The sequence below is a fragment of the Tigriopus californicus genome, chromosome 6 (genome assembly GCF_007210705.1).
Source record: "Tigriopus californicus strain San Diego chromosome 6, Tcal_SD_v2.1, whole genome shotgun sequence".
NCBI classification, from domain to species: Eukaryota; Metazoa; Arthropoda; class Copepoda; order Harpacticoida; family Harpacticidae; genus Tigriopus; species Tigriopus californicus.
This window is the reverse complement of record NC_081445.1, coordinates 6,232,598-6,302,244: the sequence shown is the minus strand read 5'-3', so window position 1 is coordinate 6,302,244 and position 69,647 is coordinate 6,232,598. Positions and strand designations below refer to the sequence as shown.

Genomic DNA, 69,647 nt, shown 5'->3' with positions numbered 1-69,647 from the left:
TCATCGCCACCAACTTATTTTTACCTGGGTATTTGGTGGCAGCAAGCAGTAGTAGCGATCTGGGTCTCCCAATTTCTGAATTTCTGACCCGAAGATGCCTCCAAGACAAGGAAGCAAATCATTACCCTCCTCCCTCCCAAGTCCCTCCAATTCTCTATGGAGTTATCCAAAAGTGTACACATACTAGATGGATGTGGCGGTGGGCACTGACAACGACAACAAGGAGCTGACTGGCTGCCAAGTGATCGAAGAGCTCCTCCAAGCTCCTCTAATGTACTGGAAGAGGGGAGCAAGCAAGCAGATCATGTGATCTTCATCTTGGAAGTTGCCGATAACGACAATTCACATGACCAAGAAGGCACAGAGAGGCCATTCAAGGTTGACAGACGCTGGATAAGGGGTCAAAGTGCTTCCTACTAACTCGGACCCGATGTTAGTGCGTGTGTGCACGTAGTTTATACTCGTACACGTTTAATGCCAAAGGATGTCATGGCAGGACTCTGGTGAGGTGCTGAGCCGAGTGACTGACTTTTGGGTGGTCATGAGCTCATCATCAACATCATCATCATCATCATCATCGTCGTCGTCGTCGTCATCATTCCCATCTTCCTCATACTAACGCTTGTTCTTCTGCGTCTGTCGTCTTGAGAATTGCACAGGTAGCCCAAGTAGTCAACACTCGAGTCCACCGTGTGGATGGACTTGCTTGGCTGTTGCATTGGAGAAGTCCATCATAGATCAAGTCACTGCACTGACCTCTCGTACTCACTTGCTTGCTTTCCTACCCACCATTGAGACCACTGGGAACCAAATCTCGTGCAGGGGGGTACTACCCCAAGGAAGCCTTGTCCAAAAAGAATCCTCTCTCTTGGTGTGAAAGGAGGGTGAAGAGGCTTCCCAAATACCAGGAGCCTCGCCAGGTCATCATTGGAGGGAATGGGGAGCTTGAGAAACTAATAGCTTTGTTGTTCTCATTCTGTTAAGAGTTGACTTTTGGACGGCAGACCCAAGGGTCAAGCAATTAGAACCGTAACCAATTTACGTATGCTGTGTGAGTAGTTTGGAAATGAGGAAGGCAAGGGAAATATATTTAACATCACTATGCCCCCCCCTTCCAAAAAAAGGATCAACGAGTTTGAAATTTTCAGTGATCCGCCACTGATTCTTTAAACTTACAATTGCTTCGTTCAAAATGAACTAGATGTTTAAATGCGACAATGCATCTCATTTAAATTTATACGTGATGTCTGCACGCACAATACTCGTATACAAATATATCTCGCGTTGCAAAAGTGTTTGGGTGTGGTTGTTTCTAAACAAGGGGAATTTTCACAACGTTTCGATTTGTGCAACATATTGTCGTTTCCAAAGCTTTAACAAAAGGTGCAAGCATAGTAGTAAAGTCCAAAGAGAACTAAGTAAGGCTCTACGCGGATGTATTCGAACAAGGATTTTCTCTGTCGCAACGCTTTGGAAATCAAAAGAAAAACAACTGGGATGTTTCGATTAGAAGCAGTTTTGTCTTTTTATATTATCAACATTTAGTATCACAGGCATGAGTAACGATTGGAAGACTCTATGAGATCATTTGAGAAACTCGACGTGTGGTCAAGTTAACAGAAATTTGGTATTAGAAAGCTATGCTTAGAAAGGTCTCCAAACTGGCTCCGAGGTGGCAGCAGGTTTGGGCGAAGGTGCTCCCACCGAAATGGGAGATGGGATGGATTCTCGACCCGATGTGTAGCCTCCATCCGAGGATGGGGAAAGAGGCAGTTCTGGCTTGAGTTCGCCCTTGGACACAGAGGTGATATTGACCGACAGAGGTGAGGTGGCGGGTGAGGTGGGGACCTTGGAGCTCTCCATGGAGTTCATGCTCGCGCCCAAATGGGTCATAATGGAGGTTCCCAAGTGGATGTTGACTCCGGGCACTGAAGCCAAGAAGCGGCTAACCTCGTTGGCACATGAAGTGTAGCCTGATCGGAATCGGTCCATGTCCAAGGCGGGGTTGGCTTGGAGCATTTGTTGGCGTTTGAGCTTTTGGAGGTGTTGAACGGTAAGTTCCAAAACGTCGGCTTTCTCCAATTTGGTGATGGACTCGCCTTCAGCTTGAAGAGCAAATACCATGAGGTCCTTGAGGTCGTCCAGGCACTTGTTGATCCGGGCACGACGTTTGCGTTCCAGGAGAGGTTTCATGACCTTGCGGTACTGATGAGTGCGAGACATCGGGGTCTCTTGGTCCACTTGTTGGGACAAGTTGAGAACATTGTATTGGCTGAGGGAAGACATGGTGAGTGTTTGAGGCACGAGCAAATGTGGACGATGCTTTTGCGTCGAACGTCAAGCGGTGAATAATGTTTCGGTGAGGTCCAACTTGAATTTTAACTGGCCATGTGCCGAGCGTGCGTTCCGCTCGAGCCTGGCTTCTCGTCTCTCGGTCGGATTCTCGGCTTCGCACGATCCTCCTGCTCGCATTGGCGCTCTCCAAAGCAACACGCCCTTCACTCTCAAGCCTCGCGCCCACTGCTCTAACAACTTCGAGTAATAGTTCTGCACTAGGTAGTGAACGAGGAGAAAGAGAGTTGTTGGATTGGACAAGGATGTGGAAAGCGAGCTCATGCTTTTGGCGAGTGTCATCCATCCCAGAGCTCTTGCATCGGCTTCGATTCGGCTTCGAGGTTTCCGATTAGAAGGCTAGCGAGCTTCTGAAGCGTGGGAATCGATTCACCTCCAAGATCGCACTTTCCCGTGAAAGAGCATCTTCTGATTTGCCTCCTGAAGATGAGATGATGGGTGGCGGCCAACTGCCCAGGTGTGACTTGCACACATATGTTGTACACAGCAAGCCGTGACCAACCCGTCCGCACCCCAATTTCACCCTTTTCATCCTTCCTCCTGGAATACGTCGGAAAGCTGAGCGATGTATTAGCACTAGAAACATGGAATTGGCGATAATAAAAAATCAATCGCGTCAATGTACTACTGCTTTTTGTCACACTCGCACGAACAACGTATGTATTCTCAGACTTGTGAATTCGCACTTTCGATATATATGTTCTGGGCCACTTTTTCCCTTGAGAAAGAGATAAAGTGCCGTAATTTTCTTGTCTTGAAACTTGTTTGGACATTTCATGTGGAGCCGTAAATGGGTTGAGAATGACTGGACAAGTTTTACCCACTCCGCTTTTTTGGGAACCTCCAAGAGAGAACGAGTATACATGTACATACGCATCCACAACAGAGCAGTAGCTTATCGCTCCTGGTCTAGTAGTGTGGAACAATTGGACTCAAAATGACATCACACAAAGAAATTAGCTTTGCTTCTCAGTATCAGACTAGGCGGCGGCTCCTGCTCCACCCCCCCACCAAAAAAAAAAAAGAATCTAGCTTACATAATCATGTCATTTTGCTGGTCCAGCCTCCAAGGTGGCAATGGAAGCATGTTTTATCTTGAAATTATACCCCGGTTTCGTGGCATCGTCGTGACTCGGTCTGATTGGAACTTCACTCCTTACTCACTCACTACAATATCCACCAGGTACACCACATACTACTTATTGTACACATACACTCTTGAATGCATTACTCGAAATTCTCCTCTCAAACAAAGCTTAAAAAGCACACACTCACAGACACCCCATTGCTCACACGTACTACTTACTGCAAGTGACTTACCGCCTGCTCCGTCTTGAAGAACAGGGTGATATGTTGTGCATACAACAAGTTCATTGGCGATCCAGAGTTAACGTGAGCTTGGCTAAGGTGGGAGTTTATCTCGGGATTGGGTGAATGAATTGCTCGTGTCTCTGGGAAATAAAGACAGCTGCACATATTAGCCACAATTTGTTGATCATTTGGCTATTGCTGTTAAGCCCAACTACCTATCGAAGTGACTGATTCCCTTAGACTTTCTTTGAATGCGCTCGCATGTCCATCAGCTTCTATTAAACGGCATTCAAAGAATTAATGGTGGCTGATCTGCTTAGGCCTGAAACTGTCGATCGATCCAGTGTGTACGTATGGTAAGGTGATTGGTGAATATGGGCCTGATTACTCAGCTGGTTGTTGCGATGGCCGATGTGGTATTCTAGTCCTGATTCAACAACAACAACAACAACAATAATAATAATGATACCACCAACAACAACAACAACCGTAGCAATGTCGCATCCTTAAGGGTTGACTGGTCAAGAATGTGAATACCTTTAATCCGTCATTTGGTGATCACAATGCCCGTCAGTCCTCTGAGTTCTTCAGTTCAAGCAAAGACATTAAAAAAAAAACGAGGAAGGAGCAGCGAATCCGTTGACGACGTCAATGACGCAAAAGTGGCCGTTGGTTGTTGGATTGGTATGAAAATTGTTTGACAACTCTTCTCTCCAATCTGTGGTGTCTTCCATGATTCCACTCACACCTGCCACCGATTCTCACGGGAATAGTGAGCAAATGCACTTGAATTCGAACACTACTGTACAACTTACGACCACTCTAAATACGACAACGATGTTTCGTATCCCATATCCAGTGCCCCCTAGTAGCCACACACGCACACACGCACACACGCACACACGCACACACGCACACACGCACACACACACACACACACAGACACACAGACATATACGTATATGCATTGACAAAAGGAAGTCGTCAAGCAGGACACACCAAAGATAAAGATAAAGAAACATTCGACGATGAGCGTTGCCATGATGAGGATGAGAATGAGGCTGATCATTATATTGTAAGATCGGAGTCGTTACAAAGACAAGATCACGAACTTGTTAGACCATCTTGGCCATGAAATGAAGTCTGGACATGATCAGAAATAGACCACCCCAAGAGGCGACATCTTGACAGAGTTAATGGGTCTCTGCTCATTTTATGGATGACGATAACCTGATAATTGTGGGCGATAGGCGAGGTTTGTCACCACAAACTCATCGATAGGCATCTTTGGCAAAAGTACCCCAAACGCGTGTGACCTTGTCTCGCCCAATATCAATCAGCAAACTAACCCACCTCTTCGACCTCGACCTGAAATGAATGATGATGATCCATCTTCAGACAAATCGGACAGTAATTCACGCCAAGATGGTTGACCCAGATGGCTGGTTACTCATTGCTCTTCGTCGTACCAGATTCCTTCTTCAAGCCTAACTTTGGATACTTTTCCTACATGCCTCTTGAGCATTCAAAAAGTGGGAATTGATATCGTGATTTGTGAAAGCGTCCCTAAAAGGAATGCGCATTTTTTGCTCTCTGACCGTGTTGACTCTGCACTCAAGCTCATTTGAAGCCACCAATTCTGACTGACTTGGTAGTTGGCTGGCTTGTGCGTGTGCGTCTGGAGGATCGAGGATCGAGGATCGTCAGCTCGATGAGCGTGGCTATCAATTGTTGCTCTCCAAAGGAATTGTCTCACGCTCGTCAACCCTCCACTACGTATAGGTCATGGGTAGATACGAGATGCACCACATACCTACTGTACCCACCCCGTAATACATACGTATGTACATACTAGGGTAGGTACTACCTACGTACATGCATGCATCCAGTCAGCACATACGTACGTGTACGGTCGGTAGTGTAGGATGCGGACTGCGGGGTCACTCACAAGCGCACGTAGTTTGCCAGTGGCACGGTGGGGATTGAGGAGACTCAAGTCATGTTTACCAGGGCATTCTGGCTTTCAAACCTGGATTGCCACCTGCTCAAACTCCCTCGAAACTCCAAATTGGAGGCGAAAAAACATGACTTGTGAGTCCAATAGCGCCGGATGAGGGAACATTCCACAGAAAATGGAGTGACGCGATCACCATGTGACGATTCTCATCAGGTTCATTCCAATCATTACTACACGATACTAGTTGGGAGGCGACCAGGTCAAGCCACGATTGAACTAGTTCCCATAATAAACATTCCTTTTCAAGACAATGACATTCAAAGGGAAAACAGGTACCAGTATCAGTCCTGAGTGGACTGTGCACACACACACACACACACGCACACATTTACGTACACTTAGGTACATACGAGTACATACGAGTACATACACACCATCGCACCACAAAATGAGTTCCAGGTGGGAACTAGCTTCTGCCTGCCAGGCAAACTAGCAATTGGAAGAAATACCGCTCTCATGACATTGGGACCTCATGGGTAAACTCGTCAAGACGAGGGGTTCAAAGCCTGTGGCAGAAAATCCGATCCACCGTGACACCTCTTCTACTGGTTGTCGTACAAGATCTACCCACCCTACGGTAAGTAAGTTCGTTACGTATTGTTGGTGTTGTAATAACGCTTTCATTATGGATGAGGGGGCTTTTGTTCTGTCTCACCTCAGAGAGGTCAAACCAAGGCTCCAATTTCGATTTGTGGTTCCATGGGAATGAACCAGCCCATCAACCCCTTGATCAATCAATCTCTCCCTGGGAACTCTGTCCATCTAGGTTCTTTGATACGGTTCAACTGATCAGTAGTTTTTCTTTGGCTGGATATTTAATATTTGTAGATAACTAGAGAGGCTCGGAGTTCTATAATAACGTGTTTTATTTATCATGCTTGGAATCAATGATCGTCATGATGACAATGATATCGACAACAAGAATGCAATTGGCTTGGAAGACAAATGGATCACAGAGATGAGTTTTCAGGAAGCTGAGAATGGAAGGCAGGTCACAGTCAATGAGTTCAAATGCCCAAGACCAGTCAGTCTATTGGGATTCGGCCTTGAGGCAACGCGTTTCGTATCGGCCCAAAAGGTGCGGAGTGCCACAAATGCGAGAACTTGACACTTCCAAGACCAATTTGACAGGTTGCTCTTGGGGTTGGGCTTGAGCAATGGCCTCCATGAGCTGAGCTTCCAGGGCTTCATTGAGTAGGTTCTCGTCCATCTCAACCTGATGAGTATGTGAGTCGGGGATCTCTTGATAAGCTTGATTCTGAATCATCACCAACCACGGCAGTTGGTTAAGGATGTGCTTTTGGAATATCGCTGCGAGTTTCTTGGATACCATTTTGGTTTTCGAAACCATACTTCCAAGAGAGTTGTGGGCTTAATGTGAATGATCAGAGGTCTGGATTTAGAGTGAACCTTTCACCCCAATGAGGGTGCCATTTATACGCGATAATGTCGACTGGTTGTTGAAGATCCGCCACGCTCACTCCAGGCTACCTTGGCCATGTACGCCATCCCCTTCTTTCTTTCTCTTATTTTTCTCGCTCCATCCCCAATCTATTTTTGACGCGTGCTCGCTTCGCTCGGCGTCTGGCCGCCACGGGTACGAACCCGTTTCCCTCGGTTTCCCTCGGTTTCCCTCGGTCCATTGGGTCTGATTTTGAGACCGACTACCCAGGAGAGACACAATCAATCATTTCAACATGTCCACATAGAGCTGAAATCAGGGTATTCCACAATTCATTACAATATGATATCATATTGAGCTACGCATTAAGGTCTGGCTGAGTACGTCAACTCATTAAGAAACTTTAGCCAAGCAATCTTAACAAGGAAAATCGAGGGGCCAGTTCTAACCTCCTCCTCCTTGCTCAGTTAACTTCTACCTGTGTTGTAATTCAATAATTGTGAGACTTGACGAGCGAGAATTTTGGAATGTGATACGCAAGTCATGAACTTCTACTACTATTTATGACCTTGGTTGGCCGTCCCATATCATGGACAAACAAATGTCCACACACGCTTCTCCAATTCGATGGCGATGTTGTTCGTTAATCACTAACACTCAGAGGCCATCGATATCAGATCGCCAGTTTCCAATTTCACTTCTCTCTTAACTTCAAGCTGGAAATTAGCCTCCGCTTATGAGCACGTGGGTCATCGTCCAGATCTATCCAGGTGATCGGGGCGACAAGAAGGCCACAGCATGTGCCCACAATAATGTCATCTCACTCTTTTCAATACCAATGAGTCAGTCCGTATGCGTTTGCAGAGCGACCGTGAGAACGCGTCAAATTTTCAACTCTCACTCCATAAAGCAGCTAGCACTCAAGGGATGAAGAAGATAGGTCTAAACTGGGATTGAGGAGGAGGGGGAGGGGTTGAGCTAGGTACAACATATCGTACAGTACGTGTATGAACACGGGGTAGTTTGGTTAGATGGGAGGAAGGGTGGTGGGCAATTATGAAATATGATTGTTTACCACTCGACGGACGCGAGTCGCGCGAGTTCATTGTGCTGAAAGTGCAGTTTCTCCATTTTGCATCTGCTCACTTCTCTCACGAGTTTCTTCCACTCTCGTTTTGTCCCATCGATCGATCCATAGGGCTGAGCTGATTTGCGGTTCATAAGCAGAGATGAGGAGGAGATGAGCAGCACTCAATGGATTCGGATTTGTACATAAGCTGGACGGAAAAGGGTTGTCGATTTAAAACAACATCTCGAGGATCTCGAGGACCCGAGGATATGGATCTTGAGTGGCCCTAGAAATTTTGAAATTTTGAAATCGTAAATAGGGATCAGATGCATCTTTGATCGCGGCCGAAGATGACGATAGCCACCATCTTCTTTGTTGGGCATTCACCTCGAAAGGATTGGAAGAATGAAGAAGAGAGGTGGAGTTGGATCAGAAATACCTTTTCTGGGGTGGATCAGCCAGTCCATGGAAGGTGTCGGATGATCAATTGACATTCACACGTGCATCTAGGATAGGGCGAGAAAGATGAGGATGATGAGGATGATGAAGAAGACGAACACCACAACAACTACCACCAAAGCCAGAACCACCACTCAAACCACACCGGATTGTGAGCCAATGTTTGAGTTTGCCATTGTCAACCCATCCCAATGAGCAGTGACCGCGTGCGTCTAATGGCCCAATCCGATTCCTTTTCTTCGTTTGGTTCTGGGTGTCTTGGCTTTGAACACCTGAGAATTCGTATCCTATTCCTGAGTTGAACGTTTCTTGCTAAACATTGTTACGTCGGACCCCCTGTGTCGGCAATTCGAGAATAGATCATCAGAAAATGACGACCTCACCCCTCTCACGAGTCTCGCGAGTCTCTCCCAACAATGTCTTCAAGAGGAACATCGAGATTGAGCACAAACCATTTCGAGGCAGGGGTGAAGGATGGCTGAATGGAAACTTCCGGTTAATTATCATAATGAAAGGGTTTCGTGATTCAGTTCAGCCCCAAAGTGCACCCAAAGGTTGAGACACTCCCGCTGATATCAAAGTACGCCCCGCCGAGCTAATCCAACCTCCTTCACCAAGGAATCTGGACGGAACCCACTCGATCGACCTTGGAACAATAGTTAGATAGAAGGCTTCAAACGTGGGGATCTCGAGGCTTACACTAGTTGGTTGGCATGCGTCCATAGGTAAGAAACGCACCCAAAGGGGTGAGTAGAAATCCCGAAAATCGGATCTAATCCGCCAAGAGACCAATGTTAAATCGAGTCTTTTTGTTTTAGGTAAGATTGACAGGAAGCGTGGAATCAAAAATAGATCACCATCAGCACCCCTGGAGTTTTGGAAATTATGAAAGAGGCTGGTCAAGTTTATTGAGTGACGCCCACATTATTTCGTTTGGTGTCCACGGGGTGTTATTATGCACACAAACCTGGTGATTAGTCCAGATCTGACCCCAATCACCAGAGACAGTATTTCCATGTTGTGGAGTCCATTTTCTGTCGATTTTCTTAATTACAGGATAGCCATACCGTTGAGCCCGACTCGGGAGATTACTTTCCTTGATTAGCCTCCCATTTCTTGAGCCGACCTCATTTTGATATTTAAAGCCAGACGACCTTTCTGTCACACCTGTGGCCACGGCGGAATTGTCAGTTGTCACGAATTTTCCGTTATTACCTAGATCCAATCCATTTCCATTCAATGCTTTTGTGTGGCCCATGGCCATGGATCTCGGATCTCGGATACCGGCCAGCATCAACACAAATCAAAGAACCCTTGTTTATCGACCCTTCCAACCTCGGTGGGGGATGAACAATCCCACTATACAGATCCATTGAAAAACGTGAACAAGGAGAAGAAGATGCGATCAAGCTCTTGAAAAGTCAGGCGAGCTCACCGCACGGACTTTATGATGCAAATGGAATCAATCCGACATGCCTCTCACAGGTGGCAATTTTTCTCTGCCCAGCATCCGTGGATTCGGTTTACAATGATATCCATCATACTCGGGCACACCAATAAGGTAAAGAGGAACGAGCTCCAGGAAAGGATTTGGATGGCGCAGTGATGTACCAGAACTTGATCAAAATCGCTCGCTCGTCTATGGTATTGGTCAGCATCGTTGTCGTTAGTTGCGAATCATCAAGCAATGGTCTCTCAAGCCAAGTCGGTCGGTGTTTCCTTTGTGTTCCCGTGCGTTCAATCAAAGGCCCCGCCTGCCCCACCGATAAATGGGGGTGGCCATTAGTCACACCTCGATGGGGAATAAAGAGGCCTCTTCTTTTGAGGGTTTTGGGAAGCGATCTCTCCCTCGCATTCTCTCCATGTCAGAATCAGAAGAACCAGCATTCCGCCAAAGATCAATCTGCCAGAGATGAAACTTGAACACGTATGCTGTAATCGCTCGTCAATCTAGTCCCACCTTTCGACTTTTTTTTAGACATTTTATTAACTCAAAAATGAAGATAACATGTCTGAACTTTTTCCTATTCTACAAAGTAAGCACTAGGATTATGAGCCTTGTTGTTGTCCTCTCTTGTTGTGGAAGGTCGATAGAGTGTGAGAAAAGCAGTTCCTCGTTGTCCTCGGATTTGAAATATGAAGACGACGTTAAGGGTCAAGTACGAGCAAATCCCCCGGATTTTCATAGCTTTGTCAGGGTAGATTTATGAATAGCATACCAAGATGGGTGGGAGTAGACTGTGAACTGGCTTGGAAGGGGCACGGAATAAAAGACCGAGAGAGAGAGAGAGAGAAACTGCCAGAGCACTTGAGGGATGGGATGGAGGCGAGGAAGGCTACGGAGGTCTCGACCTCCCAGTTCGTGTCTGCCATTCCATTCAGTAAGTGTGGCCAACCGTCGACCACCGACCCACCTTCTTCTTCTTCTTCTATCTCATCTTGAGGATTCGTGTGGAGATGACGATGGGGATGGGGATTTTGTCCTGGCTCAGAAAAGAGCCAATTAGGGAAATATTTGAGGCTTTTGTATTGACTTGTCAAGACTCACAAAAAGCTCTTTCTCTGAATCCAAGTGCTCGTCGGTCAGCCTACGTGGCTTAAAATGGACCGTTAGCGAGTTTCGTCCTCATTTGCGTTGTTCAGTAAGCTGGATTGTCTCGCCTTGAGTTTCCTCCTCTTCCATCTTCTCCACCTCCTCCCGCCATTTCAAGTTTCAACCTGTCAAATCATTTCCTAAGCTCGAAAAAGTCAAACCGAAATCTGAGTCTTCTGTTTGAAATCTAACCAAGGATTTATTGAGAGATCCAGCCTTAGCCGGTACTAAACAGTAGACAGTAGACAGCAGTGGTCTCACGGTTCAATTTAGTCGCTGACGACCTGCTCCCGCCAAGTCAGCCCAACAACACCCGAACAGGACATACAATTCACATTGCCATGCATCCATCGTCAGCTAAAGTAGGCGGAGGGAGGGGGGAGGAAAAAAACCCTTTCCAAGGTAAACTATCTCAAGTTGCGTACCTCGGGTCCATTCAAAAGCCAAGGGTCCACAACACACACACACTTCTAACGACCCTCTCCTCAGCTCATTAAAACTTTGAATGAATGCATCCATCGTCAGCTAAAGTAGGCGGAGGGAGGGGAGAGGAAAAAAACCCTTTCCAAGGTAAACTATCTCAAGTTACGTACCTCGGGTCCATTCAAAAGCCAAGGGTCCACAACACACACACACTTCTAACGACCCTCTCCTCAGCTCATTAAAACTTTGAATGAATGAACCAACTTGGTCCACTTACTGAGAGCACGGAGAGCTTCAAACCAGAACGTGTGTGTTCGTTTCGTTCGTTTCGTTCGTTCGTGTGTTGTGTTGAATGTATCGTAAATTAACTGACCAAACGAACCGAATATCGTCTCATTAACCCGGGCAACTCAGAGTTTCCTACTGAGGAAGACGCTTAAGGCTGGTGGTGGTTTCTGACATACTGACTTGGAAGATGTCTCAGAAAATGAACTTCCGGATTACTGGCCAAGTCGGTCGATCGGTCGGTCGGTCTTGCTTCATTGGTTCAGAGTGGACTCAAAACTCGTAAGTACATAGTGGCGACTTTTGGCGCCCAAACTCTGTTGTTTCTTGCTTACATGAGAGGGTCATTCATGATTTCCTGGTCTTCATTCAAACTAGCCAACCTTTCAACAATGTTTGCGGTCGTCTTTTGTTGTTGAATGATAAAAGATATATATACAGTAGGGCATGATAGTATGTGTATACTCGATTAGTGGAATCAGCTTTAGTGGAAGGAAAGCCTCTCGTGGTGTAGAGAAGGGGAGCCACCAATTTAGGGCATGGCTAAGTTTCTGCAGCTTGTTGATTTCTACAGTTTTGGGTACTTGTATTGGATCAAATCGTTTTAGTCAGGAGTGCTGGCGATCAATCGGGGTTTTTTTGTTACTTCCAGCCTACCAGTTCTGCAAGTTGAAGCACAGTAAAATCGAGTGTCAGCTTGATGGAGGAAAGAAGTCAGTCATGGTCTGATCTCTCATTAAAATCAAAGCCTTCAGGCCATGATTTCAACCACAAGAGAGCATCATGCAGTCAGTCAACCAGCTTACGTTCAACCACTCGGCCATCAGCGGTACTGGCCCCAAGGGCAAAAAAGCTCCTGAACATCCATGAACACTCCTTGAATAGATCCACTCCACCACATGGACAGTGGCACACTACTACTGCCTCTAACCTACGTACGTCCCTATGAGATGACGCCTTGGACATCCTGGAAGTCCCTCTTCAGTGAGCTCGGCCCTCAACCTCCTCCTCCTTCTCCTCATCTTCTTTTTCTTCTTCTTTTTCTTCCTCCTCCTCCTTCTCATGCTTGATTTGATTCCCTTTCTAAAGAAGAAAATGGTCACCACCACATCTTCCTTCTAAGAACCGACGCCAAGACCTTGGGCACTCCAGTAGTGTCTCCCTCGCTGGTGCCTAAAATCATTCATAAAACTTTGATTGGGCGAGCGAGTGGCCGGGAGAACAACTTTGTGGTCCCTTCAGGCGTTTACTTGCTTCCGCTTCTTGACCCTCAACATCTTTTCTTGGCCCCCTAAATATAGCTGAGACATCCTGAGTGGCTTGGGCGGTAATTCGGGGTTTCATGAAAATATATTACACTTTTGAGATGAGTTAGAGTCATGGGAACGTCAACCGTCATATTATCGATTCCTCAAAGACCTCATCGAACCAATGTCGGTTCAAAGTCCTTTGGGACAACAATGAATGGAATTGAAACCGAAGGGAGAAAGAGAGAGAGAGAGAGAAAAAAAAAGAGTGAGTGAAACTATTGAAATGTATATTGACTAAATAGAGCGTGCTCGCTCATTGTTTCATTGCTGTGCCAGTACGTTCTCGAGTTTTCGAGTTTATGTATGGATCAAGTCGATCCACATTGATTGTATTAAACATTGTATGTCCTCCACTCCAGCGTTGGCATCGATATCGGCATTTGAAACACAAGAAACATTGATTGTCCGAGCTCCTCTTCCTGTTCGATCTAAATTTTGCGCGCAATTAGCCACACAAGACGTGCAATTTTCTCTAATGAATCCAATGACCACAGCGCTACCAATATTGGCCGGAAATAAACAAGATCGCCAAGGCAAATAACCCATGATTACCAAAACAGACCGATCCATTAGAGGCTGGAAGACCAGTCCAAAACCACATCTTCGTCACTGGAACGGGGATGATTTTTAACCCCTGATTTGGTGGAGAATCCACCGCGATGTTGATTTCAGTTTTGGAACTACAGGAAAGACAATAATTGAGGGTGAAATGAGAAAAATCCAATTTTGGGGATGAGCCAAGTCAATCCACGACCATTGAGGAATAATGGGTGGTCCAGGGATGTTGAGAAGAAGCTCAATCAAGACATTCATTCTCAATTCGATTCGCCTCACACGACAGGAACACTCCCCAACTTAAGACCAAATCCACGAGTAGTACAAACTGAACGTATACTGTAGAGTAGATATCGAAATCATCGAGACTTGCGCCACTTTGATCTGCTTCAGGAGGTCCATCCATCCATCCATCCATCCATCGAGTCCTGAGGGTGCTGGTTGGGTATTGGAGGACCCTCTCATCCCTCTCAGAGCTCGAGGAGGGATGAGTCTCCATCTTTAGCCGGAAACCGTGACTCCTCTCCCATGTAAAAAGATTTCCAGATGACCAATCAAGCAAGCACTACTGGATGAGCGTCCGGGCACAAATCAGGAATTTCAACCGACTTTCACACACCAACGCACACGTACACATGCATACGCAGTAATCCACGGATTCACGTTGAACATCCTTTCTTAATTTACACCACTCACCTGTCCTGCTCTCCCACGAGAAACAATGCATGTCTACTTAAATAACTTTTGAACAGATCCGGTGATGAGCCAAGCAAACCAAGGCTAAAGAAACGGCGGGAACTTTGAATTGAGTCAGATGGCAGGCGCACGGGAACGCCTTGAGAACATAACAGACCACGATGATGAGGGAAGACGGGGAGAGAGAGAAAGATTTCCGCTCATTTACCGCAACACGAGAGTGTCCATTCAAATGGTTAAAGAGTGAGTGGCAAGAGGATATGAAATACACCCTCAGTAAGCAATAAGCAGTAAGCAGTAAGGCGGTTGGGCATGATTAAAGATAGACGCTCGGATACGTACATACTCTCTTCGAGCCATTAAGGGCACACTTGGATTCAAATCGTGAGCCGCTTCCAAAAGCAATTTCAAATCGGTAGCGGGAATGAATGGGCGGTGGAGAATGAATGAATGGATGGATGGGGATGACGTATACGTTAACGAATCAAGGTCATTCGCTAAAAACGAAGTGACCGTTGATGCACCACAGAGTAGGTGGAGGAGCGATCCACTCTCCTGCCAAGTTGGCTCACATGAGTGAGTTCCCTTCATGAGGGTGAGATGGTCTCCCCCTTTGCAATAACAAGGACCGCATTGACCTGATGATACCTTGATTGTACGGGAAATGAACACTCAATCTTAACTTGAAGCTAGTATAAATCTGTCCAATGAACTTCCTCCTTACCAATTAACCAATTCGCCAAAACAGCATCTTGCCTCCAATCCTCTAGCTCGTGATGATGCTACCTACAATACGTATAACAGTCCGGATCAGATTGGGAGCGAGGTTGAGTGAGCTCGACCTACTCCACCAGATTCCGAAAACCAGCTCCAAGAGGAGTGTTCCATTCTTGCTCACTTCATCGCGCTCTTTCGTTTGATTTTTGGGCAATGGAACGAGTGGAACCTCTCTTCAAGGCTGCAAGGCTAAAAAATCAGGACAAAGCTTAGGGTGACCGAAACAGTGATGACACGACTACAAATGCCTCCATATGAATAAAACTTATATTAAAATGTGTCGATTGCGTCTACCACTAAGTAAGGTGCTCTATTTCTGCCTTGTCAAAGTTGCCATGTTTCCAGGAACGGAGCAAAGAGGGATCATGAACGTAAAGCCATGTATTTCCATATGAAATGAAAACACCCTGGGTATGATTAGCCGAGTGGAACAGATTTCCCCAAGGGCAAAAATGTGTTCTCAGTGGTCTTGAAACCTTTGCTCCAAGGCTTGAAGGTGAGCCAGGAAAATCCTGTGTGAACTATGGTGGGTTTAGTGAAGACCAATCGATATCACGATCCACGATGTCACAACAAGCAGCAGCATTGGATCGCCACCACGAGCTCCTCCTCATCCACTTTCATGGGCTTTCGAGACCGCGAACGGTCCTGGCTAAGGGTGGATGCGTGTTGTATCCGCCTTGACCTCATCTTGGGCACCCAAATTATTGCCGCCTTTGGGTTCTTTTCTTCCATCTTTGCTCTGTTCCTCAGCTACAAGAGCCTCATTCAAATAGAATCTGGCATTATCTTCACCTTCCTAGCATTGGTAAGCATCCGGCAAAGGTGGCTAAATCTCGACATACCCGAGCCTCGACCTAATGGCCTTGATCCTAGGTGGGCGTGTTCCTCTTCGCAGCGGTGCTCTTCCGCCAAGTTTTACTCCTTCTGATTTGGCTTTTGATTACCGGGGTGGAGATCCTTGGCTTTCTGTTCGTTACCGTCCTCACCACTATCTTATGCGTTCGAGCCATCGGCGTTTATCCCAGCCCCGCCGAGGCCGATCGGGCTTACAATTACATGAACTGGCTCGTGGTCCTGGGAGGCACGTCCTTCTGTATGGCAGGTCAGTCCATTGAGTCGGTTAAGAAACGACTTGCTTGGCTAAATGCCGGGGAGGTAGGAAACGGGACGTCGTTTTGATTTGATCTTGTCGGCAGGGTTGTTTATTTTCGACGTACCTGATCAGATGTCTGGCTGGCATCAAGGTCTTGAGAGCTGTTGAAAACCCTTTCGTTCTCTCTCTGTCTCTCTGGCTACCTTCAAAGGCAATCCCCGATCATCCGCGAAAGCCCGCTTACATAGTGCTGATGAGATAATTTGTGGTTTACAACCAGCGATAGCCGCTGATAAAAATGTCTGGCTTTTATCACTTTGACCAGATCTCGAATTCCACTTGATGTTGTTTACCTTTTGGGCTCTCTTTTTCTAGTGTTATCCATCTATTTCTGGATCGTGGTCTTTTCCTTGTTCCGCCAATACGAAGAGGAGGATTTTGAGGCGAAAACGCGAGAATCCATTATGGTCATCTAAATTCGAATCCAAACCACTCACTCATTTGCCCTGTTTATCCGTCTCTGTGTCTCTGTGTCTCTCTGTTTGATCTATCGGTCAGTGTGTCCTCGCTCCTCATAAGCCTATTCGGCGGCGACTCTTTCACAATTGCTTCATAAACCTAATCTAGAGACAAAATGGAACCCCTAAACGTTGCTCAAAAACAAAACAAAACCCAATTGACATTATATTGTGACGACTGGCTACTATAACATATACTATACATTAGATAGCAAGTCGATTTCTCTCGACACTCAAGTATGACAAGAAGGCTTTCAATGGTATTTTTCTCTGCCAAACGAACACTCTGTCTTCTTTTTCCTTTCGTGACCAGAGTTCTGTCCAATGTTTAGGAAACGAAATAAACGATAATTTTCGGAAAAAACCTTATCTGTCAGACCGAAGCATCAAATTAGTAGCAAACTAGATCGCACCATTGGGTAACTACCGAGGGCTGGTGTTTGTGATGGCCCGTCATCCCGATCCAGGGCTCTAATTTCGGTCGGATCAGCCGCTTCCCCACTTGACATCAATCCCTATGCAAACCAGATCAATCCCCCACCGAGCACGGCATCCTCGTCAATCCGCTCCACTTGGTCGTTTGAAACCCTAGAATGGGCTTCTTTGGAAAGAGTCTGGGGATAATGGTCAGTCAAGCGAATTGGTCCACAAACCAATATTTATCCGACATTCAAAAGAGGGATGGAGAGCAAGAAGACGTTAATTTATGCCCAAAATATACAATTACGCCCCATCGATGGCCCCCTAGAATCGGGACTGCCACTCAACGAAACCAGCCTACGATGAGCCATTGAATTAAGGCTTCTCGTGGATCTTAGAAGGGATGGCTGCCATACATGCCTCCACATAAAATGGCATGCAACAACTTTTAGAATGCTACTCAGTCAATCAAGGAATCAGTCGAGAACACTTGCAAAGCAGTCCTAGGCCAATGGGATTCTTGACCGAACTGTTTTTCCACAACCAATGATAGGAATTACCAGTCTGACACCCGAAAAGAGATTACATCACAGATGCCAAGGATCTTCCTCTGCCTTTCCATCCCCACCCTTGCTATCGCCTTGTGGGAGGATGTAAGTGCCAGCAAGTGGCACCAACCCCGTGAATTATGGCCATGATCTGCTCGCTCTGGCTTTCTCTTTGTGTGTATCTCGTTTCTCTCTTCTCCTCCTCCTCCTGCTCTTCCTGCTCCTCCTACTCCTCCCCCTTCACCACAACAACAAATAAACCCAGCAATCAAGATTTCCTGTTAAGGTGATGATTTGAAAACACTGAAGCCGAGATAAGAATCGGTTTGGCTCATCACCATCCCGTGGGCCAGAAGCAATGACCAAATGGTGAGTGATTTCGTTCCGAACTCGGTGATTTCTCGCCAACCCTCAACACCAGAACCAATTTCAATCCCTTTGGATTTGGACAGTCCTGAGCGGGCTCTATGAATGTACAGTATGTATGAAAAAGGAAAACTCCATCAATGCCACCCAAAGTCGGGGTAATTGATATCAAAAAAGGGGATCTCTCGTTTGCTTTTGTCGAGGAAAGGAAGAAAAATGTCAAACCGACTTTCCCATGAAATTCTGGACCAAGAACTCTTTCTTTCCAAAAGAGACGGGGAGCTTCGTGATCTTCTTCAAATATCCTGCTAAGAATGTCATTGAGCCGAAGGAATCAATACTCTGAGGATCAGGTATTCCATCTTTCTGGCTAATCTCATTACCACACGCTCTGATTGCCATCCAACCTGTGAGATTGCATTCATACGACATTCGAAGATTCATTCTCCACGCTTAGGCACTGTTGAAATTGGTTTACTGGAAACATTTTGAAGGTCTTGTTTGTTCAACCGACCTCTGCTGGATTCTGAGAAAAAAAATCACTAGCACGTATTTTACAAATGCATTAGGTGAAAAGACGTAGGAGGTAGGTAGGCCCACAATCGTTTGGAGAATGTTAATTTTTTGCAGTGGGGATTGAGGGGGTTGAACTTTGGGATAAAAGGGCTCTGAGGAATATAGCAGTCAATGAGATCCGAACTATGACAGGAATTTGCTACCATTGTGCCACCACCATCTTTTACGATGCTCTTTTCAAGGATCGAGAGACCTTCGAGGACGGAAGGACAGATAGATCAATGGAAGTAGTAGTGTCCATTCACCTCTCCAGGGATGTCAATGCCGCTACTGCTGGTGTTGCCATTGTCGTTCTCTTAGTACTACATCACTTCAATAATGGCAGATTGACAAAGGTCCCTTTTGAAATTGCGCAGCGAGAGCTTGAGGCCCAAAGAAAAGCTAGTGCTAACATTAGCCCAGAGAAGAACAAGAAGAGGCAGAAGAAGAGCGAGGGGGGGGGAGAGGGCAAGGACGAGGTATGGATGGATCGGATCACCCTTGGAGTCCCGACAAAAACATACAAATAATGGTGGTCATTGGGTCCAATTGATCCTATTTGGTAGCTAATACTGTCCACTATTCATCAATATCCCCCACGATCTTCGCAGCGGGGATCACTACTTGCTCGGCTTTCAAATCATTTCTACTCCGAGTACATGGTATCAGGTACATTCCGTGGAATCTTCGTCCACCTTCAATAAAAGAATAGTACATTCATTTGAATGAATCCCCATCATCCCTCACTCCTCATGACAAACAAACAATCTCCAGGGATGACATCCTGATTCTTCGTCATCTCTATGGCCTATGTATAGAAAATGAATGCACACTTGACTCGTACAGGGCGACATCATTGTCACTTGTAGAACCCCAATTGCCACAGGAATCGCTCAAAAAGCGTTCGATCCATTTAGCGTGGACCGATCTGATTCTCAAACCCTGATCTCTCTGTCTTTCGGGTTTTAGTGGCATCTTTTTGACGGTTGACTTCTCGAAATGTTGGTTGTTGAGCTAGAGCTTCTTTCAAGTGGAAATAGCCCTCAATTAACAGATCATCCAAGGCAGGCAAAGACAAAAGGACCTGAATGGGGAGCAATTCCATGCCCCCTGGGCACACCCCCATGCCGCTTAATTGTTTCTTCAGGACAAAATGAGCATTGTAAACAATAGGGAACTATTTCAAAGTTCGCTCAATCGTTCGCTTGTTCGCTGGCTGGCTGGTTGGCTGACTGGCATGGCTCATTATCCAGCACCACTAAGCCAACCCACCAACCAACCAGCCAACCAACCAACACAATATGATTCTCACAGGAATTTTGAAGAGTGTCATCTGGCGAATGTACATGTAAGGACTCACCACTCGCTGGCAACCATTATTATTAGGCATTGCGGCTTCCCGAGCATTCTTTGACATTCCATTCATGATGAAAGGACACTTGTTTCGTGATTATAGCCTCCTCCATTGACATGGAACCAATCCAGCACGGACTTGGCGCATTTCAAGGAGACTAAGGAACCACCCTGAAAGGTTGGCTCGGAACACACTGGAACGTTGTTTGAGGTATGCACCTACACAATTACGGTTGAGTACAATATAGAATATGTAGAGTAGGCTTTCAGATTGGCGATAGCCAATCTGAATATGAATCAGATGTTGCTAAACAATGGTCGAATTCCTGGGCGAACAGGTGTCCTACGAGATTGATCCGGGAGAGAGCCTCATTTGAATAATTCTTCATGACAACAAAGTTCAACCCAGAGTCATCAAAAAACTACTTCAACAGATGATGTTTTTTCCCAAACCCTGATGATACATTTTTTTCGCTTTTGATGGTGTGCTTTTCTCCTCATTTCTTTTGAGGACTGCCGAAAGGTCGTGAAATATGAACGACAAATGACACTCGGCTTTTAGGAGACCTTTCATTAGAGCACAGTATTTGCTAATGCGAGGCGTTGAAAAGCCACTGTGATTCAGGCCGACCGACAACTCGGCTGCGGGTGGAAAATGTAAATTTAACACAGGAAATGAACTGTGAAAAATCTTTCAGGAATTCTCATTAGCACATAACTCTATTGGACACCTGACTTTCTGGAGGAGCATATCTACTCACTGTACTCACAACAAATTAGGCAATTCTACAAGTTTGGGTGGTCGTTGTTGAATGTCGACGACCTCGTATACAGTAGCTTTGAAGCTCTACTTCATTGTCAGATTTAGGCAATACCCGTGTTGTCGTGAATGGAGAGGAATTCGTCCCAAGAAGACAACATTTCTTGCATTTAGCAACCATGCTGATTGGAAACTTTGATGGCCCAATTTGGGCGCCTAATCTCAGAGTTTGAAGGATTCGAAAAAAATGCAACCTTGATTTTGACCTATCATGTTAAATTGATCTTTCCTGAATAATTAACCCATATTTTCATGGTCAAAAAATCCACTCATGGGTGTCTATGATGTCATCCAAGCGGTGGGCTCTTTTTGTAAGGAACTAATTCAATCTCCATTTCGCTATTTCTGGCCTCACTTAGGCCATCTTTGCCTAAATGTAAAACACTCCTAATGATGCCCACCTTTGGCTCAAAAAATGTCTTCTTCAGAAGATGCATATATCATCGTGGATTTTTTTGTTTTTCTCAAAGGAGGATGACCGGCAAACATCTTTGTACACCATCTTTGACAAACCCCACTGGAATAACTTGTTGTGGATTATGGCCCTAAATCTAAATCTAGACATGGTAGCTTCCCATCAGAGGATTTAATTTGGTTTAGCAGAAATTTCCTTCCTGGACTTTCCATGGAAAATATTTGTCTATAAATGTTTGGCAAATGACATGAAGTATTTTCATATCTCAAGTGTGGCTCTATGTTCAGCATGGAGAGGTCCCCCTTTAAAAAAATAAGCATTTCATTCAATTCTTGGCAGATTTTAAAAGGTATTTTTTGCCAGATTTGAGGGAAATTTTTGCGAGTCGCCTTCCAATCTAGAAATCTTCATCTATGCCAATGTGTAATTGCTCTAGAACTTTGCGTCCAAAACTTGTAGAGTCTCATATAGCTTTTCTAATCAGTACGAAACAGAACTCCAGTAAAGTTCCGTTTCAGGATGCAAAGCTGTAGGATCAGTTTTGTATTCAAAGCCTGAACCCTCTCTGAATAAAACATACTTCTTGGGAATGCTGCCTATTCAACTAGTAAAACAATCCTGCCTATCGTGGCCGTATCGAATAAAGCCGAGGTTAAAACGTCATTGGTTCCCCAATTCAGTGGATTTGCGAACGAGCATTGTGGATAATGGTTTGGGTGTTGTGAAATTTTGATTTGAATAATAACGATGGAAAAAGCTGAATAGCAAAGCAAAATGGCTGGCTTGACACTTTGGTCCAAAATAATTTCTCGAAATAATTTGATTGGCGTTCAATGAAATAAAATGAATTAAAGCTATTGGCTCAATTTGAATCCTCACTGTAATCCCCTCCTTCCCTCCCATTCAAATATATTTGGCCATCTGTGGTCAAACAAGGGTTCATTTTGAATGATTCAAGAACATTTGGGTTAAGGGCAACTTATGATGGCTGATTTATCAATTCTTGAGATCTCGTCTTTTGTTCGTGGCCCATTTTAGGCCCAATAGGGGGCAAAAAGCCGGTGGGTGACCAGGCTAAGCTTAAAATTATACCTACGATTAACTGATTGGGATCAGATTCCCAGACCCACTGCCTCCCTTGGTGTTTCAAGATGATCCCCTGACCAGACGGTAACCTAGCTAAAGTAGATCAGCAAGACTGGTTGGCGGATTGCCGGCCTTAACATCGATCCGATATCCTCGGCCATGATGAATGATCAACATCAAGTCTGCGAGTTGTATTTCGTGCCCACAGAGAAAATTAATCTTTATTTGACGAAAGGGGAGAGCGGGTAGGGGCGAGGTGTCGCACCCGGACCGAGGTTGTTGGTCGGTCCTTTTCTATTGAGGTGATGCAAATATTGGGCAACACGATTTGTGAGCATGAGTAAGACTTTTGGGTACGCCGTGGTCGAGACTCAATGGGAGCATCAAGTGGCCGGTAAGGCTTGGTTAGGTCCTCAAATCTGCCATTGAAAGGAGAACAGATTAGAATGTTATTTTTGGAGGGTTTGGTGAGTCAGTCGTTTGCTGTTTCCTCTGGAGAAGTAGAAAAAGATCCTGGTTGGAGAGGGACATCAAACAATGGTTCAGTCTTGAAAGAGTGAGAGGAGTGAGGAATGGGTGGGACGGACCAACGGTAAACCCTATGAGTGCTTTAACGCTCAGTGATTTCTGATCAGATCGGGACCGATGAGCTTAAGTGGTCATTTCTTCCTTCAAATCTTCATTTGAATAGCCCGTGATGGATCAAAGTGAGCAAGAGTGACGATTCAAAAGCTAACTTAATAGAAACGCAAGTTTTTTTTTTTTTTTTTTTTTTTTTGGGGGGGGGGGGGTTAGCCGAACGATATTCTTCGCAAAGGACAGAGCACTGACCACCCTTTTTGTATCTTGCTTAATATTGTCCTTATCTGGAAATTGCTTCTAATTCCACTTTGAAAGGAATGTGCCTCGGCAATTTAGGGGTTTGCGTGGACCCAGCTAGCTTGGGGTGTCGCGAGCTACGCGACGAGTGGTCTTCTTGTCTTCGATTATTGAGCGAACCTCCTACCGCTTCAACTACAGAAACGGTCCTTTGGCAGCGCGTGGTCACTCAAATGCTTTGGCGTACTCCCCTTTCAAGATTGCTATCTTGAAGAAAAAGACCCTTTGGCTGGGTGCCCTGGACCTGCTTATTATCCTTATTTACTCTCCCTGAGTGTGCAAGTCTTCTGTGGAAAAGCCAAGCACGCAAACGACGCCAAGGGTCCCCAATTCCATCAACATAAACTCAGAGCAATCGTCATAGCTGAACGACAGATGTTTGGCAGACGCATTTGGGGTCTCCCTCCCCTCCTTCCTTCTCCCTCTTGCTCTCTCTCCTGCCATGACTCCTTCCATCCACGTCAACCCCTCCGGGTGAGACGAAGATCAAGTGAGCGTTCCCACGATTCTTCTCCAACTTGTTCCCTCTCGATCTCGAAAATCCAATCCTCCCTCTCCTAGTCCCGAGCGTCCCAAAGCCTCTGGTAACACTCTGGTTTCTCCGGGCCGGCTTCCAGCGTCTCTCAATGATAAAACATTTCTGACTCAAGCCAGCCATCCTGACTCGTGAGTGAGAGGAGCACTGGAGGGCGTCGGGGTGAGTGTGTGAGAGTGAGAAGGGGTGCTCCAAGGGTCGTGATCTGATCCCACTGTGCTCTGGTGAACCTTTCACACGCACGCATTTACTTAGTGTATGGACAAATTTCGTCCATCCCATCATTCGACGTTAAGTCTTTGTCCAGACAGCACATATCATTCCCGAGTCTTGCTCTCAGCTCGCCACAGCCACAACAAACTCAAAATGGCCATCAACAAGAAGATTAACAAGTCCTTCACTAAGAAAGTGACCCAATCTCTCAAGCTTAGGATCCTCTCCAAGCTTCCATGGATGTCTAAGAGGGAGCAACAAGTCTACGAAGAGCTGCCATCTTCTCATCCCCATCAAGTCGAGATGGACGAAAACCTCTTGAACGAAGCATTGGAGGCTCGTTTAATGGAGTTGATCGCCAGCTCGCCAGCTCAGAAGTCCCATATCAAAGTCCAATTGGAGGTCAGAGTCCCAGCCACCGACCTATTTGACTTCGGAGGATCTTTCGTGTGCTCCCAAGTCCAAACCCGTTGCCAAGAAGCCCAAGCCCAAGTGTCTTTGACCACCACCACAGCCAGTCAAGCTTAGTTAGGCCTGGCTGACGTTGTCGGTATTTCGGACCCACCCGAAATTCAATCTGTGATCTGCCATATATTTACCCAAGAGGCTTATATTGGCTCAACTTGTGATATAACTTGGACTCTTCTTGGATCTTCTCCTAATCCAATGTCTTCCAACTTGTTGCTATTAGCAATGAAATATAAAACGAACATGCATAAATAAAACAACTCTATGAATTGAAATCATTTGATGTCATTTTTTCCTTCATATCACGTGTGAACTGAACTGTTTGCTTACGTTTTCCCATGTGTTATAGCCCTACATTTGCTCGATTTAAAATATCTTTAACTATTCAATTAGGGCCAAAAATCAACGTCCGTGACATAGTTCTACTTGGTTGTAAAATGTATTAAGATGTAGAACGATATTGTCTTGTCTTCTACGAGCAGTATTAATGCATAAAACCGCATAGAACTACAATTGGTGTATTGAGAAAGTCAATTTGGATCAAAAACTAACATCAACATTTGCCCCATAGTTCCAATAGACTGTAAGAACTCCGATGGCGTGAATCGATGTGTTCTTATGATGTACAATAAATACGCAAGTCCGTATAAGGCTTTGTGCAAGAGGGATCGAAAAAGTTCCGATCGAGGTTGCGTGTTTCTAAACATTGGGTCCGTTCCATGTGAGCGCTTAGAGGAAATGGAACTGGAGAATATGGAAAACGCGTTAAAGCAGAAGAACGATTTGGATTGGAAATGCAAATCCATTGGACAAGCAACAGCCACAAACGAAACGGTTACGGGTCGGAAAAGTAGGGTGTATTCTTTGAAGTTGCTGATGCTGAAATCAATTTCGTGGAACAAAGCTCAAGACTGTTTGTGTGACCGAATTTGAATTCAGAATAATGTACGCCATGGGGCGACTTGAGAATCGTAGTGATTATCTTTTTGGGTTGTGCTCAGAGGCGGATCTGCTGGGATCGGGAATGTCCTGCCGCGAAAATCGTTGTTTATGAAAAACTCCGTCATTGACCACAAGGAGCGAAGAACAATACGATCGCTAATGGAAACTCGGAAGGTGTCAAAAATCTACACGCGATCAAAACATCCCACTAAGATGTCGGCTTTTCACAAACAACACTCAACAATGCTGAGGTGGAGTGTGCCAAAAAAGCCAGGAGAAAACACGGCCTCCTATCTGACCTCAGAGAGTTAATCTGTCTGGATTCAGCTCCAAACTATATTAGTTAAACGTTATGTTTGGTGCACGGTGTCAGGGACTCAAAAAATCCATATCCATGTGAAAAAAGGAATTTGATGATAACCTGCATGGCAAAGGAGCGATTATCGTCTTGTGTAATTCGTCGGTAGATGAGCCAAGGTAAAGGTGTTGGCACCCTGAGGAGAATGTCATCGGTGGGAGAAACCAATCAAGGGATATTGTCACTTGGATCATCTGAGAGCTCAAATCCAACACCATTGTCTTTACGGGGGTCGATCCATCCCCACTGAGTTCCATTTGAGCCACAACTCGTCAAAGAAACTGCCGAGGTCAGCGGATTTGAAAACTAAAATTATTGTGTATTTTCTGATCATGGTAAGTAGTTATAAGCTTAGATGATTCTTTACCTTCGAACCCGGCTTCGCACTAAGGGGAGTCAGATCGATTGGTCAAATCTGACATGAAGTCCGAGCCGCCATGCGGAAAATTCGTCCGAGGTATAGCGATCGTCATGGGGCTAATTTTTTGCCCACGCACAACGACGGAACGAACTAAACGGCGCAGCTACCTGTACCACTTCTGAATGTTCGAGCGAATGTTATACGAGCGTATACGTCGAAATAAGCCCTCATGTCGTATGGGAAGGTGGCTTTAAATTCCAGGGGTCATGAGCAATCCAATCTTGGGTGGTGTCACTGGAGGGCTAGGAATTTTTTAATCGGAGCATTATCAGAATCGTTCTTGAACCCATGATTGTTGGCTTCCAAAACAGACCTTCTCGTCGTCGTCGTCGTCGTCGTCGTCCTCGTTGGCGTCGTCATAGTTGGTGTTGCCATTGTTGCAGTAGTAGTAGCAGAAGAAGTAGTGGTCGTAGTGGTCGTGATATGAGGCCATTAACCAATTTTGAAGATGGTATGTTATTGGTTGGCCTGTTGAAGAGGAGCCTGGATCAAAGTGCAATCATTATCTAATCAAGCTTGAAATTGAAACATTCTTCAGAAGTCAAGAAGGTGATCCTCGGCCATTTAAAAACCTTTAACCGGCAGAAGCGATCGCATGGTTCCCTCAGGGTTCACCCATGCCCAGGATCAGCCTTTTTTTCAACGCTTTGGTCAGGCCTTGGCCTGCCTCCATCCATCGAGCCTGATTGGTTGCGGCTTGGTTGGTAGGTTGGTTAGTTGGTTGCCTCGTTGATGAGGGCAGACTTCCTGCAATTAAAGAGAGTTAATCATCGGCAAACGACCAAGCCAACCAGTCTGGATGGACATGATTCTACAGTCACAAACAGGTTTCGTAATTGGGCTCTGTCTTTCTTCTTAAAGCTCATGATCATCCACATGCTTCTTTGGGGTGGTTTTTTTTCTTCTCTGTTTGGCTTAGGCTTCTCTTTATCTTGTGAACAGCCACTTAAAGGTGGCGATCCCGATCTGAATAGCCACGATTTATGGGCGTCGAATTGAGCTAAAAAATTTACTGCTACCACTTATGGACAATCAGCGAAACAAATTTCCCAAAATAATGGGTTTCATATCAAGAACAAGTCGCTCAATCACTGAGGAAAATGCCATAACCGACCAATAGAAACTTTATATTATGCGAAAAGCCAATCAAAAATTGGCATTTCCACCCTTGAACTTCACACCAAGGAAGCCAGCAAAATGATTCAATCCACACGTCGCTGAAAAGACCACAGTGCAAGGTGTTGTAAGCTTCCCTCCAGCTCTGTTTTCTTCTCATCTTGGCTTACCAACTTAATACTTGATTGGAGCATTTTAAAAACCATTTTTATTCGTCCGTAATTACCACCATCACGGGGAGATTACAAGCTATGTATATAGTTGGCAAATGCTCGTGGACATTCGGGGAAATTACGTCACAAACCGGAGATGCTCTCAATGCTTGAGAAGTTACCGAGGAATGTGCTTCAATAAACCCATAATGGTCTCTCTTTTGAGTGCGAGAAAGAGAAATATTGTTTCGTCATTTCCTCCTGAAAAGCCACATCTATTGTAAGGGTATGTGTTGCTCTTTCATACACTCATTACCCCCATAAATTTTGCCCCATCATAAACGACCATTTTCTCCCCGTCTCTTCCTTGGCTTTTTCAGCCTCAAACAGGACGACGACAACGCAGTATTGGAGGACCCGAAAAAAGTAAAAAATCCCTGGAATTTGACTCTTTAGGACTGAATGATGTGCCAGACCTCAAAAACAGAAACCAACGCCGCTTGGCAGATGTTCCCCACTAATTTCCCACCACTTTTGTTCAAACTTAAAAGCTCACACATTCTCCAGGGCCTCGAATCCTCGTCACTCGTCACTCTTCTCCCCTCATAGTATTTGCCCAAGTTTCGAGGGAGGCGGAATGGCCAGGATCCGGTTTTCGAATGGCTTTTTTCCGGGGGAGTATGCGAAATTGGCGTCCTTTCATCGCTGACGAGGGTGGAGGAGGAGGAGAACGAAGAGGACAAGGAGGACGAGGAGGAAAGAACGCCTGATGATCCTTGCCCTAGAAACAGACGGAATTGAACCAAGGAAGCTTCCCTGCACTTCCCCTCTCAGTGAGATCCAAATACGCTAACCTGTATTCCCACCACCACAATGATATACGGTACTATAGCTGAACGTACAGTACGTTGGGGTGAATAGGAAGAAGCCAGGACAATCTACCATGGTATAGAGGGATAATAATGGCATTATTGTTGTGACCTGGATCAAACTGGCGACGAACTGACAGATCCGTCGAGCGACTTACTCAAAGAAAGAAACACGCTGCCTTTCCGTGACGCGTTTAGCTCGTCAAGGATTGAAAAACCTAAATAGATTATTATCAGATTTCTTATCCAGCCAAAGACTGAACTTAGGATTCCCATTCAGCAATCTTGGAAATTTAACGCTTTAGCAAATGCTTCCATACTCTTGCTCCAAGGGTGATCGATCAGCACTGATTTGAACTTAACCCCGTTAAACACATATCCTATATACATATTACAACCCACGTGTTCATGGATCGTTTTTCCTGGGATCGTGCTTTGTTCCAATTCTAATTTTTTCTTGGCTTTGCTTTCCCGTGTGAAAATTTCCAACGAAGCATCACCCCTCCAAATTCCAGGCAGCACATCCGTTTTAAGCTCGTATCGTCATCCTCATCTGGCGTTTCCATTCCAAGAACCGCATCCCAACAGGCTACCCTAAGCCCAGACACACTACATACAGTAAAACATGTATTTGTAACATGTGTGTACAAATAAACGCCACACCCTGATCTTGAGGACAGATATTAAGATATCAAAATTTTGTCATGGGAAAGGATCCGCCGGTGTTCCCGTTCTAGCACACCCTCAGCTCAGCACCCACCTAACTCGATGATATCAACTATTCACGTTCAAATCTACTCAGCTTTACAACACTGACCACGAATGGGAACATAGGGTATTGGTTCACGGATGGATAAGGTATAGACATACTTCGTGGAGAAGCATGAAAAAGTTGGCTTGGCTTGGCTTGGGCAGGTGCTGAACTTACTCCTTAGGGAGGGAAACTCCCAACGAGGGAAGTTCGCTCGGGACGCCGGATCATCAGCGAATCGGCGTATTCTGTGGGAGTCGTTCTACAAAAGCGACTGAAAAGGGAGCGGCTTCCATGTTTCACACATGGTAAGTATGGGAACCAAGTCATACTTGTGGGCTTGAAAAAGCATCCAATCGAGACCGGCCGACTACTGTGGACTTCTTGTTTTGAGATTTCTCGTATTGGCTGACTTGATTCGGTCTAATGCTACAATGATGCTTGAATAAAGCAATAACAATTGGGAGTGAGGAAACTCTTCGAATAGTGACTGATCATGAAAATGGCTTGAATCTTGTTTCAAGGAGTCCATGATCGTAGCATATGCTGAAAGCATGCACCGCACGTATCCTCAGATCGTTGAGTGAGGAGAGAGCATCAGCTTGGGCTATTTGCATGGACATGATGCTATTTACATTCTCTTGTTTTGTCCCCTCTCTAAGCTCACTGCCTCCCCTAGATGTGCACCCCAACCGCCCTGATGCTTAGTGTGCGTAAGGTAATAAGTAGGGTGTACTAGCAATATAGGTAGACCTATTGAACCCGGTTCCCACCCAAGCCGATTGTCATCCCCGTCACATTTGGATGCTTTTACTTTGTGCTGTCACGGTGATTTCTTTTTCACACACACGCACACAAATCGAGATCATTGGGGACAACAACGTGCTCTGATGGTCTGAGGATCGGACCAGGATACTACGTATGAAGGGAGAGCGATTCAAAGAAGCAGAGAGAGAGAGAGAGAGACAGACAGAGACAGAGACAGAGAGAGAAAGGAAGCGTGGGGAAGCCAATTTCGGCTTTCACATCTGTCCTGTGCCACATCACGAGTGCAACTGAGAGTGTGTGAGAGAGACGCCCAATGCACTCCCTCCTATTTCGGGAAAAATGATGCCAAATTCCGACTAATCTGATTTCCTGGGAATATCTCCCATCTAAAAGTTTCATATTTTCTTGAGATGTTTACACACAAGATCCTAACGCCGAATGCTTTCGTCGCTTGGCTCAACGTCTTTAGAGGGCACATCTGAACGTGACAGATCCCATTAAGTTAAGATTGATATGCAAAGCAATTGGAAATGGGCATGACCACATGGATGGCGTAAACTTTAGAGATTTCCTTTGAACATTTGTACGATATGCAAATCGTAAAAATAGTCAGAGAACCAAGCTTTGCTTTGGTTTCGTGCCCTCTCGGTCGGTCGTTCGGTCGTTCGGTCGAAGATTGGTGTGAATAACAATCAAGAGACTGTCCTATCAACAAAGCCAGCTTATGGACAAATCAATCTTTAGAAAAGTGGCACTCTTCATTTCAATCCTTTCTGTGTCGTGTTGTCCAACCATAACTCGCACCTGCCCGATTTTCCCATCTAGCCCCGGCCAATCGACAAGGTAGAGTGCTCTTGCCCTTGAAATGATTGACCACCATTTTCGAAAATTATCTTTGTGGTCAAAAGGTGATATTGGGCACAAAAAATAACAAACTTGTTCCAGGTCATTGTGTGAGATTGTGTGCCAATGTCTACAATACTTCCAACTTCAATATGCTTGTTATTCACGACGATTGATGGATGATGATTCATTTGAAAGTTGCTTTGATCGCTTCATCAAACTAATCCTTACTCACATTTAGTTTTTGAATATCACGATGGCAGAGCTCGATTTTTGAGAAGTTTGAGAAGGGCAACATCCATCCTAATTTCAAGTTGGTTGGCTCCCCTCTTGTAGATACTACCACGTGTTCATTGGAACTAGGCTAATTTGGGTTCCCATGGCCTCATTACTATTAGTATACCCCAGAACACAGATACATACGTGCAGTGTACGTACGTAGTTGTACCACCACATACGAGATAAATCTCCCTCAGATCATGTCATTTTACTCTTCAAAAACGCAAGACAAAGGATAATTGCAGCTTGAAATCGCGTATCCTGGGATCGGTTCATTTACCATATGATAAAACGTCCGGAGCTTTTGAAAATCATGTTACGAACGGCGAAGGGTCTCCCCGGAAACCACTTGACTTTTCGTGCTCACTTTTTAATCCTGCCATTCAAAGACCCTGGGAAAGATCAAAAGGAATTGGTTGAAGGCTCACCACTCCCTGACTTCGCCACTAAAAGCCTAGTCTCTTTTAGACAGGAACAAAAGCCGTTTCGCCCTGGTTCTTGCGTATTGTATGAAAGATCATGGAGCTTCCACATTTACCATCAAGGGGACTCCGTTAACATCAAGCTACTTGGGTGCTGCACAGAACAGAAATCTGAATACTCGGGGAGCTTTAAAGGTTGCAAATTGCCTCATCTGTGTTGAGACCATTCGCAAGGAATGCCATAAAGCCGTGTGAATGAATCCTTGGAATCCAGACAAGAGTCATTAGATACTCTTCCAAAAGGTTGGCGGCGGGTGCAGGTGGCAGACATGGTATTAAAGCATTATCAAGCCGCTCAGATCCAGTCATGGTAAAGTAGTAAAGCTTGACAATTTTTCAAGCATTTCCCAATATCATCTTGCTTACGTTTGGTTTGGTAACGGGGGCTTTCAATTTTGAACCAGCCATGAGAAAGAGATGGGGGAGAGAGGAGAGCTAGCGAGTCAAATTCTTGAGTGACAGCCACGTCACCTAATGATCAACAAGTACCTGAACAATGTGCATTCCCCACTTTTTTAAAGGCTTATATGACGATTAAGGGAGTGACTCTAAGACCGCTAGGATAATCCAAGGCAACAGAGTGAACAACAGGTAGACTATGTATTGTGCGACTTTACTGAGCAATGGATATTTTAGGGGGATTTAAGCTCGACAACTCTTTTTACAGCTTTTTAAAGGCCAGGCAAATTGCTGCATCTACCTACGTGGGAGCATGAGGCTGGAGATCTTCGCCTCTCAAGCCAACTCTGGGAGTACATCGAATGAGGAGCATTCAAAAACGCCATGTGTCCAATGGTATAACAGCACTCGTACGTATGTGCGTACGTTCGTACGAACAGTACCTAGATCATGTAAGTGTATAGTGGCAAAAGTATACGGTCTAACCAAGCTAAATTGTCCAGAGCTCGGCAATAAATAGTTTCGTGACGTCTGATTCTCCTCCGTGATTGTCTCGTTGTACCCCACGTCGTACTGGTCGTACACTCGTACGTACTTATTCACTGGTCATGCCTGGACACATGTCCTTGTTTATGGCCACGTTTTTTTTTTGTGGGTCGTTCTCTGAGCTCAGAGCTCTGCATTTATAATGGCAAGAACAATGACGGGTACAACTAAGTCGTTATCACACTTCCTTGACAAGTTTGAAGCATCTCGCCGTGATGGGCAGGGTGGTGATCTGCTCAAACTTTGTCGACAGAGTGATGCAAGTAATTTTTTGGAAGATCAAGATTGTAATTCAAGAAGCTTGGACCAGGCAAGACTCGTGGGAACGTCAATGCCCTTCTTGCCAGTCATCATTTTTCTTCATTCTCCAAGACTGATGTAGCCACTGCCAAGCGCGGATGGCAGGCAATGGTGAGATGGATCGAGCTGCCGTATACGACTACTCAGAGTAGATAAACTGGGCTTCATTCAGACATTGCTTCTTCTCTTGGCCCGCCTTCATCTCCTGCCATTGTGTATTATGTATACACAACGAGGTTTGGATAAACAAAGAGAAAAAATCCGACTCATACCTCGATATCCATTCTCCAGCTCTCGTCCCGGTTGATTATTTATTCAATATCTCCAAATCAGATAGACTCCCTCGACTGACAGCGATCCCCAGGACTAATCAAGTAGCAAGCTTTGGAATTCTCTCACAATCTTCAGATCCTCATCGGGGACGCCGCATTCCAATTTCCAAATTCCACTCCGACTCCATTCAATATCATGCAGATGGGTCCCAAACGAATGAGTAAGAACAAAATGCTCCGACTACCCAAGCCGAAAATGATATCGTGGCTGTCATCTGTTCTCTTTACGGAGCCTGAAACAGTAGCGAGAAAATTCCAATGCAGACCAAGCCAAGCCATATGATGGGCAGGTGTGGGAATTCGACGTGTATGGGAATTTGCTACCATACACCAAAGAGGGGTGGTGGTAGTGGTGGTGGTGGTGAGAGAGAGAGAGATGGGGGTTGGCGATGCCCATTGCATATTTATTTGTGTTTTCCTGTCGAATTAAAGCCTTCTCCCTGTGGTCCAGNGGGGATGCTTTCTGATCCTTGAACTTGCCTCGGTGGTGTTGGTACTATTATGGCGTACTCACTCACATACACATTCCAACCATTCCGGATCAGGTCTGAGACAATCCCCATTGGCGGGAGTTGTTGGTGATTGTGGGAGCATGTCTGGTGGCGTCACTTTCCGAACGCAACGCCACGCACGTGCGCCCACCTGTCTTTTGTTCTCACAACCATATTTGCCGAGACCAGAATATTCTACCATTATTGGTGGATTGGAATTTTTCTAGGTAATCAACCTAGGTGTTTCGAGTGGCGTTGGGACGCTTCGATGGCATTATTCAAAGGTTCCTTCGTGTTGACAGTTCAGCGTTTTCTTTTCTGGGTTAAACTTTTTTGTTGACTACTAAAATGTAATCATAGCCGTAATAATACCGAGTAGTGGTCCAAATTTCACTTCAAATTCTTTGATAATGGGGATCTTCTGAGTGTAGGAATGAATGGTAACCGCTCGTTACTTTCAATCCAAAGGCATTCTCATCCTAAATTTTGATTATAGTACACTCTCATGAACTCAAATTCATTGTATCTACGTACGTATGTACACCCCGTGGACGGTGATGCTGGTTTTGGAGAGGATTCTCTTGCGTTTTAATGATATGGTTTCACGGCCCGAGCATGAACCCTTGTGGTGGGCCAGGAGAAGAACAACATCAACATCAAATACAACTGGACGATGCAATCATGAAACATTACTTCCATTCAAATCTTGGGAAGGCAAACGATGTCTGGGAAAGCCACGATGAGTTGGCAAAAATGTTGAAATAACATGCAACCTAAAGCCGAAAAAAAATCCGTCCGAGTTCTCCACTCGTTCGAGCGAGCCAGTCTTTTGCGAAGAATGTAAAGCCATCGCAATCCAACCAATATGGTAGTGGTAGCAATTGAATGACTGGGAAGAACCCATGTTGAAGTATTCTGTGAAGGGTCCAATTTTCTTTTTTGAATGTGGAGCAGGCACCGTGGTCATAATTCCATTCATTCATCTCCAGATGATCTCTTGAATCTACCTCAAACCAATCATTATCTGGAAGCCCAAGATAGGATTGGACTTCGTCTGCTGCTACCACCTCTACCTCCTCCACCACTCTAGGTATATCCATTCAATACCAGAGGGCCAGCCCCAAGAAGAAATCATCATCATCATCTTCTTCTTCTTCAGTCAAATCAGATCTGATTTATGGCATCATTTTCCCAATGAGGGCATCCGCCTCTTCGGTACAAGTTTGCCCTGGGGTCTCGACCCGCAGAATCGTTGGGTCGCTGCCTGATGAGAAGAGATGAAAATTGGGCCCAATTATCGTAATCACTCTGGTCACACTCAGGTTGGCTCACTCTGATCGTTCGTACGTACGTCAGTCTCTTCATCTCATGTCTTCTTGGTATTGAGTCCCTCATCCAAGTTGGGAGCTCAAACTTCAATTACCTGGGATGTCCAATGCTTCTATATCAATACCACGAAGAGCTGTTTTTTCAACCCCCGTGTCCCGAGATCGTAAAGGTATAATAAATATTTTGAATTTGGTTGCGCCGTCGGGCGTTGGTTGATCCTTCTTCCATCAAGAGATTATTTGGTCAATTGTTGCTTGAAAGAGACCTTTCTCACATAATGACCCTGAGCCATCATTTAGCCTTAAGAGGAGAGCTTAAACGGGGAAAGAAGGAAGGGAGCAAGCAACTCGTCGACGCACAGTACAGGAGACATCGTTCATCATGAAATTTCATCACAACTCATTAGACTCCAGCTATTCCATCATCACCAGTGAGCATGGGAGCAATAGCGCGCTAGAGCAAGCTTAGGATCATCATCATCATCGCCATCAACATCAGCAGCAGCATCAACAACAAAGAGTTACCAGCATTCACCAGGGCTTTGAATAGTGAAACTGTGGCATCTGATGGGGATCTCACAGATCTCGGAGAAAAGTCTCTCCCAACATTTGAGAGTGGGCTCATCTAATCCCCATAACTTCTCATCTCAGTCATGCAAAGACCTCAAGAGAGAGAAAGAGAAAGAGACATGGGACGAGAGGAGTCCAAGACCACAAAGAAGTCATTTCTGTCATCTTAAACCTTCTTCTCAATTACTATGATCTCAATGACCTTAAGCATCAGTCGCCCTTGTTGTTGTGGATGTTGTCGTCTTCGCCACCGCCGTCGTCGTCGTCATCGTTGTTGCAGTAGCCAGTATTGATGATGTCTTTGCCCTTTTCTTCTCCTTCTCCTTGGTTGTAATTCTTCTCAGTACACTTACTTTGGGTAGTGTGGGGCTGGTCTCCTCAATTTACCTTGAGGCCAGAGCCACCTTCCATCTTGTGTCTCGTCCTCAAGTCATGCCTCTCGTGCGGGGATGTCACAAACCAAACTCGTGTCTCTGTCTCCCTCCCACCTCTTTCTTCGCCCTCTTCTGCTCCTTCTTTTTCCAATGGTCGTCGTCGTCCTCGTCGTCCTCCTCCTCGACTGCTTCTACTTTGTTCCCAAGAGCGAGACGATTTCTAGTCCTACCCCCCCCAAAAAAAAAAAATTAAAACTGTAGTATGCCCGTGCGTACTTCTCAATTTCATTTACTCTCGAGGTATTACATTGATGGACCTCGGCCTAGTTGGTTGGCCCTCCAGCGTCTGCCCATTACCTGCAGGTGAGACCTAGGTCTCCTCTTCTGCTTGGTGTTCTTGCTTCTCTTCTTGCTTTTCCAGCAGTGGGCAAAGTGTCCAATTGGGAGCAATGGAATGAGGTCTCGGCCACTACTGTGTGATCTCACTTCATTTTCTGTTCCCACGATTCGTGTTCTAAGGGGATAGAGGATGGGTGAGTGAGCGCTGAGCAGATGTCAGACAGACTTTGCGACTGCCGGGCTCGCTTGGAGCGCCAGCCCACACCTGCACAGCGCGCCGGAGGTATAAAGCCCGCGCGCACGAGTTCGAACTAATCATTCTAAATCCCACATCTCCGAGGGAAACATATCCGGACGCTGCTTTAAATTTCATCAATCCCACTCAGTGAAAGCACACCATGTCCTTGCTATACAACAACCTTCACCATCACCATCACCACCAAAACCAATCCCAACCACAACATCTCCCCATGTCCTTGGACCAAGAGACTCCAATGTCTCGGACTCACCAGTACCGCAAGGTTATGAAACCTCTATTGGAACGGAAACGTCGTGCCCGGATCAATAAGTGCTTGGATGAGCTCAAGGATCTCATGGTATACGCCGTTCAAGCTGAAGGCGAATCCATAACCAAATTGGAGAAGGCCGATGTGCTGGAACTAACAGTACAACACCTAAATAAGCTCAAACGCCAACAACAACTTCAAGCTAACCCGGCTTTGGAAGGTGACCGTTACCGATCGGGTTTTACCGCCTGTGCTAACGAGGTTGGACGCTTTTTGGCCTCCGTTCCCGGGGTGAATATTCACTTGGGCACGTCCATCATGAGCCACTTGGGATCCGCCATGAGTGCCAACAATGCCAGCCCGGTGTCCCCGGTCAAGAGCTCGCCCCTCTCAATCCACACATGTGCCTCCTCGCCCATGGTAAAGCAAGAATTTGCCATGTCTCCATCTACAGATGGAGGCTACAATTCCGGCCGTGACTCCACGCCTTCTCCCAGTTCGATTGGAGCTCCCTCCCCCAGACCGGCAAGCACTGAGGCTGTTTGGAGACCATTTTAAGGATCGACCAATCCGTTACCCTCGTTCATTTGATCTCATGTTCTAAACCTTATCTGTGATACTCGTCTTTTTATGATATGCTGTTGAAGAAAAAACCAAACGTTGAAAAAACAAATTGATAATAAAGCAATCAAACCATCATATTTCCATATTCGTCGTTTTTATTTTCCTCCCTTGAATGCGTAGAGTAAGTCAATGCGGAGATTGCGTTGGAGTGAATTGGTCACCTTGGCGACGTCATGTGACTGTCTCGTAGCGCTGGATTATCATCACAAGACCTGGATCTACATTCTACGCAGTTCCGTCGAGTGCGGAGATTTGAAACGCTCTCTCATTGGTAGATGAACCTTCGCCAAGTGGGAGGGGCTTATTTGGATAGACTCGAGCTCTGTGAGTCTTTCACACCTGGGGAAACCCGAGCCAACGTCCAATGAAAAGAATATCAAGTCAAGTTAAAATGCATCATATACTGTATTTGAGATCATCGAGAAACGTCCATAATGACTGGCAGAAGAATGGAGAGAATGGCTCGGTTCTCCCCGAAATATCACTCGTATGCCTTAGAACGGTCGCCAAACCGGGTCGTTGGGATTGAGTCGGACGGGTTCAGGTTTCACGGGCATTTTACCCATGTCCTCAGATTTCCCAGACTCACTGAGAGGTGCTTTGGTGATGGATAAAGTGAAATGTCCGATAGTTGGATTCGAGGACGGCCGAGGGGGCGGGCTAGCCTTTGGAAACTCGGTCGAGGACGATGAAGAGACAGGGGCTGGAGAAGAAATCATCACGCCCAAAGGTGGGGACGAGAAGCCATTACGGTTCAAGTCGGACGAGGCCGAGGAAACGAGGGGAGGAGCAGTGGTACTCTTTGGTGATCCAGCTTGAGAGAGCCGATTGAGGAAAGGTTGTGCTAGGTTGCTTGTGAGGTGGGACAATAATCGCTGCGAGACCGTCACATCCACACCGGGTGCTTGAAGTAAGAAGGAAGCTGCCTCTTGTGCACAAGACGTATATCCGGCTTGAAAACGTTGAATTTCCTCAACGGGATTACGCTGTGTTTCGAGTAGGAGTCTTTGGCTCTGTTGTAGCTTATGCAGGTGCCTCACGGTGAGCTCTAGGATATCGGCCTTTTCCAATTTGGAAACATTCTCACCCTGAGCTTGGAGAGCCACCGTCATTATGTCCTTCAGCTCATCCAGACATTTATTAATACGAGCTCGACGCTTGCGTTCGAGCAAAGGTTTCATGATCTGGAAATAAAGAATATTTCATCATCTTTATCATCATCATAATCATGCGAGGATAAATATCACACCTCTCCGAGTTGATTTTGAGTGCGTGAGTGTGTGTGTGTTTGTATGTGTGCGTCTGAGCATCATTAACATTTCCAAAGTTCTTGGACCTTGTTCTTGGGACATCAAGACGATATTTCAACATCATCCAATATAAATTGACGTGTCAATTAGATTGCGTGCTTCTCCCCTCGCCTAACCATACCTGTCTTAGCAGCTTCTGGGGACCGTTTTCAGACTCGCCCTGATGAACTCTGACAGCCATTATCAAAAAACAAGAATTAGTCCGATCAGATAACCGAGCTAAATGTTGGAAATGCCCTGGCATCTCTTTCATTTTTTTCGAGTTGGATTCCATTTTCGCTGCTTCTCAAGCTCTTAATGATCATCAGCTAAGCTACGATACGTATGTGTATCCTGACACGATATTATACTTCTTATGCAGATGAAACGTTCCTCCTCACCTTCTTATATTGATTGGTTCTGGACATGGGCGTATCTCCACCCGATGAACTTGAGCTCCCGCTGCTTGATATTAACGAGCGGTGTTGGGGATTCACTAGCCTTTGATGTTGCTCGGGGGTCACCGGGGGCGTGTTCAAGACGCCAGCAGAATGAGCGAGGGAATGCGGCACATGAGGTACATGGGGAGGTCCCCCTCCCACCCCTCCACCACCCCCATTCATCATCACATTGGTGGCCATGGCTAATCTGTGTTGGTGATGTTGTTGGAGGAAATGGGTGTGCATACTGGCAAATGTGGGCGTCGAGGGTGTGATCATATTTGAAGACAATGGCACTGAGGTTCTCGGAGTCACTGATGAGGTCGATATTCTGGCGGGGTCCAAGCTCATGTTCCGAAGGGACCGTTCGGCACAACACTCATCTCTCGTATGGAACACTATCGTAAAGAGAGCCTTTCCATGGAGCAGGCACGTAATCGAATGTAGTAGAAGAAGAGGATTCTCTCCCGGGTCTGGAATCGTTCTCACGACCTGTATGGACAGTTCAGTACTTGTCAGTCGGAATCGGAACTTCCTCGTGAGAAGCGCTCTCTCTCTCTCTCTCCCTCTCGTTCTCTTTCTGCCCGTTCGAAACACTCGCCAGTCCCCAACCATGGATGGAGGGTAGGGAAGACCGCCAACGGGATAGAAGTGAATGTATTAGTGCGTGTGCGTGTGAGTGTGTTGCTTCTATCAGCATCTGCAGCCACGACCAAGCTACTTCCAATCCTATGTACTAGGCTACTACTGCACACGTACAACACTTGGCACTCTCGGTCCGAAGTAGTACAATACACACTAACTCACTCACTCACTCACTCGCATCCATACCACTTGGCAGAAGTCGTATGGGAGAAGACCTCGAAAAGAGAGCGAGTTTTGGCTACCGTGGGAACGTTCTCCGAAAAATCATCAACGGCATTCTCGAGACTTGAGTAGTGGCTGGTAGGCTGCTAGGCTTGTAGACTTGAAGGGAGTGTGAGTGTTGTGCCCAGGGCAAAAGATCAAAACCTTTTGCCTGCTGATCTTTCTTTCTCTTGTTCCGCCATCAAACCAACTAACTACCGATCCTGAAGAAGCCAGGGCCAACCCACGGTAGCTCCTGATGATGTACCTACGTACTAGGTACGTACATACATAGTACGTACATAAGCACGTAGGTGGAGGAGGCTCGATGATCATGCATCATATGCGGCGGTGATGTGGTCCTGATGCTGATCTCGTTCCAAGCTCCAAGCTCGAACCCGAGGGCAGGCAGGCACCAACGAATAATAACCGGCGAGTGGATGGCCACTTGCCCGGGCACAGGTGCCGCATGACTGACTGAGCGCTTGGCCCATTTGCAATTACATTGACTACTACCACAACCACGACTCGTCCTCAACTCGAAGTCCTACACTACCCCGTCTCCCATCAGGTCAGAGGTGCGTAGTAACGATTGCACGTATGTATGGGCGGGCAGCATGTAAGAAGTGCGATTGGTGACGTCGTCTCAGAGAAACGAGAAGTCCTGCAAGTGCAGCATCCTACTATGTTGTACGTGGGTGGCTTCGGGAACAGAAGTGGCGATGGTCGACTCGAGAGTCGAAAGTCGGGACCGCCTCTTTTTATGCCCTGTTTATGGCTAGAAAATGGTCTGCGACCCTGGAAAGTGTGAATGCAGAATGAACTGGGAAACATGATGTGGGCTTTTTCCCGTTGGATTTTTTTTTTACCGTAGGAAATGAGAGGATACAAATAGCGGCTTTGACCTGCCACCCTCAGTGGGAAAGCCATTCGAAACGAAGAACGAAGAACGAGAACGAGAAAAAGAGAAAGAGGAGGAGGAAGAAGGAGGAGAAGAAGAAGAAGAAGAACGCCAAGGAAAGGAGGAAGAAGACTCATTGTTCCACTCTGTTCAGGGTGGAGCCGTCCACTCCCAAAATGATGATTTAGCCATAAAACAACAAAAAGTTGACGAAGGACACGTTGTTCAAACTCTGGGAAACGGAGAAAATTCTTTTCTCGTGACTTTGGTTTTCAGATCACACTGGCCGAATGCATGTTCCAAGAATGTTGGGATGTACAAGGCATTATGTGCGAGTCCACAAGATCTGTTGTATTCCCGTACATAAGAGGCGAGGCAAGGATGGAAGGATGTGCATGCATCGTTGAAGGTAAAATGAAGGAGAAGGCGTTCGCCAATCGTGGTGGTGGTGGTGGTGGTGGTGATCCCAGTCACGATTCCGGCATTTCCATCACGGAACTCATCTAGGCTACTAAGTACGTAACACCTCTAACGATGTGGCATAAAAATTACACCACCACTTTCCCAGTAGAGGAATCGTGATAGATGCTTGGTATCAAAGGGGCCATTGATTCATCTTGATTCATCCATTTGTCTTCATGATCATATTCGTACTTACCTACCCATGTCATTCAAAACCAACCCTTTGGAAAATGAGATAGCCGACTAACTTATAAAGGCATTCATTTCGGATTCACAATCTAAATTCCAGGCGCAATTTTGCGATTCACTCACTGGCAAGGCATCTTGGCAGGAACTGCGACAATGAATGGCCGACCGAAGTCGGTTGGAACAAATAAAGAGCTCTATTTTCAGACTTCCGTAATGTAACAACGAACTTCAGTTGCCGGAAACGGTGACCAAGTAGTAATTTGCCTTTTCACTTGACCCTTGGTGATCCCTGAGGGTTGCCCAATTTTCACCCAAGATTCTGTCTCATTCGTCCCGAAAGAAATGCAATGCTACCTCTATGAAACGTTATTCTATTCTGAAAAGACTGCCAGACTAGTCGAAAATTGTGTTTGAAAGCTCAAAACCTCCCAGTGGTTGATCTCTTATGGGTTTAGCACTGTATCGCTCGAGTCTTCCCAAGAGGCACGATGAAATTTTGGCGCAAAATTGTTGAAGAAGATGACTGAAACGGGCGAAAAATCATTATTGGATGGATGAAGGAGGGTGGCCAAGAGGTGGCGGCGGCTGCTTGACTGACTGAGACCTTGCTCGTGGACGGCTTAGCAGTTTGACATTTGGAATCTGTAACGAATTTTCCCAGGAAATGAACTCCATCGATTGGGAGGAAGTGTTTGTTGTTGAAACAAAAACTCACTTGTTCCAGAAATTCCTCCCGGAACTCCATCGACCACAAGAGAGAAAACGGAAAAGAAAAGGACACAAGGCTTTCGGAACTATTGGCATTATCTCTAAGATATTCGAGCAAGTGACTGGTAGCTCCCAAGGGCAAATTTGTACATTGACTTGTTTCCGTATTTTAAGTCCCGTTCGATCCGTCGAAAATGGCTCGACATTCATTTCAGAGTCCATATCCAAAAAATATTAATGCCAATGACAAATTATGGTCACCCTCATGATGTTCGTAGTTTCTGTTTACTCTTCGTATTGTGGTTAACTCGTTTGGATAAGTAACCAATCTGCCTGTGACGCAAGCTTTCAAACCAGTACTGCCAAGTCTGATCCAAACTGGATTGTTACGGTCAAGGGAACGCACATTTACTGACCAAAAAAAATCCAGCTTGGATTAAACTTGGCACTTCTGGTTTGAAATTTTGAGGCACGGGCAAAGTGATCACATAAGTAATTACGTACATAATTTGATTGTTTGGTGATTAAATAAATCAAGAACTTCCAGTCAAATCTAAGGGCATAGTAGATGCATGGGACGCTTCAAAGGACATAAAAATAAACATAATCATGAATTATTGTTGCATTTCTGTTTCTAACCTTTTACATTCCTGTAGACATGGTGTAAACCAGATTGAGACCATACCTTTTCAAGGCGCTTTTCAAGAAGATCAAAATTTGTAGGAATAGGAAACTTTTGTACCGTCAGGTTTATGAATTCCAATTGAATTTAGAGTGGGGAAAACTTCGAACGCTTGACCAGGCTCCACAACAATGTCCCAAAAGTTGGCTCGACTTTATTCAAAACATCTTTGGCCTCAAGAAAGTGATGAGCAGGAGCTCTTTCCTGTTTGCGAATCCCTTTGACCTGGTTTTTGACCCATCTTCTTTCAAGAGAGCTAGTCCAAAAAATTGATCATTTTCAAAGCATTGTTTCAAAGCTACCTGTACCGCCAACAACATCAACCTGTTGATTGATTGCAACATCAATAAGCATTTGATCAAGTTAGGATGTCTGGAAACTGGAGGGGGTTCATCACTTTCGCAACATCCTGTACGAGAAGTGGAAGAATCTGTCTAAATGTCAGGATTGCACGGACATTGAACTGGAAACTTGAGCCTTTTGTCAAAAAAACCCCGAGGAATTTCATTGAAAGCATCTTGTATGTAAGTATGTGTGTGAGTGTGCGTATGGGTAAGCACAAGTGAAGCTCTCCGAATGAATAGAGTGGTTCTGTAGTCAGTGAGGTTATTTCTTTCACTTCCAACTTCGACGTGAGGGAAAGAGAAAGACAGATTTGTCACAGATTTAACGTGCCTGTCAATTAGAGCCTCAAAATGGAGACCCCAAACGAGGAGAACAAGTTGTAGGACGGGAGAATTCGACACCTTGGGTGGATGGAACCACGTTCTTCGTCAAACTTCCAATACCAAGAAATCCTCCAGATTGGCTGTTGAGATGAAAATGTGGAAACCTACCCTCCTCTTATATGCTTAGTGTCCCTGCGTACACCCAGGGGTAGGTGCCAACATCGCGCACCAATGCATCCTCAGCCATGAAATGGCCGGGGCCAAAGAATGAGGCTAATCCAGACCCTCTGGGTGGGTTTTCATGCCAGTCCATTCAGAGATTTGGGAATGTTTTCTTTGGTAACGGTCAAGTGTGATTTCGAACGGGAAACGAACGAGAAAGAAGCCTAATGCTTGTGGCACAAGTAGAGCTCAATTTGGAACCATCGTCCGTTCATTCAGTACGCCACTAGTTCCTGGCCGGCGGGTACTAGCACCCGAAATAGAAATAGCTTGAATTCTCCGAAAGACTCGGTTCCGATCAAAAATGTCTGGCCACCGATCGGGTGACACTTCCTGGCTTTGTCTCCAAGTTTGATGATAAAGATTCTCGGCGGATGCATTCCAAAGTTCAGATTTCAAGCCATATTTTCCCATGGCCCGATTAAGCGGCAAGCGGGCAAAGGGGCAGACACAGATCGGGCAGAGATCAGGCAGAGATGAAAAAAAATGGTCGCACCATCTGTTATGGGGAACAGCCAAATACTGTATGTATGTACGTAGGTTGGTGGCTTGACTCACAGCTGCACACCAGTGTGCTGTCCTCCTGGGCTGTTTAAGATAATGTGCACATTATGGGCTTCAGCTTCTGATCTTTGAGTTTTTATTCATTCCTCTAAGTCGAACCGCAGGTGGCTTCACATTAAAAAAGTGCACATAAACCTAGCCCCCGGTGGTTTGGAACATGACTAGGATTTATAATCAAGTTGCCGGACGGATTTGAGTTCAGCCAATTCCATCTGCCCCCGAAAACTTACCTGATTGGGCTCAATTCAATGATGGTTCAATGAGATCCAGACTTTTGGTCGGATTTTGGAAAATCTCGTAAATGCTCTTCTGTGGTGAATTTGACATGAGAATAAAATGTGAAAACAGTATGCAAAGATTTCCGATTATGCATAAGATTGTCTAAAGGATTTTCAGCGATAAGAATGCCTCAAAATTCTAAAGAATGCATACTTCTCTAATTTGCATGTGAAACCGACTGACTTCTTCGTTTCGACCCAACTACTTAACTTTGCAATTTGATGACGGACTCTAGCGATTGTAAGATATCCATCTTCATCAATTTTATGCGTAGAGGTGCAAATCCTCAATTCTTTTCGTTGCCCTCGACAGATTGTCATTACGTACAATGTATACCGAGGTATGCGATGATGCCGCAGAGAAGTGATTGGGAATATCCTGATCCATCCATTCATTGTCTCTCTCGATCTCTTTTGTCCATGACATAGAGCATCGTGCATCTCGCGTGGTGATCCCTCGATCGATGACAAAAGGTGCTAGCATTGCTTTTGCTTGTGCTATCGGGTGATCCGCTTTTTTCCGGGGAAGTGTTCCCATCCACGCGTTGAATTTCTCACACAGGACGCCATCGCATTTGGCATAGCATCATGGCCAAGTACTCTTTCATTAACGGCAGATGCGTGCCTGAATGGATGGATGGAAGTGGAAGTTCCCAATTGTTACATACCGTACTACAGTAGTACATGATGAACGTAGTGGGTGCGAGCTCTAGTGTGCACGTACCTTCCCTGTGCTGGCAGCTCAGTAAATTTAGGGAGGGGAGGGAGAGTCAGTCAGTTGGCTCTTTGGGAGGAGATTGGGAGGCTTGCTTGCCTTTCAATCTAAAACAAGCCTTTTGTATTTGGGAAGAGCTGCGAGGGACATTGTTCGAGAAGCGGGGCTTTCTCTTCGGATCAGTGGTGTCACTTTGAATCATCACCTCGATCATTACTCGACTATCCTCTCTGGGATGATTACTCTCTCACTTTGAGACTTTGAGAGCTTTGGGAATGGCCGAGCTGAATTCGTTCAGGTCCCAGTCATACTTTTGGCATTTGAATCCCGTGGTCAGATATTCAAAGACAAAAGATACAGGGGAGTCAAATTAATACAAACATGTTCGTACTTGACCATCAATAGCATGGGATAACAATACTTGCTCGGCGGGGTTGACTCTTTTTTTCCGGCGCTTGAAGGCTTGAATTTCAGGCATTGCTGATCCTCGATCCATCTGCATTCCCGAAAAGTCTAGGATCCGGATTCTGGTCAGCTCCTCAATGACAGTCCTAACCTCGTACCCAGCCAGCGTGGAGCTCATTGGGGTCGACCAGGATCTGAGCGAGAGTGGCTCCCTACTTGGCAGATGATGTGGATAGTGGTATGCCACATATGCAGACGGAAAATGCCAGGCCACTCGCTCCCAGAGCGTTCAAGCCATTTTCCCAGGCTTATTCGATTCGAATTCGGACTCGGACGAGCGTGAAAGGCACTCACTCTATGCAGGCCATAAACCCATGCGGCGCCCATGGGAAGAGGATATGCTATCATGGTGCTGAACGTATGGCACAAAAGCCAAGCCAAAAAAGCTCTCTCTCTCCAATCGTTTGGCCCTGAAGAGGTGGAAGGGTCGAAATTGAGCCGAGAAACACACGCTGAACACGAACGAGAACGAAAGAACGGGAAAAGAGCCAAGTTTTTGCCCAACTTGAATATCCCCCTGTTCGTACATAGAACACCTGCCATTGGAATTTCTTTCCCGCCTCACAACAGGAAACTAATGGAGAGAAATTGGATCAGCCCAAAGCATCATTGATTGGACTCGTTTCATTGGCCATGTTTTCGTGATATGAGCAAAAAATGGAAGCACACACGCCGCCCTTTCCAAATTGGTGGCAAAAAAGCCCTTCGACAAAGCGAGATATTCGAATATGAATGTTGCAAACTAAGCTATGTGCACCGCTCGAGCACTCATCGACCGCGTTCTTTATGGAAGGACGTGTCCGGCACTTGCCTGGCACTTGCCTCAACGACATCCTATCTGTCAGTGGGGAATTTCAATTAAAAACCGGACGATTCCAAGACGACTGAGACAAGCTGGTTTCAAATTGTCCCATGATTGATTTTCTCAATCATGTTTTCGCCAGATGAGTGAGTTCACAAACATTTTATGTGGTCAAGTCGAGTGATGAACGGGGAAGAATGAGAGACAAACGTCGGTTTAAAACGATACATCAATCCACTTGAGGACATTGTGAGTGGGATAATTTCCTTTTCCCAAAGGCTCATTCCCCGACTCACTTGAACATTATTTCATAGATTGTACGATCTGTATATATTCGGCGAACACGTCCAGAAACTGTCCCGATTGATCAATCTGTCTGTCCTGGAAGGAAATGGAGATGGAGCTGCCAAAAGCCAACAAGACCAATGAATGGATAGATGACGTAAGTGCAGCTTTGGGAACAAGCTTATAGTTCCTTTGACCGCGTCTCCTGGGAACTAAACTAACTCACCATTCATCTTGGGCGTCGAGGTCCAAAACCAGAATCCACACGCATTGGGCTGGCCTAGGTATTACATGCACATGTATAGCCTCACCTTCTCCTTTCCAACCCGATGATTGACACTAGTCCATTACAGTCCATCTCATAGAGGTTTAATTCAATTTCGCTTCATGACAGGCTTTCAAAGCTCCAAGATGATTCTCGTCCAATGAGTCAGTCAGTCATCGAGTCAGCCATCAGCTCATGGCCAACCCCAAGCAGCCCTTGGAAGACAATGATAATTACGTACAAGGAGCTCAGAAAGTGGATTCCCACACTTTGTGGTTCCTGGGAGAGCTCTTGAGAGTTGTCACCTTCAATTGGGAGATGCCTTGTCGTCTTGATGTGTGTGATTTCACGGCCAGCACCGCACCACCACTGACTGGCCCAAGGAGACTCAGCATCAAAGAGCAAAAGAGATCGAGAGAAGGAATGAGATGGTCGTCGTCGCCGTCGCCGATTGACCATTCAGTCACCCATCAGGCGAGAGAATTGGAGACTTCACTCACTCACACTTGAAGGTGATGGAGCGACGATGAGAATTGAGAGTCGTTTTCCCACATCACTTGAGAACATATCGTAACATGAGGTGATGGGTGAGCTCGCATTAATGGCTGGCTAGTCCATCTTCTTGTTTGACATTGGTAAGTGCGAGTGAATTGAAACATTTGGACGACTCTCTTGTCATATTTACGTATGTACCCTACATGATGTACTCGTACGTACGTACACAGCTTTAGGTTGGGTACAGGTACTAAGCATAGTAGAGACCAATCGTCTTCGGAGATCGAGCGTGGATTTGCATATTTGGGCAGAGCTCTTCATCATCATCATCATCTAATCTCGATTTTGAGGAGGAAGCCTTTTTGGTCACGGCCGCGATAGAGATATTCCTTGATGAGATGATTAAATATGCATTCCCGGCAGGGTTTTCATCAAGTGTCAACTGTTTTGGCATTGGGCATCATTCAGGGCGGATTGTGCCCAACGATAACACCATTCAATCAACGAGCATATTTTCGACTAAAGAGGATATCTGATGTCCAGGAATGCTCCTCAAATGCTGAACGTTCAGGCTCATTAAACTGTCAAAGATGATTCGGCTCAAGCACCCGTGAAACCCGAGTTGTTTGCATGTGGGCTTGCTTGTCTACGCATTGTAGTCCATCCACGTAACGACTTACCTATGGCTGTAGAGGCAGCCACGAACCACGAAGCTGGGATTGACCTCAACAATGAACAACAGGGTAGGGATATTAACTAACACAAGAACACTAGCATTTCCTATCCCTTCAACTTCAACAAAAAAAATCCTGCGTTGAGAGAGCTGTTTTGTGGTGCATTCTAGATTCAATATAGTACGTATGGATCGATGGAGAAGTATGTATTACCTAATGATCTAGCCAAGAATTTCAAGACTTTAAGAAGAATAATTTAAAAAGGTCCTACTTTTGACTGTTTTGATAATCAATGATGAAAACAACCTGTTCAATAAAAAAAAAATGTTGGAACGGATTACGGGTTGTTGCGAGAAAGGACCTTTACCCTTCTACCGATTGAATGTCGTTTTGAACGGAGGTGTCCTTATTGAATGATTTCCTCGTCATGGAGCATAAAACGTGCTCAACCTTTTTTAAAACCCTGTACACGAATTAAGGTCTTAACGGGATAAGGGGGAGGTTAAAGCTAATCTTTGGCTGCCTTGAACCGTTTTCAGAAGCTGAATCTGCCGTGAATCTTTCGTTCTGAAGAGGTCAATTGAGCTGATCACCGCGGAATCTGATCTCGGGTCAATTTGAAAATAAATCTCTTGATAGCGTAAAATTATCCAATGGCTTCCTACCCTCGGCTAATGATGATCACCGATAAAAACTCCCGGATAAAATGATTTGTGATCCCGGGGTTGAAGATTCTTCGTTGGTTGGCGAGATTTATGAGCTGAGAATTTGCTGCCAGTCGGTATTGGACTGCATTATTCCAAGGTGACCGATAAGACATCCCTCAATAATGAAGGCCAGTCGTTAACTCAGCCAAAGGGTAAATTAAGATACCAGTCGTGGATCTGCCAAGTCTCAATCTTCATCCACATTCCCATCTGGCCTTGAACAGCGGAAGACTGTATGTTACAAAGCTTATCCAAAAGTTTTTCACCGATGCCATGAAGCCCCAATACTAATTCTCAATAAGTGTAAGCGAGTGCTTGAAAGTGTTCAACTTATCCACGAGGAGAGACAAAAAGGGCTCTCACAAACCCTCGAGGGTGAAGTAGAAACATCATATTTTTGAGGTCGAACAAAAAATGGGTTTCCCACACGTTCGAACTCTTTCATTCGGCAGCAGCATCAGCAGCAGCAGTGAGTGAGCTAGGGAACCGGTGAACCGGTGGGCTGGTCTGATGGTAATTTCAACACCATTCATTCTTCACGCTCAACAGGTTCACCCGGTTCAACCAGAGCAAGATGGCCTAAGATGTTGGCAACGAGATCATCGCCTTCCTTGATGCTTGATGCTTGGATTGCCTCGGTTCTCATTAATAAGAGAAAGAGGCATTCATGTTTTTGAGAGATCAAGAGGTCTGTCGGTCTGTTCATATTCGGTAGCCGTAAAATACCCATAATCAGACCAGGTGGCTATGATAAATGACTGTGGAAACCAATTTGAAATCTCCGTGAAATTCTAGATGCTGCCTGCCTGAGCTACCTGAGCAGGGAACGACCCAAAAGCAACAAAGAACGAGGCTTTCCGACCAAGTAGCCAGGTTCTTCACCGAGATCCATAACTTCTTGCGCCGGAAAACTAAAGGACACGGGAATGAAAAACAAATTTTTGGATTCTTGTTTTCATTTTCAATGTTTTTGACAATATAAGTGGCGTACCCTCTTGGTGGCCAAGTGTGAATGAATAAGCTTGCTTGCATTGTGATTTGTTTGAGAGGTGTGTCAGACAAAGGCTCTTGAATTTTGTCATTTTTGGGCAAAGGAGCTTGAATTATTATTATTATTATTATTATTATTATTATTATTATTATTATTATTATTATTATTATTATTATTATTATTATTATTATTATTATTATTATTATTATTATTATTATTATTATTATTATTATTATTATTATTATATATATTTCAGCTTTTGCTCTTATCTCAATACAAAGCGTTCCAAGACCTTTCAACGTGTATGGATCAAGTTAGTTAACTTTGCCTTGTCCTTGGTTTGAGCCTTCCGCAAGATTGAGAGGAGCAAACGTGTGAGGAGAAGTTCTGCACGTACGATCGTGTGTATGCATGAACACGTACCCGGCATTGGGCGGGAGTTGAGTGTGCTCGGCATAAACGAACCAACGGAAGAAGAGCAAAGGCTCTCTCTCTCTCTCTTTCTGTCTTTCTTTCTTACACACACACATTCATCCATCCACGCATGATTCTCAATGAAAAATCTCTTTTCTGGTAGCGGCCTCCTCCTGGTCATTTTCTTCGTCGTCCTCATGATCATGGCGCTGGGTCTGATGATGATGATCATCATCATCAACAACAACGTCTTGGTGAACGAGTGGGCCAATGCCAACAGAGCGTACTTATTATAGATGGGGCACGCTGTAAAACGACGGACGGACGTACACTTTGTACAACCAACAAGAGCCTAAGACCTAGGAGAGGTGGGCATCACCAAAAGAGGTCGTGAGACCAAGCCATCGTCTCTTGACCTTATGATCCCGCATTAAAGACAAGAGACGACGACCAAGACCACGACTAAGGCGACCGACGAGCAAGATGTACGGGTACCTAAGAAAGCCAATTTCATGGGTTGGCAGATATCCGTAAAATTTGGCGGTCACCCAGGAGCCATTCCCACATTATTGATAACATAAATGACATGTGTCCATCGGCTCATGGGCCAAACTTGGGCCATCGTTCACGGACGTTGCCCGTCATTTTGCATTGGTTCTGATTCTTCGAATTAGATTTGAGGTTGTTCCCGGCTAACAATTTACTGAGTCCATGTTTGGCTACCCGAAATAGTAATGTCCACCAATAATGAATGAGTGAGTGAGCGAGAGGTAGTGTCTAGTGAGTGAGTGAGTGAGTACTATAGGAGCTTGTAAGTTGAGTAGTGGGATCCAGACTGCATAAGTGGTCGATCTCAGGTGTTCAAGTGGTTGGTTCTTCTTGGCTTGGACGAGGGTCATAAACCATTATTTCTTTCGACTCAAAAGAGCTGCCGAAACATTCTTGTGGGATCACGTCAGTGGTCTGGAAGATCTAACAAAAGAATGAGTTTTGTGGTGCGATGCCTGGCATAGATATGCCTCATTACTAAGTGGTCCAAATTCACTGCACAGGGATTGAAACAGTCAATTCATTTCAGCGCCATTATGTCGAACAAACGTCGTCTGATTTGTTCTGTGATTCCAGAAATTGGATTCCTTTGTAATCATCACGTGAACGTTGAACCTCAAAGCCACTGAGAGCAAAGCAGAGCATAAGAGAAAGAAAACGGAAGATTGAACCAACAGAAGCTAGCTAATTTGAAAGGGCATCACCACGTGACCTTTTGCATCTGGTTCTCGAAGTCATCCAAACACTGACGAGGATTACGGTGATCCAATAAGAAATGCCAGCAGTCATTTCATCAATTCGATGGCGTTTCTAGGGACCAGGATTAGTAAATTTCACCCAGTGGTCACGAGACGTTTTTAAACTTTCCACTTTACATGTGCCAGGCCTGAAGTCATCGCCATTACGTTTTCCAGTTAAAGCGAAAGAGGCACCAAGTCAAAGGCTCGACGAGGCTTGAGGAGAGTTGGCTTTTCAGTCGGTCCTGGCGTTGCAGCAAACAGAGCATGTAATCTCATTTACCTGAAGATCATGAGAAGCTCATTCATATTGGAATTTTCCCATGCATGCACCACTATCCGAGATCTCTTGTAGTAGATGTTCTGCACTACTTACACATAGTGGGAGATTATCACAAGAGTGGGCATCATGAAGCTACTACCAAAGCCTCCACTACCCTTACTACTTCTACCATATGTAAGGGTGGATGTACATACAACTCTAGGTGGTACGTACGTCCTCGGGTTCTTATCAGATGCACATTTTGTTACCGGACGTTCAGAAAAGGTTCAGAAATCCGATCCAGCATTTGAGAGACGCCGTCCCGTCATGGAAGAGCAGCACATATACTGTGTAACGTATAGTTGAAGCTGAAGTACGTGGTATGACCCCCACATGTGATTTCAAAAAATGATGAGTTCTGCATAGTTTAAATTCAGATCATGAAGCCCTCTTGGTTCTCAGTCTCGAGAGAGAAAGAGAGAAAATAAATTCCTTTCTTATCACTTGCCGTTTTCCACGCTTCGTAAGAAGTTGCTTCTCTGACTACAAAAATGTATTCTACCTACAGGGTGCGGCCGCAAATTCGTACTGAGAACGGCACCTATGCTTTCCTTACATCGATTGATTTGGCTTTTTCTGTTCCTTGTTACTTTAACCGAGTTATATTCGCCTCAATATTTCTATTTACTTTTTTTGTATACCCTGTACCTTTTTAAAGGTTTTATAGTAGTCTCTCGTGGTATAACCAACAGCCAAGTGCTATTTCGTTTCGTTTTCGCTTCCCTCACCGAGCTGGGCGCAAAAGTCGAACAAAGAGATGAGTTGTTTGGATTCCTGGCTCCATTTCCTGAAGATCGTGAAGAATTCCGGCAATTTTGGAACTGGACAAGCTCCACCAAACAAGCGAGCCATTCAAGACCAACTGCAACGGCCATGGATAGATAGCATTTATTACCAATGGCTTCAGCTCAGCCACGAGACAATAGTTGATGTAGTAACTATTGCTGATGATCCAGACGCTGGTCACTCAAAACCATCAGTTTTTTTTAAGGACAGCTACGTCCCACACACATTCACACACTCCCTTCGATTGTCAGTTTATCACCGCAAAAGATCAATCGTTTCGATTAGCCTTTCCAATACAAAACGAACACTGGTGCTCTGAACATTCTTGTTGCATTGCACTCTTTGCTTAAGAGGGGAAATGATGAGGAGGAGGACGGGGGAGACCATTGGGTAATCCACTTGTGGATTGGAAACCCATTTAGATGGTACACAAGGGGAGAAGAATTTTGAAGAAGCGTGGAAAAAGATCCTACAGCAGATTAACATGCCTTGGTCGAGAACAAAAATATGCCGATAAGACATCTCTTGCCAACTTGAACGGAAGGACAAGAGTCGAGAGTTTGACCACGATTCACGGAGTAGGGAAGAACAACCCACCAGTTTCACTCATACATCTCCACCTACTTACCTAACTAACTACGGCAGATACGTACACATCCGAGAATTGTAGCTGTAAGGCAGCCTCAAGTGGTATTTTCAATTGCTCTGTGGTATGTTGTGGCGAAAATATGACTTTGACAGGTTTCCTGGAATCCCGGGGGTAGGAGGAGAGCATGCTTTTATGATGTTTTGTGGCCATTTCTCACCCCACAAAAATACCTTTGAGTCAACTTGGCCTCATGGCCCCTATGAAAGGTGCCGACTGCTCAAGCACGGGGAGTGAGATAGAGAAAAGAGGCGAAAAAGCCAAATATTTTGTCAGCATCCCACCTGAAAATGGCGGATGATAATATTTCCCATTTTTCAACTGACACTTGCGTCGGCAACAAGACCTTTTTGCTGCGGAAGTTGCCATCAACAAGTTCGTTCGAGCATGGAGGCAGTCCCAAAGCACCCAAAGCACCCAAAAGAACCGAGGATAACCAAACTCCCTCAACGGGATCAATGTTGTTGTTGTTGTTGTTGTTGGTGGTGGTGGTGGTGGTGGTGGTGGTGTTGCTGTTATGATTTTGATTTTTTGCTTGCTCGACATTGTAGACGTGGTCCATTATGTCAAACATGCCTGGTACGCCCACACTAAAACGGATTTCTTTTCACATCAACCATCAACTGCGAACTGTGCTTCAAATGGTTTATGGGTCTCTCACAAAATACCAAAGTGAATGGTGATGGCATGTCCATGGTCCACACGCTAAAAGCGACTGCTGCTTGGTGGATGCTATCATTGTCATTATTATAGTTTTTAGAGACTTCCATAAAAAGCCATTTTCGTGGGTTCTGCCAGTTAGGTAGTTCCCTTGTCGACACTGACAAAACCAAAGCCAGCTCGGGAGGGAGATCAGTAGTTACGACGGAGCTAAACAAATTGGAATTATGGTAAAAGCCTCGGGAATATTTGATCATATGATCGTGAGGAGATCAAAAACAAGACTCGTTGATTTTGGATTAAAATATGCACATACTTGATCGCACTCCCTTGATGGCTGATTCCTGATCCTAGAAGCGAGTCAGTCAGAAACTTGAGATTGGAGGTAGTGTTTACTTGTCTACATTGAAGATTGTACATCATGCATCCACCCCCGGGGGGATTCCTTCACACTTGAGAGGAACAATTAAGCATGCTTCCTCGCAGGTTTCCTTCCAGGTACACCGTGAGAAACGCTCAAGTCCCCGGTGCCACATCACCATGACCACTTAGGCTAACCCTACATGTACGACCTATAATGTACCTACGAGCACACTGTGCATTCTATAACCTCCTAATCGGGCGAGAGCGTTACTGTCGGTTACTGCATTACGTATTGGATGGCTAAAGACCCGAGACTTTGATTTCGAATGAGCACATTGGATCGATACTTGACGTTGTCAATAGAAACATAGGGAGGCACTTGATCCATTATTGGGACTAGTCACAACTTAAGCGAACGTCTTTTTTGCTCTCCATAACCCTTAAGTCAAAGACGTAACGAATGGGTAATGAAGACCAATCCGAACCATAAGTGTTTTGACAAGTACTCAACAAAGGATCAGTTCGAAAGTAAATTGAGCAAAAGTGACTTAGCAGCCTAGTTTAATGTTTTAAATGATTATTTCTTTCAGTTCTAAAAATGCCTTTAAATGAAGAATGCAGTTAGGGCGTTAATTTTTTCATTTGTACATTCAATCTTAGTTGTTTTGGGCTAAAATCCCTTAATCAGGGAAACATTCCAAAAGCACATCGCGTTTGTCATCCTTTCAGACATACTTTACTGTGTTGGTACTGAATATGACGACATTCGACGGCTTGAAAGCCATTTCTTTTCTCCTAGCACTTTTTTCTTACACGATAATCGTACGTATATGCACATACCAAATTTGGATTTCTCAACAGCATTAAAGAGGTGTAAAAAATCTGTATAGGTCAGCCCCCTCGGCAAATATCTTATAGATCAGTTTTGGCTGGCGTGAGTGCTTGGCACTCATTGTTTGGTTTACACATACAATCGTAGTACTAGTTGTTGTAGTAGAAGTAGTCTAAATAGGATCCCGCCTGAGTGAACCCTGGGCGAGAATATAAGAGAAAGGGAAAAGTTCCAAGTCAGAGTAGCGTCAGAAAGAGAAAAAGAGAGGAGGAACGATGAAGCGTGTACGTATGGAGTTGGATGTTGGACCAAGATGCGAGTGCCACCAGAAGTCAAATGTCATGCTGAGATGACCATTACTCAGTTTCTCACGTTCGCATTTCAAATTCAAACAAGCTCCCCTGGACTAAGAGGGGAGGGAGAGGGCAACCGATCGGCTGACAGACCCACCGACCGACCACGACCCACCTCTGGTTCGACGACGAAGAAAGCCGATCCTCCCAAGCCATAAAGCCACAGGTACACTCATATCCTGTTTCGCAATTGGATACACACTTGATTCTCTTCCTCCCTTGAATGTATATACGCTCTGTAGTCGGAAGGTCTATTGTGGCGAGCCTTAGTATATTATGCATGATTTATCAATGGCTAATAATCTTTGTTCGTTGAACCTAAGGTACAAGCTCTGACTGGCGTGTTGTACCAGATTTAAAGAGGCGCAAAAATGAAACCCTGAGGATCGTCGTGACAGACTCGGATGGCGTGAGAATGCGGAATTGGTCGTTTCAACCTCATAATCATGACAAGATTCAAAGGAGCATCATCTCTCTCCTTCTCCCCTTCTCTCTCTCTTTCTCTCTCTCTCTCACACACACACAGACGCACATGCATATCTAAGTAGATACATAGGTACTCTCACTGGACACTGGACTTCACATTGGACATGTCTGCACTATTGTCATTTGGGACAAGCATGAACCCACAATGAAGGCTCGTAATAAATTTGCAGTCATCGCTTTCCTTCCTTCCGATGAGAGTGACTTTCCTATGCTAAGTGTGAATTGTAAGTTGAAACTCCATCCATCCATCTACGTACTCTTATGTAGCCTGCTGGCACCTTCGGCTTCTGGATCGTAATATCCAATCAAGGATGGATCCACTCCTCCGTCGTCACTAAACAAGCGTGAGAAAATATTAGCACCTGAAAACTGAACAAGCAGTCTGTTTATTTACATTTGACAAAGCCATATTCGTGGGGGTTTATCTTGAAGAAGGTGTCTCACAAGGGAAAGAATGAGCCCAGGAGAGAAAGAGACGCGCAGTCACTCACTCACTCACTCACACACACACACACTCACAGATAGACAGATTCCATCCAAGCAACTTTTATCGGAGCCCAGCATCAAAATCTCCCACTGTGAAGCTCAAGCCCGACGCTCCAGTGAAATCTAAAAGCTACCGTACGTACGCGAATGTCAAGAATATCAATCAAGAAATGCTCCCGGAGAGGATGCCGCCCAAACCTCGAGGCTCTATGAGATGTACACTGAAAACTGTTTCCTCGGCATACACGACCATTATGTAGGGTAGACCATACTCACCACTGTGTGTACGTAGAAGTTTGCACGGGGGTGATGGGTCCCTAGATCTCGTCAATGGTTTCTAGATTTGATGACGTGCTATATGTTCTGAGATGCTTGAAACAATGGTTGTATCGAGAGGATAGAGTCTGTTGAGGTTGCAGTCTGCTCAGAGATAAATAAGGCTCACGCGAAGCGGATTACGGCCTGCTACTAAATCCGTGTTTTTGTTGCTTCATCGCCTCATGAGGCGAGGTTTAGTGTTTAGGCCTCCTTGATTATCTGTCTTGAGTGGACATTATCAAGATTACGAATGGGACTTGCTCACTTTATCAAGCGGGCTTCCTTCATCTCCATTATGAACCAACTAACACACACACATGCACACACAAATCTCGCAACACTGAACGGTCAGATCGGCAGCCAGAATCGCCCTAGAGCCAGCCAGTAAACAGCGCCTCGGCATTTCAGCAACTGCAGCAACTCAAAGACGACCCATGGTGAGAAAATGAAATGTCATAAGTCTTCATTTTCCCGTGGTCCGAGCTCCACATGATTCCAACCACAAGCAATTTATGAGCATGAAAATGTACTGCATGGATATGTCATATGATGTACCAGTACCAGTGAATGTTCGAGTAACTTTGCATTCGTATCTATTGTACATACATAGTGGGGACATTCGTTCCCTTTCTTTCACAGTGGAGCTTGAGCTTTTTCTATGTGAGCAGGGATCTGATCATGTAATCGCAGAGGAAGGCGCATGAGTAAGTACTGATCATGCGCAAAGCCCAGTGATTAAACTGACACTCATGAGGACTTTCTCGAGCCTATAAATCATGTAGCCTGAACGATATTATTAATACCGAGCGAATCGGATAATGGCATGGCTAGCGCTTTTCCAGCGCCAGAAGCACCTGAAGCCCCAGCATGATGGAATACCCAAATGTGAACACACTGACCTTCTTGGACCGAGTAAAAGCTCACTTGGTCGTGCCAAAAAAGCACCCTCATGCTAGTATCAACTGTAGTTACTGAATGTATCCTCCAAAATACGATTCCATTATGGAGCCATGTTCAATTACCCACTTAGTACGCATTCGGATGCGATTAAAGGTTTCTGGTCAATGGTGGCAAAAACTGCTAAATTGCGTGGAATCTCTCTTCGAAAACGGATTCTTATTCGGCTCGAAAAAAAACGAAAGTCACGAATGCTTTTCACGGAGATGCTGGTGTGTGTCTATGCCACTATGTATTTGTGTCAATGGTCTTGTTAACATGTTCAAATGAGGTGCTGAGGCTCGACGAGAATTTGACTGCGAGATTGGCACGAATCTCATGCGCGAGAATGGTTTTGGTGGAGGTGGTGGAGATGGTGGATGGTGGTGGTTGAATCCAAACGATTACAGGAAATTTACTCAAATGAATGTCCGGAGGACTACGTGATGTAGGTAGTAAGCACACTGAGTACGATTCTCACATCATTGAGGACCATTTATGAAGGCGACATTCACGAATCGTTCATGTTGGTTGATCTCAAGGACTACGAAAACGTTTCGGGTCTTTCTTCCCTACGTATAGTGTAGTACTGGGTTAGAAAGAAGGCGACCAAGTTAGATTTTCTATTAACCGTATCGAGAAATTCTTGCAGCTTGTCGTTTGGACTTGACGGGTCATCATTTGAGCTAATGATCCAATGATCCTGAGGGACTTCGTGACGCCGATAATGTGGGAAATTCAATTGATAGAGGAATGAACAATTAAAATACCGAGATCTCGTGATCTTGGGGAGTTTACTTTGTCGTCGTCATCATCACTACCATCATCATCAATGTCGCTCCGCCCTTGATGAAATGAAAGCCCTTTTCACACCACCCTCGGAATCGTGGACACGCCCACCTTTCAATCGAAACAAATCGTGGAAGAATTTTCTCATGACACGAAACACTCTCGATGGTTTCGACTCCGACTTTTCCCTGTTCCTGTTCTCCCAGATACCTAGTGGCGGTCGTGGTGGATCAAGACACTTGGTTCGGATTTCTCGATTCCCACCACCCTTTCAAAGCTTGTTAGCCATTGTTGGACGCAGTCAGGAGACTCTTGACTTGATCTTGATCTCATTCAAGCCACTTTTAGTGCCACTTCTGTCCAGCCACTGGGAATCATCGCACCACCACTCTCCGCCGCTTAGCGGTAGAAATTGGAGTGGTAGTAGTAGTAGTAGTAGGAGTAGGAGTAGAAGTAGTGGCAGTGGACGCCGTCTTGTCTTGATCAGCTTCAGAGTGGAGGAGAAATCTCATCAATATTCCTTTATGGTCTACGATCAGAACACAAGTTCGAGAAAAAAGAGAAGGTGGAAAAAAATGAATCAGGTCCCGAAAAACGTCCAGTTAGGTTCACACTACAGATATACCCAGGTTAAAGTACTCCGACTTTGTCTTTCCAGAAGAAATGAAAAGAAAGTGACATTCCAATGACACGTTTGTCTACGACTACAATTCTAAATAATTTATCAAATCTTGAAAATGCGCTCTTCAGTTTCAAGATATTTTACTACGATCGATACGGTCTACGAGACTAGAAAGCATTTAAGTAAACTCTAAATAGATTTCAAATTGTATCACAATATGTAGATTTGGCAGAGTCTGACATGGCCTCGTCGAAGGCTCGTCTGCATTGACTAACCTCCAGAATCTATTGGTTTCATCGAAATCGTGGTCCAGTCCAGTCACACCTGACGAAGAAGCAAAGAGCTTAACCTGAGTGTAGATTGACTGAGTGCGTGAGTGAGTGAGTGAGTGCCATTGGCTCTGGTGGGAGGCAGTACGGTGATCTCAGGCAGGGCAATTGAAAAAAGCGTGGGAAAGGCATCACTCCTTCTCAAAACCAGAGACAGGCCAAGAGATTTCCATTCAGATTCCCTGCATGTCGGACAAGCCAGAAGCTCCTATTTCTCCTGCTCTTGCTACTGACTGCATTGAGAGGGAAGCACTGGTGACGATGTTCAACTTGGAGCATGCTTGTCTGGTGTCTACGTACGTATGTACGTAGATAGATATACACTAGGTACAATGGGTACTGCACTGTGCTCGAGAGGATCTCGATTTTTTTTGCCAGTGCTTCGTCCGCCTTGTTCCTCGGGGTTTTCGCTCCGTGTGTGCACATTGAAACTCATGCCAAGTTGAACGAGCTAATCCGGGTTGAACCTGTCTCAATCGTGTCGAGATAAATGTGGTTTTCAACTCCAGAGGAAAGATCACACCAATCAAATCTCACGACTCGAGTTGAGCTGCAAATCTGCCCCTCCACGCACTCGGTCTACATCATCATCATCGTCATCATCATGATCCTGGGTCTGGGTGGAAGTGTTTCTACAATTATGAGACCATCTGGAAAGCCAAATACGGTTGTTTCCATCTTGATTAGCCTCTTCGAAAACGAGCCACTAAATCGTAACATGAGGCGATTTAAGTTACACGTATTGGTGCATCTGATTGGTGAGGGTACCAACGTGCGTACTCATAAAGGCAAAAATGAACATTGATCCCAAAGGAAGCCCTATGATCATCTTGAACCATTGAACCATTCACCCTCTTTGTCGAGAGTCTCACGCTTAATTCGCCTCATTTGCGTCGTGGTTGGACCGGTAGCTGGTTTTCTATTCCAAACAGCCTCACCTTGTTCGCCTTTTCTTGTGCTTTTGTCTTTCTTGTGCTTCTTGGACGCTTGGCATTCTCGTCCAATGCTCATCAGCACTCCGATGCTCTTAGTTGTTAAGAACCACTTACCGAATGTGTAGCCCCCACTAGCCACTGATAACGATATGAAACGACCAAAATTTGGGACCCGAGGCCAAAAGTGAGCTTGGAAGCATGGGAATCGAGAATGAGTGCTTGTGGTTCTGGTAGTGGTGGTGGTGGTGGTAGCAGCGGGGCTTACGCATGATAATGGGAGAAACCACGAGCATCAATCGGCTGACTGACTGGCTATCTTTTCACCGCTTAGTGGCTAAAAAGGAATGAGATGCTCTCGTTCAAATCACCCAAGCAACCAACACCTCAAGAGTCGCCGGACTAGCAATACGTAGAGTAACGGCTTCTACATTATGTACCACACATGTCAAGTCTGATACGTGTGACATGAAAAGGAAAGCCATTGACTACATAGAGTTATTCGCCTACTATTGGATTGAATTTTATGCTCACCTTGATTGATTTTCGCCAAATTAAGGGCGGTTCATTATTGGCCAGTGGAGAGGTCCAATGAATTGGCCGGCCTTTCCAAAGGCGTCTCTGCGAGTTTTGCCTAGATAACAACGCTTCGTTGTACTTCGCTTTTTGATTTACCAGTGTTCAACGAGTTCCTACAGACGTACTAGACCAGGATTAGATGACAATGGCAATTGCTCCAGTGATCCTGCCTGCTAATACCGCTCAACCGTTTCAACTCTATTCAATTTACTTAGAGCTTGATGCTAGGCTTTTAGTAATACCACCTAGGGTGGAAATCAAATCTCGGATCGGAACACACTATTAAGGTAGCTTGAACATTGAACATGTGGAGGAGATCCGATGCCCGAGAGAGATAAGTTTCGCGATAGCAATTTGGGATGTTGAATTATGGACCCAGTTGGCTTTGGCCAGCTAGCTTCATTAGCTCTTCACTCACTTACGTGCTCACTCACTTACGTCCTCACTCACTCGGCCAGTTCGTCAGTCAGTCAGTCAGTCAGTCCCTCCGTCAGTCAACCACTTGCCGAGTTTGGTGAGGCCAGTGGCCATCACATTAGATGCGTCTTCGTAGCTCTCGATTGCCCTCGAGGTTGTTAGGAGAAAGAAATCCTGCCACGATTTTAATTGTTTCGGGGCTCTTCAAAGGTGCGAACCGTACGTACCTACGATTGAACACCAGTCAAACTTTTCACACGGAACCTGAGATTCTCGAGGTGGAATTTAAATGTCCTCGAGTCCTTTCCATCACCGCTTGAGATCTTCGATGCTTGGTGTGCTTCGATCTTTCACTGACTTCATGCCACACATTCTCGTATCCATGTCCATCCAACCGTACTGTACGTACAGTACACCTAGCTCATGCCATGGAACTCATCCAGGGATCAGTTGGGAGTAATTTCCTTGGTTGGTCGACTTGGCTGGGCTCGAGTTTTTTGCTTGGCAGTGGTGTGTAATTGGATGTTATGCCATTTCTTTTCGAATGGATGCTTTATAACTTTGTTCCCAGACTTGGGTGGTACGATCCATGGCAAAAGAGATCTGCCCGTGATTGCGTTGCTGGTTTTCATCACTTGAGCCTCAATTTAGCTTCCAAGCTGCGTTTGAAGGTAACAATTTGACCCTTTTGGGGTTCCATTCAGGACCACTTATCTCTCTTGTAGATGTGCTACGGACGACGAACTTCTCGTCTGGAGAGAGCCTGATCTTGATGATGATGATGGGAGGGATGCTTTTGAGAAGGGGTTGAAAGGTTCAAAATTGAAAATGTGATTCAACGTCACCCCACTTCAGCCATTTGAGACCCCAAAAACCTGCTTGTCTGTTCGGACAAGATAGCCCATAATTTTTTGACATAAATCCTCATAAACGGGACCAAACGACCATGTTGAGTCTTGCCGACCATTTGAGATATGTTGGAAATGATTTGATCATTTTCTATTCAAAAAGAATGAAGGTAAACTTTCCAAGGGAGATGTCCCGACAATCACTCAATGAGTAAGGAGAAAAGATCAGGCCGTCGACCATCCGATGTGTCGGGTTCTCGGGTTCTCAGGGATGGTTTTCTGGTTAGGTCAAGGTAGCTGGAATTGGATGTTTCGTGGTCAAAACAATGAACTCCGATGTTCGAGATGAGATGTGGATCTATGTCTTGGCTTGACTTGGCCGTGGCCACATTGCCTATGTACTCGTTCGTTCGGCTATGAATGAGAATGAGAAAAAACGTTTCTCATACATCTATCCCCTAGCGCTACTACTCCTTCGTACCTCACCGAGTTCAAGACCTTGGGGGAAATAGGCTTCTGATACAGTGGCAATTACTCTTGAACTCTCCCACTGTAGCGGTCAACCATTCGGCCGGAGTTTTCCTATGGTATGTATTGATTGAAATGATCCAAATGGAATAACCCGAAAGTGGCCTACTTTGTGGCATTTATGTTAAATGTAAGCATAATGATCACTTCTCAACCCAGGTTCTCCCCTTTTTTTGTCAGTGCGCCTGAGAATGGCATGACGCTCGACCATTTCAGACGGGATAAAGTGCAGCACTTCTTGACCCGTTCTCACGGAATGCAGAGTGGGACCAAGACGATGTCTTCAACCTCTTGTTATTGCAATAGATTCAACGCCTTTAACAATGGAAAATTCTACATGGTTTCTGAGGGTTTCGTTCCATGTTGCCAATCTCCAATGCCATTGTTTGATACCCAAAACCAGTGTCACCATGTTTGGCGAACTCGTACGGTTGGTACTACACCTATATTGTGGAAAAAGGTAGCGATTCTTCCCCTAACAGGACTTGATCGAGAAACAAGGGAAGACCTCGTCCATGGAAAGCAGAATTCAACCAAGGGGACAAAAAATACCAGATGTCGACACGGCCAAGAAGATATAAAATGGCCACGTATGCTTGGCAGTGTACTTAATAGGTTCTTGAATTCGTTAAAAATGCTTTTGATCTGCGACTTTGAACATGATGAGGGCACAAAAGGTGGGGCCCTGAGTCTGGAAACTGTATCACTGGGTCCCGAGAGGGAGAATAGAGTTCACTACATCAGTACTATTTAATGATCACTAATGGGATATGGGTTTGTGGAAAGCTTTAGACAAGTTGTAAAGACTTGAAAAAAAGGAATTACATTCATGGGGGTAAGAGCCCAAGAATGCGATAATAGCCATGTTTTGGTTTCGCCAATCCATGATTGAATGTCAAATCTTTGCTTGTATGTGTGTCTGAACAATTGGCTTCAAGGAGGCTAAGTCTTCCTGCATTGGTAAGAACTCCCCTCACTACATTCAGCTCGTGAATGCATCTTGGAGCCCCCAAAACACGGTCTTTATCTTCGTGGAAGTCGATAAAAAACTTTGATAAGATGTTCTTGGGTCAAACGAGCGGTGAGTTTCGGTAGAATGAGTGCAAGGTGAAGAAGGGTTAGAAAATGAATGAAATCTTTGAGGCCAGAGGTGAGAGATTGGAATAATAACGGATGAGAAATGGGATAGGGGCCATTTCATCTCCCAGACGGACGCAGTTCATTAAAACAATATGGTCTCAGACCACGAGAACAAGCTTAAAGAAATCGGGCACCTCATTCTAACAAAGGCAACTGATTTGACGGGCATCAAAATTCAAATCTTCTTTCTCTGAACATTCCCAGGATAAAATGAACTGAACGAAGTCGGTCGCTTTGGATGGAAGTCAGTGGTCAAGGTTATTGGCGACCCCCAGTCATCTTAGTACACACGCACTAATTAGTAACTTTTTTGCTCATCCATTTTGGAGCCATTTCCCAATCTACTTTTCTCTGAAGGTGACCCAAAAGTTAGGTGTTCTCCTTGCAAGTTCTTTTTACTTCTGCCTTAAGGAAAAGAGCTATACTTGAAAAGCCACATACTGAATCCACAATTGGTTCTAATCTAGCGGATTTCCCTCTCTTTGGAGAGACCCAAAGGTTCGTTGCCTTGTTCAATTCGACCGTCAGTATTTGGGTTTCCGAGTTCTGGACGGGCGCTGTATTTAGTTGGTTGTATTTAGGAACCCTGTTGGTTCATCTCAAAGATGTCCGATTGGGCAAAAACGAGACGGGATGAAATGGCAGTTCATCATATCTCCAGGTGATGATGGTTTGACCTCCAAAATTATATTTTGTGGGGAGTTCGAATGGATGGATAATTATTGGTCACAACTAATAAGTGTCCTGCAGTAGGTAGATAGACAGGCAACTGTTCTTCAAAAGTAGGAGCAAGCAATATGAAGCTGGAATGGAGCATCAAGTAGCCCCGAAGGTCCTGAACTCCTCCAGTGAGCAGCACTCATTGAGAGTCTAATTACAGGCTCATTGGAACTGTGGGTTCAAGCATGGAGGGTCAAGACGAAATGACGAACACTGAGGTCGGTTGGACATGGAATGAATTCCTTTCTGACCTTGAACGGATCTCTTAACGTCTCCATTTTCGGCACAAGGACAATGAGAGGACAACTTTTGGCCACGAGCGTCGTCAGTTGGTTGGTTTTCATCTTTTGGGGGTGAGCTCACCCTTGCTTGGTGGGATAACAACCTAAGAGCACAATTCCCATCCCATCCAAAGGCTCATAGGAAAGTAGGCGGGAGTTAATCAAGGTACCCTTGCCAAATTGACCATTAGCCTCACTATCAGGTAAGCACAGAAAAACAGGCGAGCATTCAAGCAACATGGTTTCGGTGTGTTCATTGCCTTCTTCATTGTGTTCATGGGAGGTCTCCGCCAAAACCCGGACAAACATGAACACCGCCTAAGCCACCAACCAGGTCCTATGGTGCAATGTGAATGGCCAACTAGCTAACAGGTTTTCTGCCAATTCCCACGTTGGCTCATGAAACAAAAGCCAAGGAACGGCGACAAGCAAAGAGTAAAATGTTCCTCAATTCCCTGACATTTGATCGGCTTCCTACACTTACAGGACGAGTAAGCATACCGTAATGCTATCTAACAATCTCTTTGTTGTTTGTTTTCACGAAAATAAGTGAGCTCTTTCAGGGACGAGTTTCCATGATTTTTGATTGAACAATTTAATTGGAGGCGTTGTAGCTCAACCCAATTAATCCCTTGAGCAATATTCATTAATACCGTTTGACGCAATATCGTTCCACTGAGATTTCCATCTAATAAGATACTCTCTCGTTGTATGTTAAGGTTAGGAGTAATCTAATTCCATCATTTTTTTCAATTGTCACGAGAGAGCATACATCTGTCAACTTCTTGCCCGATTTAATCCATAACTGTTCACAGTATTGTTTCAGCAATTGATGCTCTAGACACCCCTGCCGCAGAGTTGGCAGAGATAATCTATTTGCCATTCACCTCTGGTTGACCCGTGGACCTGGAAACCATACATAATATTGCCTTAGACTGGTATCGCGCTAAAAAAATGTATCTTGATTCTTTGATTCGCTAATGCTGAATGTTTGTGAGAATGCTTAGTGTGCGTTTGCCCCCAAGAGATCCTGAGTTCGAGGCAGGGTGACAAGTAATCGCAAGAATTACGAGAGAACGGCCCAAGATGACAAACCAACCAACCAATCAACCAACCAAACCTGGGATACACGCCCTATGGAAGTGAAGCGCCTTCCTGCGAAGGGGGTGGGTTGATTCATGTGATGAGATTTCGTCTCGTCTTGTTCAGGATAAACAATGAGCCATTGAAGAAGGTCAACACTCCATACCGACCAGCGACGAGCTGGATTGGCTAGACAATGAATTCAGGTTTACGGCCAATGACAATCCCATGTGTTCAAGGCAAATTTATGGAGTCCCATCGAAACAAGTCGACCCTCGTCAAGCTGAATAGACTAATTGGCTCTGACACTAAAGCGAAAAGAAGAAGCAACTTAAATTGGGAGAAGGATTTTTTTTTATTTGAAGGTTTTAAGAAATAGTACCACAAGGCAACTGACATAATACATATCACAGGTGAATAAAGTTTGCCATAGCTCAAAGCTGTGCCTACCACGGCCTCCAAGCTTTGTCGTCAAGGTCGCAATTGGCAGGGATCTTGGGTGACGCCAATGGAAGAGCACCGTAATATGGACCAATGGGTTTCATTGGGGCCGGTCGGATAAGACCGGGAAAGAATGTGGAGGCAAAGTTGAAGGCCAATCCGGACTCAGGGGTGCTTACCCGAGGTGGACAGGTGTTGGCCAACGCTGAAGGAGGTAAAGTCTCCAAGGACCGAATGTTGCTCCCCAGATGGGCAATGAGACGGGTCGATACCTGAAGGTCGATGCCCGAGTTACCGGTGACGAACTTGGACACTTCATGGGCGCAATGTGTATAACCAGCTCGGAATTTCCCAACATAAGTGGCCTCAGGGGTAAGGCCTAGGGCGTTTTGACGCTTAAGCTTTCGGAGATGTTTGACTGTGAGTTCAAGGACATCAGCCTTTTCGAGTTTCGAAATGGATTCTCCTTCGGCTTGGAGAGCACCCACCATAATATCTTTGAGTTCATCCAAGCACCGATTAATCCGAGCTCTTCGCTTCCGTTCCAATAGAGGTTTCATCACCTTTCGATATTGATGAGTCCTCGACATTGGAGGCTGGCTCTGAAGACCATGATGACTCCCAAACTCCATTATGGCCATTTCAGGTGAAGACCCACTTTCTATTCCACTATCTGCTACCGAAATCATATCAGCAGTAGCTATACGATGTTCACCATCGCTTCTTCAGGGAGTAAATGAGGATTGGTGAATCCATTAGAGCCCGAAAATGTTCACTCAGTTGTGATGTGTGCCGTGGAATGCTGTACCGTACATCCGCCTCAGCCAGTAAATGAGGATTGGTGAATCCATTAGAGCCCGAAAATGTTCACTCAGTTGTGATGTGTGCCGTGGAATGTGCCTCCCTTCGCGATAGTTGGCGATCGTTCGCTCGTTCTCTGGTTTGCTCTTTCGTTCGGTCGCCACTTCGTGAAGTTTCGTTTGTCGAGTTGGGAGCGTGGGAACGAAAAATGAACCTGGCGCGAGTTGCGCACCTTGTCAAACGCCAATGAGAAGGAAGACTTGCAGCGTGTTGTTGGCACTCTCTGCTACTCACGCTCGCACCCTTCTTTCCTTTCTTTCTGTCTTTCTGTCTCACTGTCTCTGTCTCTCATTCTCTGCCTCTCGTTCTTTCTTCGTGGCTTAGCCACTAGCACTAGCACACACGAGGACGACGACGTTCTTCCTTCCAACCATCCATCTATCCATCTACACGGGTTGATCGACCAACGTTACAACGTCTGCCAGAAGTTGGCGACGGACTTGACGGTCTTGAGCTACTTGATTAACGTAACCACGTAGAACAGGAGGGCATGAAAATGAAAAAGAAGCTCCATCACCGACGGAGGCTAATATATAGATTGGCGGCGTTCTTTGCCTGGTCATCTCCACCATTATCGTCAGCCTAAACTTGAAGCACACAGGGGAAAGGCATCTCTCCTTCGCTCCACCATCGCATGCATACCTACTCCACCAAATGTACAACCACTGTTCGGAGTAGAACGTATTGTCCCTCCAAGCATGATGTTCAGGTCCGATAATTGATACGAACTGCCAGCAGAATTAATGTGTCAATTCTGACCGAGGAGCAAGGCGATCGAGGAAGGATCAATGTTATGGTTATTAATGATGATCGGATCCGAGGGCGAAAAGAGACTAACCATCATTGGAGGAGAACCTTGTCTCGCTCACTCACTCACTTAGGGTGCCATTCACCATAGGGGCTCCAAACGAAATCATTCTTCACTTAAAAAGTTCTGGTCGGATTATTCTTGTTCTTAGCACACACTCATCCGATCTGATGAACTGATCTTCCAAGAGAACATGCTTCCCATCACCTCGGATCACGTCACCCTAGGTATGTTACGTTTTGAAATTATTTGCATCAAATTACCCTTTCAAAAGAGGGCTCAATTTCCATAAGCATTCTTCTTTGTTCTCATCAAATTACCTTGTAATAAAAAGCCGTTTGAAAATGATCTCCCTTAACCTTGGAACCACAAGAATTCTCTCAAAGTGCTCTCATAAAATAGATGTACAATACTAATATCCTTTGATCAAGCCTTCACCTTAGCTTACTTGCTCCTTTTGTCATTTCATGGCATCGTTTTACAGAAGAATGAGATCAAAGAATAATCGTCATCGTAAAGCATAATGCTAGAAAGCGAGTTTTGGATTTGGGGTATTTACTTGCCCCCCGCTTGAGGTCACTTCTCTCTCGCTCACTCGCTGCTCGGTCCAGATTAGCTCGAAGGCAATGAAGAAAAATCCACTCACCCTGAGGCCTGATTTTGATTGGAAGTTCCCGGATAAGCTTGCCATGATCCGAAACCAATAAGCCTAAATTGATATCAACTCAAGGTCCGTGTATACAGAGCTGCAATCACTTTTAGCGTTTGACACCGGTGCCGTCATCGATCAAGTTATAAGCATGTCAATTTCTTTTAAGTCCACACAGAAAATTAGGGCTAATTCAGAGATTTCTGAAGCATTGGGCTTATTTTCACTTGAGTACATGAAGGGTGTGAAAGAATTTGAATTTGTTGAAGGAAATTTCACCAAGAGAGCGTTGAAGCGATGCACCCACTTTAGTCCTAAAATCGGATCCAGATCCCTAAATTTCAACCGCATGTACGTAGCCACTAAATATGCCAAAGAATTTCATTCTTACTACCGCAAGGAAAATCGTTCAAGCTATCGCTAAAAAGTGTATTTTGTCAGTATGTATTACTATTCAACAATTGCAAGGTTTTCAAGTAGGTTTAAAGAAAAATGACGTTTTTCGAAAGAAAGCAGCCACAACATTTTACGAACGGGGATATTAGTTTCTCAACAAAAAACTGATTTGCATAAAACTTCGTCAACGTTTTCCTTAGACGTTTTACTTCAATATGTATTAGAGATGAGACACTAAATTGAAATAAAACACATATTTTTTTACGGACTGCCATTTTGAAATACGCCACCTTGCATAATCGTCTAGCAAACTATTTGTAAGTAAATTCAAAAGGTGTTTTTTAAAACTAGACAGATGTTCAGTCTTCGTTAATAAT

At 45.2% G+C, this 69,647-nt stretch overlaps 6 protein-coding genes across 6 annotated transcripts; 3 read left to right on the top strand and 3 right to left on the bottom strand.

The window, feature by feature from the left end:
* Positions 1 to 1,506: 1,506 nt before the first annotated feature.
* On the bottom strand, positions 1,507 to 4,584 carry LOC131882031 (enhancer of split mbeta protein-like). Its single transcript, XM_059229051.1, has 2 exons — positions 4,201 to 4,584; positions 1,507 to 3,803 (listed from the first exon to the last, which is right to left on the bottom strand). Exon 2 carries the CDS (start codon positions 2,284 to 2,286, stop codon positions 1,645 to 1,647), a length of 642 nt encoding a protein of 213 aa, XP_059085034.1. The 5' UTR covers positions 2,287 to 3,803; positions 4,201 to 4,584; the 3' UTR covers positions 1,507 to 1,644.
* Positions 4,585 to 15,290: 10,706 nt separating this feature from the next.
* LOC131882033 (uncharacterized) lies at positions 15,291 to 17,588 on the top strand. The gene is made up of 3 exons (XM_059229052.1): positions 15,291 to 16,057; positions 16,126 to 16,354; positions 16,721 to 17,588. Exons 1-3 carry the CDS (start codon positions 15,773 to 15,775, stop codon positions 16,819 to 16,821), a joined length of 615 nt encoding a protein of 204 aa, XP_059085035.1. The 5' UTR covers positions 15,291 to 15,772; the 3' UTR covers positions 16,822 to 17,588.
* A 5,669-nt stretch (positions 17,589 to 23,257) lies between these two features.
* On the top strand, positions 23,258 to 24,796 carry LOC131882034 (uncharacterized). The gene has a single exon (XM_059229053.1). The coding sequence runs from the start codon at positions 24,099 to 24,101 to the stop codon at positions 24,579 to 24,581; it is 483 nt and encodes a 160-aa protein (XP_059085036.1). The 5' UTR covers positions 23,258 to 24,098; the 3' UTR covers positions 24,582 to 24,796.
* An 11,683-nt stretch (positions 24,797 to 36,479) lies between these two features.
* LOC131882030 (enhancer of split mbeta protein-like) lies at positions 36,480 to 37,388 on the top strand. The gene has a single exon (XM_059229050.1). The coding sequence runs from the start codon at positions 36,580 to 36,582 to the stop codon at positions 37,243 to 37,245; it is 666 nt and encodes a 221-aa protein (XP_059085033.1). The 5' UTR covers positions 36,480 to 36,579; the 3' UTR covers positions 37,246 to 37,388.
* A 120-nt stretch (positions 37,389 to 37,508) lies between these two features.
* Positions 37,509 to 39,655, bottom strand: LOC131882029 (transcription factor HES-4-B-like). Its single transcript, XM_059229049.1, has 2 exons — positions 39,002 to 39,655; positions 37,509 to 38,495 (listed from the first exon to the last, which is right to left on the bottom strand). Exons 1-2 carry the CDS (start codon positions 39,653 to 39,655, stop codon positions 37,806 to 37,808), a joined length of 1,344 nt encoding a protein of 447 aa, XP_059085032.1. The 3' UTR covers positions 37,509 to 37,805.
* Positions 39,656 to 66,434: 26,779 nt separating this feature from the next.
* On the bottom strand, positions 66,435 to 67,352 carry LOC131882145 (enhancer of split mbeta protein-like). Its single transcript, XM_059229205.1, has one exon. It carries the CDS (start codon positions 67,243 to 67,245, stop codon positions 66,562 to 66,564), a length of 684 nt encoding a protein of 227 aa, XP_059085188.1. The 5' UTR covers positions 67,246 to 67,352; the 3' UTR covers positions 66,435 to 66,561.
* Between the last annotated feature and the right edge of the window lie 2,295 nt (positions 67,353 to 69,647).

What these genes read in the sequence shown, in the direction of transcription:
- LOC131882034 (XM_059229053.1), top strand. Translation starts at nt 24,099, where the DNA reads ATGGACAAATTTCGTCCATCCCATCATTCGACGTTAAGTCTTTGTCCA.
- LOC131882033 (XM_059229052.1), top strand. Translation starts at nt 15,773, where the DNA reads ATGGTGGGTTTAGTGAAGACCAATCGATATCACGATCCACGATGTCAC. An exon ending in TCTTCACCTTCCTAGCATTG is followed by an intron (nt 16,058 to 16,125) that starts GTAAGCATCCGG and finishes CCTTGATCCTAG; the next exon opens with GTGGGCGTGTTCCTCTTCGC. An exon ending in CACGTCCTTCTGTATGGCAG is followed by an intron (nt 16,355 to 16,720) that starts GTCAGTCCATTG and finishes CTCTTTTTCTAG; the next exon opens with TGTTATCCATCTATTTCTGG.
- LOC131882145 (XM_059229205.1), bottom strand. Translation starts at nt 67,245, where the DNA reads ATGATTTCGGTAGCAGATAGTGGAATAGAAAGTGGGTCTTCACCTGAA.
- LOC131882029 (XM_059229049.1), bottom strand. Translation starts at nt 39,655, where the DNA reads ATGGTTGGGGACTGGCGAGTGTTTCGAACGGGCAGAAAGAGAACGAGA. An exon ending in GAACCAATCAATATAAGAAG is followed by an intron (nt 38,496 to 39,001) that starts GTGAGGAGGAAC and finishes CTTTATTTCCAG; the next exon opens with ATCATGAAACCTTTGCTCGA.
- LOC131882030 (XM_059229050.1), top strand. Translation starts at nt 36,580, where the DNA reads ATGTCCTTGCTATACAACAACCTTCACCATCACCATCACCACCAAAAC.
- LOC131882031 (XM_059229051.1), bottom strand. Translation starts at nt 2,286, where the DNA reads ATGTCTTCCCTCAGCCAATACAATGTTCTCAACTTGTCCCAACAAGTG.